The sequence below is a fragment of the Perognathus longimembris genome, chromosome 10, assembly GCF_023159225.1.
Source record: "Perognathus longimembris pacificus isolate PPM17 chromosome 10, ASM2315922v1, whole genome shotgun sequence".
Lineage (NCBI taxonomy): Eukaryota > Metazoa > Chordata > Mammalia > Rodentia > Heteromyidae > Perognathus > Perognathus longimembris.
The window spans coordinates 30,961,225-31,033,313 of record NC_063170.1 but is presented as its reverse complement, the minus strand read 5'-3'; the positions used below and the strand labels follow the sequence as shown (position 1 = coordinate 31,033,313).

The 72,089-nt window shown below is 38.8% G+C and overlaps 1 protein-coding gene and 1 pseudogene across 1 annotated transcript; both read right to left on the bottom strand.

Moving 5' to 3' along the window:
- Window positions 1-38,700: 38,700 nt before the first annotated feature.
- LOC125357920 lies at window positions 38,701-53,958 on the bottom strand (annotated as a pseudogene).
- A 344-nt stretch (window positions 53,959-54,302) lies between these two features.
- Window positions 54,303-55,247, bottom strand: LOC125358041 (olfactory receptor 11H12-like). The gene has a single exon (XM_048354881.1). The coding sequence runs from the start codon at window positions 55,245-55,247 to the stop codon at window positions 54,303-54,305; it is 945 nt and encodes a 314-aa protein (XP_048210838.1).
- Between the last annotated feature and the right edge of the window lie 16,842 nt (window positions 55,248-72,089).

Sequence of the window (72,089 nt, the reverse complement as noted above, 5' to 3'; positions counted from 1 at the left end):
GCTCCCCATGTTACCCTTTTAGATATCAATATTGGATTCAGCATGGAGGTTCATATAACTCCAGTAGAACTCGGCTGATTAGACTGTCTTCCTGGTCTGTGGGATCTCATACCTATAAATTAGATAATTATCCTAGCCCTGCTGGCCTGCCTAAATGTGACAATTTTACTTATCTGAACCTGAACTTTTTCCAACTATTTGGAATACATCCCAGCATACTTGGTATGATTGGGGACCTTTTGGTGTGTAGTTGAAAAACTGCACTGAATATAACTCATCTTGTGACCCTACTTTATCTATGAACATGTCCAATGCCATGTCTGCTAAACAGCTTTTAGGGTGGTTTGGAGCAGGCTTTGGTGACCCCCGGCCTGCTCTCGCCCATGGAAACAGGCTATTTCCTCCACAACGTCATCTCTGGAAATTAGCAGCTTCTCTGGCTCCTGTATTGCTGGCCAATGGAACTTACTCAGGAACTAAAAGATCCTCGGCCTCCTACAACTTCACAGTTGTAAAGACCTATAATATCTCTGCTTGTGTTCATTTTCCACATGTACTGATGGTCGGCCCCATAAACATAACTAAGAATGCCATTACCTGCATAAATTGTAAATTGTATACTTGTTTGAATAACAATGTCACCTTTAATTTTAGTCAAGATAGGATCATGATTTTAACCCAGCGCAACTCCCTTTGGGTTCCTGTTCGCATGCACCGTCCCTGGGCTGGAGGACCTGTGCAAGGATTGGTAATGCAGTTTTTCAAGCGGCTTCTGAGGAGGAGTCGTCGTGCCATTGGACTGATTATTGCAGGACTTGTTGGACTAATTGCCATTGCTACAACTGCAGCAGTATCCGGAGCTGCATTGCGACAATCTGTACAAACTCATGACTTTATGGTGCAGTGGCACCAGGACTCCCACAATCTGTGGCAACACCAGCTGGAAGTAAATGCCCACCTTCAAGATGAGTTAGAAGCTGTTAAAGGAGGAGTGTTTTGGCTTGGACAGAAATATTTGGCTTTACAGCAACGATTGTTTTTGACTCGTGATTGGAATTCTAGTCATGTCTGTGTAACACCTTATAAATATAATGCCTCTGAATGTGAATGGAATGATATACAAATGCTTATAGATGGAGCCCTACTAAATGGTACGTTAAGTGAACAAAGCTTGTACAGGGAGGTTTTTGAAGCTTTTCAAAAGGAATTGCCAGATGCCTCTTCTATTGATGATATAGCCCAAGGACTAGCTCAGACCTTAGAAGGACTAGACCCTAGGGGGTGGTGGCAAAGTATTACCCATAGTGTTGGAAGTGCCTCTATTGCCTTGATACTTATGTTATGTGTCTTTTTCTTAGGATATTGTTCCATCATAGCTATAATGAAGCGTTTCACTAGGAATAATTCCTCTGATGTTTTACTCACTGCCCTTAAACTTTCCAGAGAAGCGGCTGTGGAAAATTAATAAAAAAGGGGGAATTGTTGGAGAATTAAAGTCTCCAACCAGTGGAAAAATTTAGCCCCGGCACGGTTACTCTGATACCTCATTAGCACACTAATAGGCTCTTGGGAACACATTCCCAGTAAGGAGTTTCTGGTGTTTGTGGGCCAAAGGAAGCCACCAGTTGTTGTGAGAATCTCCTTTTTCCCCCTACTTAGCAAGTCTCCCTGAGGAGACTTGCTAGACCAGCTGCCTTTAGTGTTAGATTCTCTCTGTAAACAGGAAAGTCTCCTCACTAGATTCTCACTGTAAACAGGAAAGTCTCCTCACTATTATTTCACAAGTATTTGGAGAAGTCAAGATTGATGTTATCTAGCCTTAAGGAGATAGTAGCTAGGAGATAATTATAGTTCTACCTCGGTTTGTATACAGTTCCTTGTTTTGATATCAATAATCTTTGTAGTCACTACCTCCTGTAATTAGAAAGGCATTTGTATCAAGTTCCTGCCCTCACAGTAGGAAATTTCCTCCACTTCTGTATTTGAGACAAATGTCATGCTGTATTGATCTTTTACCTGTAATTGTAAAATTGGTTTCTAACCCTATATAAACCCTGGCCCTCTTGGAATAAAGTATGCATTGGTTCACTCGCCTTGCATCCCCCGTGTCCTGATTTCGACTGCAGTTACCCAGGTTCAACAATAGACATGTTCTAGTTATTAGAGATAAAGGAAACCATACAGCTTATGGTTCTTTGGATCTGGATTTCTTTGCTTAGTACAATTTTTTCCCAAGTTTTTCCATTTCCTTATGAATGGGACAATATCATTCTTATAATGAGATGCATCATTAGGTATGTATTTGAAATTTACCTGATGTTTTAAATACAAACACTCATAGCTTTAATCTTTCCTCCTAGCAGTGCCTTTGCAGTGTCACAAAGTTTCAATTGAGGTTTTTTTTTTTTCATTTTTTGTTTGATTACAGAAAGTTTTCACATTATTTCTTTGGTAACCTATTGTTCAAGACTGGTCAATATCTATGTGTTTAGATATTTCTTCCCTTTTTTGTCAATTGTGGGGCTTGATATCAGGGTGTGGTAGTGTCCCTGAGCTTTTCTGATTGAGGCTAGCATTCTACCACTTTGAGCCATAGCTCTGCTTCTAGTTTCCTGGTGGTTAATTGGAGATTATAGTGCCATGTATGTTCCTGCCTGGGCTGGCTTTGAATGACTATCCTCGGATATTAACCTCCTGTATAGCTAGGATTACATGCATTAGCTACCAGTGCCCAGTTCTTATATGTTAAGTTCTTATATGTTATATGTTAAGACAGGTTGTGACAGACTTTTGCTCACTATGATTTTTGATTTATGTTTAACAGGATTTTAGATCCAAAGACTTTCCTTAGGGCAGCTTGCATCTCCTTGTTCCTTAGGCTGTGAACAAGAGGATTACAGCTAGGTGTTATCACAGAATAAAATAAGGTAAATTATTTTGTACTTGGACAGGGTGTCTAGATCCAGGACTGACATACATCACCATAATAGAGCCATAAAAGAGACTGAGGACTGCCAGATGAAAAGCATAAGTGGAGAAGGCCTTGTGTTTTCTGGCTGCTGAGGGCATCCTTAACACAGCCAGGATCACCAAAGCATAAGAACAAAGGATAAAGAGAAAAGTCCCAATCATGAAGAATTCATTGAAAGTAGAGTAAATGAACTGGGTGGTGGTGTCTTTAGAACAGGAAAGCATCATCAATGGGACAGGATTACACACAAAATGGTTGATGACATTTGGGCCACAATAAGGCAAGCGTGAAATGAGGACAACTGGAGTTATGAACAAGATTAACCCACCTGACCATCCAAAGATGACCAGGCCAGTGTACAACTGTCTGGTCATGTCTGGTAGTACAAAGGGCAGCAGACGGCAAGGTACCTGTCAAAGGCCATGATGCAAAGGCAGAAGCCCTCATCACATCCAAAGGAGAAGTCGAACTATACAAAACAGCTGACAAAAGGGGATGGACTTGGTTGTGGAGAGGAAGTTGGCCAACATGTTCAGGATGGTTGTGGTATCATAGTGTATTTCCAGGAGAGAAAAATTCCGTAGGAAGATGTACATGGGAGTATGAAGACACTGGTCTGGCCCACATAGCACAGGCAATGGCTTTGTTCCCCATTAGAGTCAGGGTGTAGGTTACTGTGAAGAGCCCAAAGTAGAGGAGCTGTACTTGTGGGCTTAAGGGAAAGCCTATGAAGATAAAGTGGGTAATGGGGTTCTGGATTCCTTTGTTGGACACATTCTTAATTCTGGAAGACATGAAGCTGATCACGGTTATTAAATTCAATGTAGCACAGTGGGTTTTCATGACTACACAAGATCTATTGTTTGGGATAATGGTAGAAACAAATATTTTCTTTAGATGGTAATGAACCTATCTTTCACAACTCAGTAGTCAATAGTATGGTTTTGTTTAAAATGTAATTAATAATAGAAATCTTATACGAATTTGAGATAAACATAAAAGTCAGGAAAAACATTACAAACTCTTCAATTCTTGTGTTACTTAGGCTTGTGTGATCCTGATACATAGCTTTTAGTCTGTGGAATTCTAAAGTTTCAGGTAACTATCACTGATCTCAATTTTGGTAATGTTTGTAGTTAAGCTAAATAAGATCATTACACAAAATTTATAATTCTTATGTGTCTTTACTCAGTGAATATTTGGTATCAAAGAAATACTTTATCTCTATAATTTTCTCTGTTCAACTACAATAGGGGAAAGTGTTATAATTTTTCACCTGAAATTCTCTGGTTGGAAATTTCACTTTCCTTACTATGTGATTGTGGAAATGAATCTACTTCTTGGATCAACTATTTTTTAGGAATGAATATGCTCTGGAAATTATATTGTTCAACATGCAAAATTTTGTTGGAAAAACATTATAGACACATGTTTTATTTGTGTGTGCCTTTTTTGTGTGAATTGCACAATTTTGGGGGGTATCTAATTTACTTGTTGTTTTGTTTCTTTTCTTTCTTTCAGTATTCAGATTTAAACTCACTGGCTATATCTTTCTTCCTTTTTTTTTTTTTTTTGCCAGTCCTGGGCTTGGACTCAGGGCCTGAGCACTGTCCTTGGCTTCTTTTTGCTCAAGGCTATCACTCTGCCATTTGATCCACAGCACCACTTTTCAGCATTTTCTATATATGTGGTGCTGAGGAATCGAACCCTGGGCTTCATTTATACAAGGCAAGCATTCTTGCCACTAGGCCATATTTGTCGGGGTCCCTCACCCCCAGCACTCTCCTGGCCAGTGGGAGAGGTGGGGAAGCACACCCTGACTGAGGCAAGCCAAGAAAAGGTGAAGAGTTGACGGACCAACCGTACCCAGCCCCTCTTCTCTGGAGGACAATCAGACAGCCCGGGAGAGAGTTCTCGCAATCTCAGTTTAATCAGGGAGGAGTCACACTCTTAAAAGGGTCAGAGAGTGGCAGGAAGGGGAGGGGTGTAGCGCACCTAGCTAGGGCTATGAGGGGCGGCCTGAGCTGTCCGTCAAGGGTGCGGAGTGGCCTAATTCTACGTCACAGCCCACAGGACCACCTCTGGGTTCACCACCAGGTGCCATCTTGGCTACACGTGGTCCCAAGGCTGGGAGGCGGGGCCAGCTAGAACTGCCTTTCCAGTTCAGTGGAACCCAGAAGGCAGGTGGGGCTAACCTCCCCTTCTGGGTTCTGGCATAACAGCCACGTGGCCCCAGGGCTGGGAAAACAGGCGGGGCCAGGTGATTGCCTCTTAGTGATGCAAGGTGTGCCCCACAATATTTCCAGCCTCTATATCTTTCTTTGTTTGCTTTCTTCATTGGTGCTCTACTACTTGAACAATACCTTCCATTCCACTTTTGCTTGCTACTTTGGGGAAGGGATTTTGCTAAGGTTCTTGTCTAGATTGGCTTCAAATTGATGTTCTCCAAATCTCATCTTTCTGATTAGCTAGCATTACAAGTGTGAGCCACAAGCATAGAGCTTTTGTTTTCCTTTTGCAATAATAACTCTGGTGATTAAAAACATTATCTTATTTTTCCCTTCCCAAATTAATTATTTTTCTACCTATCACAAGCATTTTCTATTGAGACAACCAGAACTCCTATTTTTTCTTTCTGTATTTATTTGTGGTACAATCTTCACTTTTGTTATAGAAAGGAAGCCTAAGTTTAATATGTCCTGCTCTCTTTAGGAACCAGTATGGAGATTCCATACTGGAGAAATCTCCATACTGCTTTTCAGAGTGGTTGAACAAGTTTACATTCCCTAGTTTAAGTTTTTTACATAAATACAAACTCATTTTATTTATTTTTTCTTTTTTGAACTTTGATTTTTGTTTTAATTCCTCAGGTCCTTTAGTAAAGCCAGAGAGTACTTTAATAAATCCCATGCGTCAGAGCATCAAATCAAAAATAACACTCACCCTTGCTTCAATCATTTGTGATCATATGGCTTGGTGATATTATTTATCAAAATTCACAATCCAAAGAAGGTCCTATAAATGCAACAATTAAAAGGCACATAGACACTGAATTGTTTTTTAATTAAAATAATTATTTCAAATAAAACCAAAGCATATTAAATTAATACAATAGATAGCAGTGGATGAGTTGGGAAGTATATTAGCAGAGTGGAATAAGAGATTTTTTGCTTGTGGATCTTGAATTTTGCAAACATCATAATCAGGATATTGTTGATAATAATCTATCTCTTAAAATGCAACTGTTTCTAAGCTTCTATGTTGAGTTTTACTTGAATCCAATGTTTATGTATTCACAGCAAGAAGAAATTGCTCATCAGAATGTCAATTTATTATTAACAATCAATCACTTGTAAATTGGTATCTAACATTTTAACTCACATCTCTGTTTCCTTTTGAGAATATTCCAAAAGGCAAATAAAATATTGTACCAAAGTGTAAAAAGCATAGCAGAAGCTGCTGAAGAGTTACACAATTTAGTTTGTATTCTGCCATGAGTTGCAAAGTGTGAATTTTAGGAAAAAATGTTTTCTTTGTTTTAAAGCTGGTATTTATGGTTTTTAATGCCAGAGAAAGATATTGCTTCTCTTTATTTACTTGTATTATGGCCTTTTGAGATTTGAAATCCTCCTGTTATATTTTAACATATTTGTTCATTATAGCAACAGATCATATAGTTTTGAAATTCTACTTACTCAAAATGAAGTCCTAGGCCTAGCCATTCCCTGTGGAAGATTGCACTTGTAGAACTAGGTTATCACTCTCATTATGCTTTAAATAACTAGTCCTTGAAAGAGATTCCTGGGAGATAATTAAATAGCTTGTTGGAGTAAATATATAGGATGATTGTGTGTGTGTGTGTGTGTGTGTGTGTGTGTGTGTGTGTGTGTGTCCTGGGGCTTGAACTCAGTGCCTGGGTTTGATTCCTTTTTGTGCTCAAGGCTAGAGTTCTGATTCCAAATTTTCTTTGGTGGTTATTTGGGAATAAGAGTCTCATGGACTTTTCTGCTCTGGCTGGCTTTGAACCACTATCCTCAGATTGCAGCCTTCTGAGTAGCTAGGATTACAGGTGTGAGCTATTAGTACCCCCTGGAAGATGTGTTTCAAATTTTAATAATAATTTTAAACCATTTCCATTAGCATATATTAGTGTGAAAAGGGGTTTCACCATGATATCTGCATGTATAATACAATGTACATTAATCAAATTAATCTCTCCTCTTACCTCGTCTCATTCCATCTCTCCCTCTCTGAAAATGATTTTGAAAGGTTTTATTATTTTATTTTTATGTATATGTATGAGGCACTTTGACCATATATGCCTCCTACATCCTCACCTGTTACTCTATATTTTTCCCATCTCCAAACATGCCTGGTTACACTTTTCTGTGATTTATTGTTAAAATCTAGATTCCTCATATTAGAGTGAAAACTGGATAGCTGTCCTTTTCAATTTGGCTTATTTTGTTCCACATGAAAAGCTATAGTTCCTTCTATTTCCAACAAATGACATATCTATTCTTTTTTATGGTTGTATACTACTTCATTGATACACATATACTTCATATATACACATATACACATTGATAAACTTCATATATACACACATATATCATTTTCTTTATCAATTAGTTGTTTTATGGGCACTTAGATTGATTCCATATTTGCTACCATAAACATGGGTATGAAGGTATCTGTGATGTCTATTGATTTCTGACCTCTGGTTATATATCTAGAACTGATACAGCAGGTTCTTAAGGTAGTTCTATCCTTTGTTTTTGAAAAAAAACTTCATACTGACTTCCATTGTAGCTGCAGTAACTTACATTGTGTACAAGTCACTGTTTCTCAGCACTTGTTGTTTGGTTACTTGTTGGTAAATATTTGATTCGAATGCAATGGAATATAAATGATGTTTCGAATTATATTTTCCTTGTGGTTAGGATGTTATTTTTTTATTTTTTCAAATTTTTATTATCAAACTGATGTACAGAGAGGTTACAGTTTCATACGTTAGGCATTGGATACATTTCTTGTACTGTTTGTTACCTTGTCCCTCATACCCCCCTCCCTCCTCTCCCTTTCCCTTTCCCCCACTGAGGTGTTCAGTTCATTTTCACCAAACAGTTTTGCAAGTATTGCTTTAGTAGTTGTTTGTCTTTTTTTACCCTGTGTCTCTCAATTTTGGTATTCCCTTTCAATTTCCTACTTCTAATACCAGTATACATGGTTTCCAATATACTCAGATAAGATTACAGAGATAGTGTAGGTACAAGCACTGGAAGGTGATACAAGAACCTCATCAATATAGAAGCTACAGATACAGATGGGATGTTGAAAGTAGTTACAACTGTGATATAACAATCGTTTCCATAACATAGAGTTCATTTCACTTAGCATCATCTTATGTGTTCATAAGGGTATAGCTATTGGGCTCTTGTGATGCTCTGCTATGAGTTGCCTAAACCTGTACTAATTCTTCCCAATAAGGGAGACCATAGAGTCCATGTTTCTTTGGGTCTGGCTCACTTCACTTAGTATAATTTTTTCCAAGTCCTTCCATTTCCTTACAAATGGGACAATGTCATTCTTTCTGATAGAGGCATAAAATTCCATTGTGTATATGTACCACCTTTTCCTGATCCATTCGTCTACTGAGGGGCATCTGGGTTGGTTCCAGATTCTAGCTATGACAAATTGTGCTGCGATGAACATTGTTGTGCTGGTGGTATTACTGTGATTTTGTTTGTGGTCTTTTGGATAGATACCCAAAAGTGGGGCTTCTGGGTCATAGGGGAGTTCTTTTTTTTTTTTTTCCAAATTTTTATTATCAAACTGATGTACAGAAAGGTTACAGTTTCATACGTTAGGCACTGGATACATTTCTTGTACAGTTTGTTACCTTGTCCCTCATACCCCCTCCCTCCTCCCCCTTTCTCTTCACCCCCCCCCCCCCATGGAGGTGTTCAGTTCACTTACACCAAACAGTTTTGCAAGTATTGCTTTTGTAGTTGTTTGTCTTTTTTTACCCTGTGTCTCTCAAATTTGGTATTCCCTTTCAATTTCCTACTTACAATACCAGTATACATGGTTTCCAATATACTCAGATAAGATTACAGAGATAGTGTAGGTACAACCACAGGAAGGTGATACAAGAACATCATCAATAATAGAAGCTACAGATACACATAGGACGTTGAAAGTAGTTACAACTGTTTCCATAACATGGAGTTCATTTCACTTAGCATCATCTTATGTGTTCATAAGGGTATAGCTATTGGGCCTTGTGATGCTCTGCTATGAGTTGCCTAAACCTGTACTAATTCTTCCCAATAAGGGAGACCATAGAGTTCATGTTTCTTTGGGTCTGGCTCACTTCACTTAGTATGATTTTTTCCAAGTCCTTCCATTTCCTTACAAATGGGACAATGTCATTCTTTCTGATAGAGGCAGAAAATTCCATTGTGTATATGTACCACCTTTTCCTGATCCATTCGTCTACTGAGGGGCATCTGGGTTGGTTCCAGATTCTCGCTATGACAAATTGTGCTGCAATTAACATTGTTGTGCTGGTGGCATTACTGTGATTTTGTTTGTGGTCTTTTGGATAGATACCCAAAAGTGGGGCTGCTGGGTCATAGGGGAGCTCTATATTTAGCCTTCTGAGGACTCTCCATACTGCTTGCCAGAGTGGCTGAACCAGTTTACATTCCCAGCAACAATGAAGTATGGTTCCCTTTTGGCCACATCCCCTCCAACAATTGTTATTGTTAGTTTTCTTGATATATGACATTCTTACTGGGGTGAGATGGAATCTCAATGTTGTTTTGATTTGCATTTCTTTTATGGCCAGTGATGTAGAGCATTTTTTCATATGTCTCTTGGCCATTCTCAATTCCTCATCAGAGAAGTCTCTTTGTAAGTCTTTAGCCCACTTGATGAGGGGGCTATTGGTTCTTTGTGGTTTTGTTTTGGAAGAAGGTAATTTTTTTAGTTCTGCATATATTTTAGATATGAGGCCTTTGTTTGTTGAATGGCCGGTAAAGATCTTCTCCCAGTCTGTGGGCTTTCTGTTTATCTTGCGAGCTATGTCCTTTGCCGTGCAGAAGCTCTGCAGTTTGATGCAGTCCCATTTGTCCAACCTTTCTTTGATTTGTAGCCTTTCTGGGTCATTGTTAAGGAAGTTCTGTCCTGCGCCAAGGAGCCCAAGTGTTTCTCCTACTCCTTCCTTTAGTGTTTTCAGGGTGTCTGTTTTGATTTGGAGGTCTTTAATCCATTTGCAATTGATTTTGGTGCAGGGTGATGTATAAGGATCTAGTTTTAGTTTGTTGCATGTGTTGAGCCAGTTTTGCCAGCACCATTTGTTAAAGAGGCTATCTTTCTTCCAAACTATTGCTTTAGCTCCTTTATCAAAGGTTACGTAGGCGTAGTTCTGTGGGATCATTTCTGGGTCTTCAATTCTGTTCCACTGATCTTCAGGCCTGTTCCAGTGCCAATACCAAGCTGTTTTTATTACCATAGCTTTATAATACAGCTTGAAGTTGGGTATTGTAATTCCTCCAGCACTGTTCTTTCTGCTTAGGATTGTTTTTGCTATTCTGGGTCTTTTATTGTTCCATATGAATTTGTGGATTGCTTCCTCTATTTCATCAAAAAATGGTGTTGGGATATTAATGGGTATTGCATTGAATTTGTAGATAGCCTTTGGCAATATTGCCATTTTGATTATATTAATCCTCCCAATCCAGGAGCATGGGAGGTTTTTCCATTTCCTTAGTTCTGACATAATTTCATTTTTCAAGCTTTTAAAGTTCTCCTCAAAGAGGTCTTTCACTTCTCTAGTTAAGGTTATTCCTAGGTATTTTATGTTTTGGGGGGCTATTGCAAAAGGAGTTGCTTTCCTGATTTCAGCCTCGGTCTTTGGGTCGTTAGCATAGAGAAAGGCGGTTGATTTTTGAGGGTTTATTTTATATCCTGCAACTTTGCCAAAGTTTTGGATCAGCTCTCGTAGCTTGGGGGTAGAGTCTATGGGATTCTTTAGGTATAGGATCATGTCATCTGCGAAGAGAGAAAGTTTAACTTCATCTTTTCCTACTTGGATCCCCTTTATATTTTCTTCTTGTGTGATTGCTCTGGCTAGGAATTCTAGTACTATGTTGAAGAGCAGGGGAGAGAGTGGACATCCCTGCCTTGTTCCTGATTTTAAAGGGAATGGCTTTTGTTTTTCTCCATTTGGAGTTATGCTTGCTGTTGATTTGTCATAAACTGCCTTGATTATATTCAGGAATGTTCCCTGCAATCCCAGTTTTTCCAGGGCTTTTAGCATAAATGGGTTCTGGATTTTATCGAACGCTTTTTCCTCATCCAGAGATAAAACCATGTGGTTCTTTATCTTGCTCCGGTTGATGTGGTGGATTACATGAATTGACTTGCGTATATTAAACCAACTTTGCATCTCTGGGATGGATCCAGTTTGATCGTGGTGCATGATTTTTTTGATGACCTGTTGGGTTAGGATGTTAAATGTAGGGAAATTTGTGGCTGAGCTGTGAAACCAGAAAGAATTAAGAGGTTGAAATGCCACCTCCTTAGTACTCAGTGGGCTGATAACTAGACTCTGGTAAGGCAAGATAAATGTCTAAGTCACTATTATCTGGACACTATGATGTCTAACTCACAGTTGATTGGACCCTATGATGTCTAAGAGTTGATTGGACCCTAGAAAGCTTGAGACAATGAGAATAAGGTGGATGTCTATGTTATGTTTATGGATTTTGAAAATGTTCACTGCTTCCCACTACTCCCTAACAATAAGGGAATTAGTTTGTTACTATGTACACAAACTATGTCTTATGTCAATGATTGTCACCAGAAGATAGATTGATACCTTGTTTTCTGTATGTACCTATTCCAACCTGCTCTGTACTGAACTAAGTGAATGGGCTTGCTTACAGTATCTCAGTGATAAGAGCCAGTGAATCTTGACCTCCCAGTTTCCACTCTTTTACACTCTTTCTGTCCCCATTTCTTGGACTTCCATATCTCGGGTTGCTGGAAACAACAGTTAAACATTTATTTATGTATTTATTACCCACTTGTAAGACTTTTAGTTTTTTTTAAAGTGTTCATTGTCTATTTATTAATTGGATTATTTTTCTCTTTGGGTGTTTTGAAGCTCTGGTTATATTCTGGAAATTCTTTTTCTAATAGTTGGCAAAGATTTTCATTCTATAGGGTTCCTTTTGTCTGGTAATTGTTTCCTTTGTTGTGTAGATGCTTTTTAATTTGATGCAATTCCATCTGTCAATTGTTTTTCTTTCCTTTAAGTTGTATTCTGTTTTGAAAAAAAAATCTGCCTATATCTCCAAGAGTGTCCCTAGGTTTTTCCTCTATCTTTGCCAAGGTTTCAGGTCTCACATTAAGATCTTTGATCCACTTTTATACAGTTTCTACATGTGAATATCCATTTTTCTTTTCTTTCCTTTGTAAATTTTAGTATTCCTGAATTTCTTCTGGTTTCTGTCCACTGTGTATCACTGCTTTTTTCATGACACTCACCTCTCTCTTTATTTATATTCCTTGTTATTTTTCACATTTGTTGAGATGCTAGGAAGTGCAATGTATCTTTACTCAGACAATGTCTCTTATAATTAAATATAATGTTTTAGTAGTTACTATAAGTAGTAATTACAACACTCATAAAATTCTTTTGAAAAATAGTGTAACAGATTATTATTATTTTTTTGCTTTTGTAGTTGTTTGTCTTTTTTTTTAAAGTTTTTATTATAAAACGGATGTACAGAGAGGTTACAGTTTCATACGTTAGGTATTGGATACTTTTCTTGTACTGTTTGTTACCTTGTCCCTCATACTCCCCTCCCCCTCCCCCTTTCCCCCCCTGCAGTGTTCAGTTCACTTACACCAAACAGTTTTGCAAGTATTGCTTTTGTTGTTGTTTCTCTTATTTTACCCTTTGTCTCTCTATTTTGGTATTCCCTTTGCATTTCCTAATTCTAATACCAGTACACACTGTTTTCCATTCACTCAGATAAGATTACAGAGATAGTGTAGATACAATCACAAGAAGGTGATACACGAACATCATCAATAGTAGAAACTACAGATACACATGGGATGTTGAAAGTAGTTACAACTGTGATATAACAATCATTTCCATAAAATGGAGTTCATTTCACTTAGGATCATCTTATGTGATCATAAGGGTATAGCTATTGGGCTCTTGTGATCCTCTGCTGTGACTTGCCAAACCTGTGCTAATTAATCCCAATAAGGGAGACCATAGAGTCCATGTTTCTTTGGGTCTGGCTCACTTCACTTAGTATAATTTTTTCCAAGTCCTTCCATTTCCTTACAAATGGGGCAATGTCATTCTTTCTGATAGAGGCATAAAACGTAACAGATTATTTAATGCTTACAGAAGGCAAGTGTTTAAATTTACCTACTCATACTTGGTTTTGTTTCTTTAAAATTAAAAAAAATCTTTAAGAAGTTGTATGAATGGGTTTTTAGCACAACATGTCACTTTATGAGTACAGGTCATCTTAATCAATGTCACCTCTTTCATAATTGGTTTTGCTTCTTTCCACAAATAGATGACTAAAGTAAAAAAGAAAGTGTATCTAGTCTGTATTTTCTTCTTGGTCTGATTTTCTAGACATTGTTGTATCTTTGTTCACTCTGAAAAACTATCCACATTATGTTGGTTTCTTATTAAAAATACTTATACTTCAATCACTCTATCTGATGAATTTGTTCAGAAGCTAGGTTCTATGGCTTATATTTCTATTTATTTTGAAACAATCAATTTTGACTGAAAAATTAGTGCTCGTGAGCAAAGATTGTTCAAAATGATAGTTGCTACAGGAAATGGTCATGAACATCAGATCAATGAACTACTCTAACAGTTTTAGCAAAAGACTATCCAAGGTCAAAACCTTCAGTCATTTTTATTCTTTGATTTTTAAATAGATCTATGGTAGAAACTCACATTATTCACAGGAAGGTGGGAGTCAGACCCTTTTCAGATATCACCTTCTTTCAGGAGACCTTACACAACTCAATTTTGGCTTCTCCCTACCTTCTTTTTTCCTTCTCCCTCCTTTTCTCACTCTTTCCTTTCCTTCTTCCCTTCTTCCTTCCCTCTCACCTTCTCTTTCTCTCTCTCCTTTTTTTGCACTGTACTACACTTGAATTCAGAGTCTGTGCACTGTCCTTTAGCTTTTTTGTTCAAGATTAATGCTCTTCCACTTGAACCACAGTTCCGGTTCCTGAGTTTTGGTTGTTAATTGGAAATATGTCTCTTGGATTTATCTTCCTGAGCTGACTTCAAACCTCAGTCCTCAGATCTCAGAATGAAAAAGCATCAGAAATCAGTCTATACCAATATGCTACCTATCCCAGAACACCATTCATTGTGAAACACAATAGCTTTTTTCTTGATATTTTAGTATCCATAAATTCTCCAAGCGGAAGTTTGAATCCCCAGATTTTGCTAGCCCTTTATAATTCCTATATTTTTCTTCCTCTCCATTCTCTGCTTCTTCTCTGAATTATCTTCCTGGGACCATTGCCATTTTAAGAAAAGAGGCTCTGTTACATCTCTACATACCTCGTTGCCTCTCATCCAATCAAAGTCAGTGAGCAGCAGAGCTCAGACAGTAAAGCATCAAGGGTGTTCATTACCACTGATTTTCATGAAATGCAATGTCCCATGGAAACTAAGGTTAACATTTTACATTGCAGCTGTTTCCAAGTCAGTACTTCCCATTTTTGCTGAAGCCTTCTTTCATTACAGTTGAAAGCCTGAGCAAGGCTCATTATTATTATTACATTATTATTATTATTATTGTTTGTGGTACTGGGGTTTGATAATGTTTGTGGAGAGTGTGGGAAAACAGAAATTTGAACCTTTACAAACACTTCATATCTTGAAATAAATGACCAATTTGAAGTTCATTTTCCCCATTTTATTTAGCATATGTTAGTTGTACAATCTATCTCACCTATCCTCTCTGTCCCCCATTTCTTCTTTTTCCTTCTTGGAACCTATAAGTATGCTGCCACCTGCAGTATGGAATGTAACACTTAGGGAAGAAATCATTCTGTCTGCCCTAGATACCAACAGAAAGCTAAATTCATTCGTTCATTCGTTCGTTCATTCCTTCCTTCCTTTCTCTTTCTTCTCGCTCTTTTCTTTCCTCCCTCCCTCTCTTCGTCCTTCCCTCCTTCCTTTCCTTCTCTCTTTTTTGTACTTCCCTTTGATTTTATAACCCTTTGTATATCATCTTTACAATAATAATTATATATAATTGTTATATTATCATCTTATATTATAATATATAACAATTATATAATCATTATTGTTATTATCATCTTATAATATATAATATATAACAATTATATAATCATTATTATTATTATCATCTTACATTATATATTATATATAACAATGTCATTGTTATAATTGTTATTGTAAAGATGATATACAAAGGGGTTACAGTAGTTACCTAAGTCAGGTAATGAGTATATTTCTTTTTTTTATATATATATATTTATTATCAAACTGAATTACAGAGAGGTTACAGTTTCATACATTAGGCATTGGATACATTTCTTGTACTGTTACCTTGTCCCTCATTCCCCCTCCCCCTCCCTCTTTCCCTTCCCCCTTACCCCCACGAGTTGTTCAGTTGTTCAGTTCATTTTCATCAAACAGTTTGTAAGTATTGCTTTTGAAGTTGTTTGTCTTTTTTTACCCTTTGTCTCTCAATTTTGGTATTCCCTTCCAATTTCCTGGTTCTAATACCAGTATACACGGTTTCCAATAGATTATATTTCTTTTTGAACAGTGTTACCTCTTCCCTTGTTTTCTCCCAGTTTTCCCTTCCTGACCCTCCTCCCCAAAAAGTTGGATAGTTCATTTTCAACATAATTTCTGTTTGATTTTATTGTTTTTTTTAAAGTATCATTCATCACAACCTTTTCTAGATTATAATCTTTTAATTAACAGTTTTATTTTTGCATGTTTGATTTGGACATTTCTGGTCCTTCTTTCTTATTTTGTTCTTGGTTCTTATTTTCTCCCATCTTTTTCTTTGCAATCATTATATGTGAGACACAATACTCACCTTTCTTAATTTTTAAAATTATATTTTTTATCTTTATGTAGATGTATAAAGCAGTCCAACAAATCAATTTATAAGTAAAATGAATCTTGATTGAGGCCATCCCTTTTATCATTCTCCCCTAGCCCTCCCAACACAACCTCTCCCTTCAATTTTTATAGCTTCATAGAATATGCATTAAATATATGACTGCATTACCCCCTTCCTCTCTTCATTTACATATCCCACTCTCTTTGACCTCTGTCTGACATCTTTCAAGGGCCACTTTTCTGGCATTTGTTTTGTTGGGTTGTGACATTCCACCTTAATCCATATGGTCTCCTTCTGGCTCCAGGTTTTCTACCCAGCAACATTTCCATTTTTTTTCTATAAATTGAATAGCTCTTTTTTTCTCTGTCTTCTGAATAGTTTCAAGATATATATATATATATATATATATATACACATACATACATATATGTGTTTGTGTGTAATATATGTCAAGATGATGTACAGAGGGGTTACAGTTACATACTCAAGGCAGTGAATACATATACATTTTTTTTCAAATTTTTATTATCAAACTGATGTACAGAGAGGTTACAGTATCATACATTAGGCATTGGATACATTTCTTGTACTGTTTGCTCCCTTGTCCCTCATACCCCCCTCCTTCCTCCCCCTTTCCCTTCCCCCCCCCCCCCCGAGGTGTTCAGTTCCCTTATACCAAACAGTTTTGCAGTATTGCTTTTGTAGTTGTTTGTCTTTTTCAACCCTGTGTCTCTCAATTTTGGTATTCCCTTTCAATTTCCTAGTTCCAATACCAGTATACATGGTTTCCAATATACTCAGATAAGATTACAGAGATAGGGCTGGGGATATAGCCTAGTGGCAAGAGTGCCTGCCTCGGATACACGAGGCCCTAGGTTCGATTCCCCAGCACCACATATGCAGAAAACGGCCAGAAGCGGCGCTGTGGCTCAAGTGGCAGAGTGCTAGCCTTGAGCTGGAAGAAGCCAGGGACAGTGCTCAGGCCCTGAGTCCAAGGCACAGGACTGGCCAAAAAAAAAAAAAAAGATTACAGAGATAGTGTAGGTACAACGACAGGAAGGTGATACAAGAACATCATCAATAATAGACATATACATTTTCTATCATACTTGTTATCCCCTTCTTTATCTTTCTCCCACCTTCCCTCCTCCCACCTCCTCAACCCACCCCTCCTTGCTTTCTTATTTTTCCAAAAACCAAAAAAATCTAACCCTTGATGTACATTTTCACTCTAGTCTACAATGCTATGACATCTATGATTATTAACTGTAAAACAATTCCTTCCAGATCAGTGTTGTTTGCATATACATTTCTTTTCTTTTGTTTAGTGTAATCTGTTCCTTCTTTTTCTCTAATTTCTTCCCTCTTCCATGCTGCCCTTGAGTTGCTTAGGGCAGTGTTGGGAGAAAGGCACCCAAAAGTAAAACACAAACACTAATTCATATGTACATAAATTAATATCCAGGCTATAAAGAACTCTAAAGATAAAAAAGCAAAAAACTTCTTTATAATTAGTCTTAGAGAATTGAAAGGACCCTATATCGTTTATCTCATATATATATATATACACACACACACACATATATATATATATATGCACACATACACATACATACATGCATGTGCACACCTGAAAGAAGCTGGGAGGAGGGCACAGAATGAATGGAAAATGGGGGCAAGGGGAATACAGTAGGAAGGGTCCAACAGCTGCAATGGACACTGATGAGAACGATCTAGTTTCAAGTTTTAACTTAACTTTATCATTGCTGATTCAACCACAGCTTCCTGAATTCTATCATCATGGTATTTGAAAAATGCCAAAGAAGTAGTGCTGGTAAAGATTATTATGATGGGAGAAAGAATGGCATGGCCCCATTCATAAGGAAATGGAAAGACTTGGAAAAAATCATACTAAGTGAAGTGAGCCACCCCCCTCCCAAAATATAGATTTTCTCATTGGTAATAATCAGTACATGTCTAGGATAGTTCTAGCAGAGGATTGCAATAGCTCAATATCTCTGTGTACATGATCATATAAGATGAAGCTAAGGAAAATGAACTCCACTGTAAGGAAATGAGGTTTTTCATTTTTATTTAGAATGTGAAATTATTTTTTTCATTTGTCTTTCTCATGGTTTATCCTGTTGTCACTGTATTTGATTTTGGTACCCTTGGTATTGTATACATGTTTATCTGAATTAGGAAAGGGAAGGGGAACATCAAAAAGGTAGAACAAAGGATAAAGGATGAACCAATGCAATGGTGATAGTCAAAAGACAATATGTTGGAAATTAACTGTACAACTTAGGAGAAGGGAGGACTGGGGAGGAGGGAAGGTGGGAGAAAAATGAGGGAAGGGGTAACAAGTTTGATAAGAAATGTACTCACTACCTTATATATGTAACTATAATCCCTCTGTACATCACCTTGACAATAAAATAAAATTAAAAAAGATTATTCTGATGAGTATTTTCAACCAAATATTTCATATATATTCTATTGAAGGAACAATTTTATAAAAGAATAACAACATAGATAGTCAACATATATTTCTTTTTCTATAGTCTAAACTATATTAATAAATAAACATAATTGCTATGACTCTTTTAGTATGATTTAAAGCAATGTGAACATTACATATGATAGTTAAGTGACTCTTCTGTGGACAAACATAACATTTTGTAAGATTTGGAGACCTGATAGTGTGACGACTCATGTTCCTTCTTCCAAAAGATCCTCTAAGCCACCAGCACAACTATGTTCATCACAGTACAATTTGTCATCACTAAAATATGGAACCAACCCAGATGCCCCTCAGTAGATGAATGGATCAAGAAAATGTGGTATATATACAAAATGGAATTGTATGCCTCTGTCAGAAAGAATGACATTGCCCCATTCCTAAGGAAATGGAAGGACTTGGAAAAAAATCATCCTAAGTGAAGTGAGTCAGACGCAAAGAAACATAGACTGTATGGTTTCCCTTATTGGAATAATTATTACACGTCTAGGATAATCCTAGCAGATCACAATAGCTCAATAGCTATGTACATATGAACACATAAGATGCTAAGCAAAAATGAACTCCAAATTATGGAAACAAATGGTTTACCATTGTTATTTTCAACATACCATGTGAAATTATGCCTTTCCCTTTTGTCTTTCTTCCCCATGGTTTTACCTCTAACATCACTGTAACTGATTTTGGTACCCTGGATATTGTATATATGTATATTGTAACTTGGGAAGGGAAGGGAAGGGGAATATCTAAGTGAAGAGACAAAGGATAAAATACAATCCCATGCAACAATAATACTTACAAAACGATATGCTATAAACCAACTGTACAACTCATGGAGGGAGGTTAGGGAGGGGGGAAGGCAGGGGGAAAATGAGGGAGTAGATAACAAGTTGAATAAGAAATGCACGCACTCCCTTATATGTGAAACTGTTACCCCTTCTACACCACTTTGACAATAAAGAAATAAATTTTTAAAAAGATCCTATTAAACACACACACACACACACACACACACACACACACACACGAAACTATTGCTTCCTTTTCTGCCTTTAGATTGTCTCAGGGAAAGCCTCTTGAGAGCATGAAGGATAGTTACTGCACTGTATCAAGCAGTCTTGCAGTTTGTTTTCCTTTTAGGCATGAGCTCCCAAGTAAATGGTCAACCTGAGAACATCATTCAGATTATTACCTTGAGCTGGGCACCAGTGGCCCAAGCCTGTAATACTAGCTGCTCAGAAGACTGAAATCTGAAGATTATGGTTACAATTGTCAGCCTGAGTAGGAAAGTCCATGAAATTCTTATCTCCAATTTACCACCAAAAATCTGGAAGCATAGCTGTAGTGCAAGTGGTAGGGTGCTAGCCTTGAGGAATAAAGCTCAGGCACAGTGCCCAGCCCCTGAAGTCAAACCTCAGGGATTGTCACAAGAACAAAAAACAAAGCAAAAATAGATTGTCACCTAATGATAACCCCAACGGCTGAATGTTCTGCTGTCACTCCCAGGATAACTCTGGTTTAAAAAAAAAAAGTCTAATAATGTATAACACTAGTGACTCCAAGGGTTGTTATGGTTTTCCTTTCTTTATAGGCTTGCTTCTTTACATGATGGTGTATTTAACTCAAATAAACTCCCAAATTCTGAATACCTTTCTAGACATCCCTTAAGAGTAAACTCTTCATCATCTCATATCCCAGATGCTGAAGCTTAAGTATTAACTCCCTTTGCTGTACCTACAGGTCATGGAGTTATGGGAGTGATTCTCATTCAACAGGTTCAATGGCTTACACACTTTAGTATGTATAAAAATTACATTGGGTGTTTTTTAGCACTCAGATTCTCTGGGTTGTTCCCCAAGTCTGGCTGCTATTTCTGTGACAGCAGATTTTTACATTTAAAATATTAGTGATGTGTTACTCATTTAAGTGTTAAAACATATTCATAGTAGTCTAGAGATTAGATTTAGCCTAGATATTTCTAAGAACTTTAGTGAAAATCATATTTAATCTGAATATGACCTCCAGTTTATTTATACCTTTTAAATTTATGTTTACTTATTTTATTCTTTAACTATGCAAGACTTTGTGAAGCTTGTTTCTTAAATGTCATTAAATCACTTGACTGATTTAAGGGAACAGATATTAGAATATTGGCTTAAGATAGACAAGATTCATTCATCTTTGATCTCAAGGAACTCACAGTGTAGTAAACTACACAGGTTGCAGAAACAAATTATAGGATATCTGTCTCAGTAAAAACATTGCCCTCAAACTAAATTTGGGGCCCATTTCCTTCCACAACCATGTAACTAAATACTATGCAGTCCCATGCTCATAGTGCTGGGAAGTCTTGGGCAAAATAATAGCTATAGAGGGGGAAAAAAAGAAAACTTCCTGAACTTCCCTTCTTCAGTTATGCACTTTGGTTCTTTTCAGCACTTTTCTCTGTTCTCTAAGTTTTGGGTATGTTAGCAGAGCTACAGGATGGCAGGACAGTCCTCATCCTCTGTTATTCAAACTGATGGATGACTTGGGCTTTTTGGTGCTCACTTTATTCAAACTCACCCACTCATGTTGAGAACAATTCAGAGCAGTTATCCTGTCACATGGAGTAATTAGGTTCCTTCTGTAACCGATACCCAAACCCACTCTGCTTGCAGTGCTAGGTTGAGAATATTATGTAATGTATACCACAGAATGCAGGACTGTACAATATTGTACTTGACTTCTGGAGCATTTGAGCTTTCCTAATGCACCTCAAATCATTTTTCATCTGGTCTTATGATATGTTATAGAAATCATCTGTTGATTTTATCTGCCATTTTAATGACAGTGTAGTTCTTTTCATTCAAACTTCTTGGAATAATTCTATGCCTTTAAATCAGTCCAAATCCTTTCAGCTTTAGTCTTTAGAATGATGGAAGATGATAGTGCATGTACTCATAGATGGACATGTTGAATTGAAATACCCTTGCACAACTATTTATAATTTTAAAATTTAGGAACTTCAAATCAAAGTAGTCCTTGACATGTGCAATTTACATTCTAGGATAGAAGAAATAAGCTATAAGGCTAGATGCCCATTAAAAAGTTGATGAAAAATAATAGATTGGTCCAAATAGGAAGGTGGGAGGGATAGTGTTAGGAGCACAACTTTCCCCCTACTTGATTAATGTTCAGTGCTGAATTGTATTCTTTTGTGCATATGTGAAACATTTAAATATTTACTTTTAATTTAATTTTACTGTCAAGGTGATATACAGAGGGGTTACAGTTACACACATTTCTAATCTACATAAAAACTTATAGGCTACATGTAATTTTGTGACCTATGTATATATGATTCAATGTTCAAATAAGTTTAACATATCTGCCACCTCAGAAATTTATATTCTTAATGGTAAAACCTTTTAAAATATTTCCTTCTACAAAAATTCCTTACAGATGTCCGCTCTCTTCCCTTTTCTTCAACATAGTACTAGAATCCCTAGCCAGAGCACTTAGGAAGGAAGAAAATATAAAGGGGATCCAAATAGGAAAAGATGAAGTTAAACTTTCTCTCTTCGCAGATGACATGATCCTATATGTAAAGAACCCCATAGACTCTATTCCCAAGCTACTAGAGCTGCTCCAAAACTTTGGCAAAGATGCAGGATATGAAATAAACCCTCAAAAATCAATGGCATTTCTATATGCTAACGACCCGAATGCCGAAGCTGAAATCAGGAAAGCAACTCCTTTTGCAATAGCCTCAAAAAACATAAAATACCTTGGAATAACCTTAACAAAATAAGTGAAAGACCTCTATGCTGAGAACTTTCTTTTTCAAATTTTTATTATCAAACTGATGTACAGAGAGGTTACAGTTTCATACGTTAGGCATTGTATACATTACTTGTACTGTTTGTTACCTTGTCCCTCATACCCCCCTCCCCCTCCCCCTTTCCCTTTCCCCCCCTGAGGTGTTCAGTTCACTTACACCAAACAGTTTTGTAAGTATTGCTTTTGTACTTGTTTGTTTTTTTTACCCTGTGTCTCTCAATTTTGGTATTCCCTTTCAATTTCCTAGTTCCAATACCAGGATACACGGTTTCCAATATACTCAGATAAGATTACAGAGATAGTGTAGGTACAACCACAGGAAGGTGATACAAGAACATCATCAATAATAGAAGCTACAGATACACATGGCATGTTGAAAGTAGTTACAACTGTGATATAACAATTGTCTCCATAACATGCAGTTCATTTCACTTAGCATCATTGTATGTGCTCATAAGGGTATAGCTATTGGGCCTTGTGATGCTCTGCTATGACTTGCCTAAACTGGTACTAATTCTTCCCAATAAGGGAGACCATAGAGTCCATGTTTTTTTGGGTCTGGCTCAAATCACTTAGTATAATTTTTTCCAAGTCTTTCCATTTCCTTACAAATGGGACAATGTCATTCTTTCTGATAGAGGCAGAAAATTCCATTGTGTATATGTACCACATTTTCCTGATCCATTCGTCTACTGAGGGGCATCTGGGTTGGTTCCAGATTCTAGCTATGACAAATTGTGCTGCGATGAACATTGTTGTGCTGGTGGCATTACTGTGATTTTGTTTGTGGTCTTTTGGATAGATACCCAAAAGTGGGGCTGCTGGGTCATAGGGAAGTTCTATATTTAGCCTTCTGAGGAATCTCCATACTGCTTGCCATAGTGGCTGAATCAGTTTACATTCCCAGCAACAATGAAGTAAGGCTCCCTTTTGGCCACATCCCCTCCAACAATTGTTATTGTTAGTTTTCTTGATATATGACATTCTTACTGGGGTGAGATGGAATCTCAATGTTGTTTTGATTTGCATTTCTTTTATGGCCAGTGATGTAGAGCATTTTTTCATATGTCTCTTGGCCATTCTCAATTCCTCATCTGAGAAGTTTCTTTGTAAGTCTTTAGCCCACTTGATGAGGGGCTATTGGTTCTTTGCGGTTTTGTTTTGGAAGAAGGTAATTTTTTTAGTTCTGCATATATTTTAGATATGAGGCCTGTCCATTGAATGGCTGGTAAAGATCTTCTCCCAGTCTGTGGGCTTTCTGTTTATCTTGCGAGCTATGTCCTTTGCTGTGCAGAAGCTCTGGAGTTTGATGCAGTCCCATTTGTCCATCCTTTCTTTGATTTGTCGCATTTCTGGGTCTTTGTTAAGGAAGTTCCGTCCTGCACCAAGGAGCCCAAGTGTTTCTCCTACTCCTTCCTTTAGTGTTTTCAGGGTGTCTGTTTTGATATCGAGGTCTTTAATCCCTTTGGAATTGATTTTGGTGCAGGGTCATATATAAGGATCTAGTTTTAATTTGTTGCATGTGTTGAGCCAGTTTTGCCAGCACAATTTGTTAAAGAGGCTATCTTTCTTCCAAACTATTGTTTGAGCTCCATTATCAAAGAATAAGTGGGCCTAGTTCTGTGGGATCATTTCTGGGTCTTCAATTCTGTTCCATTGGGTTCAGGCTTGTTCTGGTTCCAATACCAAGCTGTGTTTATTACTATAGCTTTATAATACAACTTGAAGTTTGGGTATTGTAATTCCTCCAGCACTGTTCTTTCTGCTTAGGATTGTTTTTGCTATTCTGGGTCTTTTATTGTTCCATATGAATTTGTGGATTGCTTCCTCTATTTCATCAAAAAATGGTGTTGGGATATTAATGGGTATTGCATTGAATTTGTAGATAGCCTTTGGCAATATTGCCATTTTGATTATATTAATCCTCCCAATCCAGGAGCATGGGAGGTTTTTCCATTTTCTTAGTTCTGACTTAATTTCGTTTTTCAAGCTTTTAAAGTTCTCCTCAAAGAGGTCTTTCACTACTTTGGTTAAGGTTATTCCTAGGTATTTTATGTTTTGGGGGGCTATTTCAAAGGGAGTTGCTTTCCTGATTTCAGCCTCGGTCTTTGCGTCGTTAGCATAGAGAAAGGCCCTTGACTTTTGTTTTTTGTTTTTTGTTTTTTGGCCAGTCCTGGGCCTTGGACTCAGGGCCTGAGCACTGTCCCTGGCTTCTTCCCGCTCAAGGCTAGCACTCCGCCACTTGAGCCACAGCGCCGCTTCTGGCCGTTTTCTGTATATGTGGTGCTGGGGAATCGAACCTAGGGCCTCGTGTATCCGAGGCAGGCACTCTTGCCACTAGGCTATATCCCCAGCCCCTGCCCTTGACTTTTGGAGGTTTATTTTATATCCTGCAACTTTGCCAAAGTTTTGGATCAGCTCTAGTAGCTTGGGGGTAGAGTCTATGGGATTCTTTAGGTATAGGATCATGTCATCTGCGAAGAGAGAAAGTTTAACTTCATCTTTTCCTACTTGGATCCCCTTTATATTTTCTTCTTGTGTGATTGCTCTGGCTAGGAATTCTAGTACTATGTTGAAGAGCAGGGGAGAGAGTGGACATCCCTGCCTTGTTCCTGATTTTAAAGGGAATGGCTTTTGCTTTTCACCATTTGGAGTTATGCTTGCTGTTGGTTTGTCATAAACTGCCTTGATTATATTCAGGAATGTTCCCTGGAATCCCAGTTTTTCCAGGGCTTTTAGCATAAATGGGTTCTGGATTTTATTGAACGCTTTTTCCTCATCCAGAGATAAAACCATGTGGTTCTTTAGATTGCTCAGGTTGATGTGGTGGATTACTTTAATTCACTTGCATATGTTAAACCAAATTTGCATCCCTGGGATGAATCCAGTTTGATCGGGGTGTATGATTTTTTTGATGACCTGTTGAAGTCGATTGGGCAGAATTTTGTTGCGAATTTTTTTTTTTTTTTGGCCAGTTCTGGGCCTTGAAATCAGGGCCTGAGCACTGTCCCTGGCTTCTTTTTGCTCAAGGCTAGCACTTTGCCCCTTGAGCCACAGCGCCACTTCTGGCCGTTTTCTGTATATGTGGTGCTGGGGAATTGAACCCAGGGCCTCATGTATGGGAGGCAAGCACTCTTGCCACTAGGCCATATCCCCAGCCCTTGTTGGGAATTTTTGCGTCTATGTTAATCGGGGAGATCTGTCTATAGTCCTCTTTCCGTGATGAGTCCCTGCCTGGTTTTGGGATGAGGGTTATACTGGATTCATAGAATGAGTTTTGAAGTGAATGTTCTCTTTCAATTTCATTGAAGAGTTTGAGAAATATTGGAGTGAGTTCTGTTTTGAAGGCCTTGTAGAATTCTGCAGTGAATCCGTCTGGACCTGGGCTTTTCTTGGATGGGAGATCATTTATTGCCATTTCTATTTCAATACTGGATATGGGTCTGTTTAGAAGGTTTAAGTCTTCATAGTTGAGTTTGGGGGTATCAATTTTTTCTAGGAAATGATCCATTTCTTCCAAGTTCTCGAATTTGTTGGCATAAAGGTTTGCAAAATAGTCCCTTATTATTTTCTGAATTTCGGTTATTTCTGTGGTGATGTTACCTGTTTTATCTCTTATCTTGTTTATTAGAGTGTGCTGCCTTTGTTTTTTGGTCAGGTTTGCCAGGGGTCTGTCTATTTGGTGATTTTTTCAAAGAACCAACTCTTTGTTTTGTTGATTTTTTTGATTTTTTTTGTCTCTAATTGATTTAATTCTGATTTGATTTTAATTATTTGCTTCCATCTATTGACTTGTGGTTTGGCTTGTTGTTCTCTCTCAAGGAAATTAAGGTGCTTCTTTAAATTATTGAGTTGCTGTTTCTCCACTTTGTTGATGTATGCACTCAGAGATATAAATTTTCCTCTGAGTGCTGCCTTTGCTGTGTCCCAAAGGAGCTGGTACTTCGTGTCCTCAACTTGGTTGAATTCCATAAACATTTGAATTTCTGTTTTAATTTCTTCAATGACCCTCTGATGGTTCAGTATTGTGTTGTTTAGTCTCCATGTATTGTAGCATTTTCTGTGGTGGCTGTTTGAGTTGAGCTCTAATTTTATTCCATTGTGGTCTGAGAGAATGTAGGGAATGCTTTTGATACTTCTGAATTTGTACAGATTTTCTTTGTGCCCTAAGACGTGATCTATTTTGGAGAATGATCCATGTCCTGCCGAAAAGAATGTGTATTCTGTCCTTGCTGGGTGGAATATTCTGTAGATGTCGGTTAAGTCTAGTTGGTCTATGCAATTGTTTAGTTCTGTGGTTTCTTTGTTCAGTTTTTGGCGTGTTGATCTGTCCAGAGGTGATAGTGGAGTGTTAAAGTCCCCAACTATCAATGTGTTTTGGTCTATGAGTGTTTTTAGAGTCAGTAGTGTTTGTTTGATGAAGTTGGGTGCTCCTACATGTGGTGTGTAGATATTTAGAATGGTTATTTCTTCCTGTAGGAGAGATCCTTTTACTAGTATGTAGTAACCTTCTTTGTCTCCTCTTACCTTTTTTAATTTGAAGTCAATTTTGTCTGATACAAGGATTGCAACTCAATCCTGCTTATGGGGGCCATTTGCTTGATAGATTTGTTTCCAGCCTTTCACTTTTAGAAGATGTTTACTTTTTCTGGATAGATGTGTCTCTTGGAGGCAGCAGAATGATGGATCTTGATTTTTGATCCAACTTATGATCCTATGTCATTTGATTGGCGAATTAAGTCCATTAATGTTGAGAGTTAGGATTGAGAGATGATCATTTGTTCCTTTCATTATCACTATCTTGTTTAAAGCTGTGTCTTCCCATTTCTTGATCTGATGTGTACTAATTAGGGTTCATTTCTCTGTCTGTATTGGGATCTTGATTATTATCCCTGTATAGTACATCATTGAAGATTTTCTGTAAAGCTGGTTTGGTGCAGATATATTGTTTCAGTTTTTCCTTACTGTGGAAGACTTTTATTTGACCTTCGGCTATGAATGAGAGTTTGGCTAGATACAGAATTCTTGGTTGGTAGTTATTTTTATTTAGTGTTTGGTATCCTTAATTCCAGGCTCTCCTTGCTTTCATAGTCTCTTCTGAGAAGTCTGGGGAAATTCTAATTGCTTTCCCTTTATATGTGATTGTTTTCTTTGTCCTATGAACTTTGAGTATTTTTTCCTTGCAGTCTACTGAACCTTGTTTTTTTTTTTTTTTTTTTCAAATTTTTATTATCAAACTGATGTATAGAGATGTTACAGATTCATAGGTTAGGCATTGGATACATTTCTTGTACTGTTTGTTACCTTGTTCCTCATAACCCCGTCCCCCTCCCCTTTACCCTTTCCTCCCCTGAGGTGATCAGTTCACTTACACCAAACAGTTTTGCAAGTATTGCTATTGTAGTTGTTTGTCTTTTTCAACCCTGTGTCTCTCAATTTTGGTATTCCCTTTCAATTTCCTAGTTCCAATACCAGTATACATGGTTTCCAATATACTCAGATAAGATTACAGAGATAGTATAGGTACAACCACAGGAAGGTGATACAAGAACATCATCAGGGGCTGGGGATATAGCCTAGTGGCAAGAGTGCCTGCCTCGGATACACGAGGCCCTAGGTTCGATTCCCCAGCACCACATATACAGAAAAAACGGCTAGAAGCGGCGCTGTGGCTCACGTGGCAGAGTGCTAGCCTTGAGCAGGAAGAAGCCAGGGACAGTGCTCAGGCCCTGAGTCCAAGGCCCAGGACTGGCCAAAAAAAAAAAAAAAAAAGAACATCATCAATAGTAGAAGCTACAGATACACATGGGACGTTGAAAGAAGTTACAACTGTGATATAACAATGTCTCCATATCATGGAATTCATTTCACTTAGCATCATCTTAGGTGTTCATAAGGGTATAGCTATTGGGCCTTGTGATGCTCGGCTATGAGTTGCCTAAACCTGTACTAATTATTCCCAATAAGGGAGACCATAGAGTTCTGTTTCTTTGGGTCTGGCTCAATTCATTTAGTATAATTTTTTCCAAATCCTTCCATTTTCTTACAAATGGGGCAATGTCATTCTTTCTGATAGAGGCATAAAATTCCATTGTGTATATGTACCACATTTTCCTGATCCATTCGTCTACTGAGGGGCATCTGGGTTGGTTCCAGATTCTCGCTATGACAAATTGTGCTGCGATGAACATTGTTGTGCTGGTGGCATTTCTTTGTTTTTGTTCGTGGTCTTTTGGATAGATATCCAAAAGTGGGGTTGCTGGGTCATAGGGGAGTTCTATATTTAGCCTCCTGAGGAATCTCCATACTGCTTGCCAGAGTGGCTGAACCAGTTTACATTCCCACCAACAATGAAGTAGGGTTCCCTTTTGGCCACATCCCCTCCAACAATTGTTATTGTTAGTTTTCTTGATATATGACATTCTTACTGGGGTGAGATGGAATCTCAATGTTGTATTGATTTGCATTTCTTTTATGGCCAGTGATGTAGAGCATTTTTTCATATGTCTCTTGGCCATTCTCAATTCCTCCTCAGAGAAGTCTCTTTATAAGTTTTTAGACCACATGATGAGGGGGATTTTGTGAACCTTTTTTGATCACAATGTTTAGGTGGGATGTCCTATTCTGGTCTGGTCGGTTTGGGGTTCTAAGTGCTTCTTGTAACTGTATAGGCCTTTCCTTCTGGATATTTGGGAAGTTCTCAGCTAATATTCTGTTAAATAGGTTGCCTATCCCATTAACCTCTTTCTCCAAGTTATCCTCAATACTTATTATCCTAAAATTGGGCTTTCTGATCATGTCTTGAATCTCCTGTAGCAATCTGTTTTGTTGATTGGACTGGATTTGTATTTCTCCATAGAATCTAAGGGATCTTCAGCTCCTGAAAATCGATCCTCTTTTCCAGTTAGTCCGGACTGTAGGCTAGCTACTTGATTTCGAATTTCTTTTCCTTCTGACTGGTCTTTCCTGATGATTTCCATGTCATTTCTTAGGTCTTGTATGGACTTCTTTACTTCATTAACTTCATTGCTTTGGTTTTGAGTGTTGTCTCTCAAATCTTTAAGCTGGTTAGCTATCTTTTCATTTGAGTCTTGAAGTTCATTTATCTTTCTATTTGTGGATGTCATGAAATTCTCCATTAATTTTTGCTTTGCCTCCTCACGCTCTAGAATAATTGACTGAAGAGATTCAAACTTTTCATTTATCATGTTTATCAGTAGACTTTGTAGAGCTTTTTGGGGGTTCTCTTCTATGTCTTTGATTGACTGGTCTGCTTCCTGCTTGTTTTGAGTGGGGGATAAGACTTCATTATTTGCCATCTTTCTTGTGTTCCTTCTGCCTATTTGAATTGGGGATGCCAGTCTACCAGCACCTGTGAGCACCGTTTAAGACCCAAAGCAGCCCTTACCAAGCACTGTTGTGTAAATCTTACAAGTTCACAATTATATACAGATACCCTGTATACCTGTCTATAAAATTAGTTGGTGTTCCTAAAGAATACAATTTCAATATAGCAACCGATCCTGGGCCCTGTAGTCAGTAGTTACTTATTTACTGTTACAACCCTATAAGCAATTCTTGTTTTTATATTAAGTTCTTTTAGGACTGGCTTTCTCTATGAACCCCTTTGATTCATTCGGATTAAGCTGGGATTCCCTCTATCCAATAACCAGGAGTCAGTGGAGACTGGAGGTCCAGGCAGTAAGTCAGGAGGGTAAGTTGGAGGTAGTAAAGAGAATAGAGTAAAATGTATTGGGGAGGGGGGGGTGGTGGTTTTGGTTTAGTTTCAGTGACGTGGAAATGTGGAGAAGAGTAGAATCAGTAGAAAGAACAAGGTTGAAATGATAGATAATGGAGAGTTAGCAGAAAAGAGTGGAGGTGTTCTTCATAGGAAAGTAATTTTTAAAGAAAGAGAATGCAAAGAGAGAAATAAAGCAAAATAGTGGAAGGTAGATGTACAAAACAGAGAAAAATTATTTAAAAAAGAAAAAAAAGGAAAAAGGAAAAAAATCAGAAAGGGAACAACCCAAACAAACAGAAAAGAAAAAAACTTGATAAAACAAACAGGTAAAAATAGAAAGCATGAAAAAAAACCGACGACATTTGAAGTGAAAAAAAAATTTTTTTTTATACTTTAAAGAATGTTGAAAAGAAAGAAAAAAAATGGACTCCTTCTTGTTTGGGTGGTCTTTCCCCAGTCCCTAGTTTCCTTGTGATGGTCTGCAGTCTACATTTCTGATTGGCTGGGTTTGGCTTGATTTCAGTTTGCTCCTCTGTCTGCTATGGGGCCAATGCCTTTAACGCCTGGCTTTGAATAGGCTATGGACTCAGCAGGGCGGGGTGCCTCTCACCTGCTTAACTTTGCTGAGAGTTGTTTCCCTGGGTGAGGCTTCTCCCTCTTGGGCGGGGCGGCCTCCTTGGCGGAGGTGGCTATGGAAAGCAGCTCCATTTCGGGCTGGGAATTGGGCTTCCTTTGTGTCGGGACATTTTAATTGTCTCATGAACTATTCGTTCCCCTGTTTGGTGTTTCCATGCTGCCAGGAGCTGCTCGCTGCTTTCGCTTTAAATTTAGAAATTCCAGCGGGCAGGGCGGGGCACCTCTGGCTAAGCCATTGCCCAGGACATGCCTCCCACCTGGGCAGGGGGAGTTCTCCTGGGCGGAGCTGGCTCTCACTGTTCGGTCCCTCTTGCCTTTTTCAAAGATGGCTACTTTGACCTCGCTTTCCCCAGGCCCGCTTTAGTTCCAATCTGGTCTGACCCTATGCCAGTGGCAAAGATGGCACTTTGCTCTGGCGGTGGGGGAAGGGCTGCCTTCCAGAAGCTGCTCAGTGGGCGCGAGTGAGAATATCTTTCATGGGATACTCACATTTTCTCTGCGATTTCAGGTTGTCCGTGCTCAGCCGCCGTCTGGAGTATTTCTCCCTGGTCTCCACTGTGTGCTTTAGCGGCGTGGAGTGCGGGTTGCTGTGCCGGGTGCTGTGCTTGCGCCGGCACTGGCATGGCAGTGGGATGCCGCCCAGAGCTCGAATCTGTGTTTTCAGACGAGCAAAGTTGATTTTTCCTTCCTGGCCAGAATCCCTGTACTTTTACAGCTTACTCTGGTTGTCTTTCTAGTAGTAAAAGTTTCTATGGGGTGAGAAAACTGCGATGTCAGAGAGAGCTCAGCTAGTGCACTGCAGCTCCTCCGCTGTCTTCCCGGAAGTCCTATGCTGAGAACTTTAAAAATATGAAAAGCGAAATTAAGTCAGAACTAAGGAAATGGAAAAACCTCCCATGCTCCTGGATTGGGAGGATTAATATAATCAAAATGGCAATATTGCCAAAGGCTATCTACAAATTCAATGCAATACCCATTAATATCCCAACACCATTTTTTAATGAAATATAGGAAGCAATCCAGAAATTTTATGTAATAATAAAAGACCCAGAATAGCACAAACAATCCTAAGCAGAAAGAATAGTGCTGGAGGAATTACAATACCCAACTTTAAGCTGTATTATAAAGCTATAGTAATAAAAACAGCTTGGTATTGGCACCAGAACAGGCCTGAAGACCAACAACAGAATTGAAGACTCAGAAATGAACCCACAGAACTATGCCTACTTAATCTTTGATAAAGGAGCTAAAAAATAGGATGGAAGAAAGACAGTCTCTTTAACAAATGGTGCTGGCAAAACTGGCTCAACACATGCAACAAACTAAAACTAGATCCTAATATATCACCCTGCACCAAAATCAATTGCAAATGGATCAAAGACCTTGAAATCAAAACAGACACCCTGAAAACACTAAAGGAAGAAGTAGGAGAAACACGTGGGCTCCTTGGCACAGGACAGAACTTCCTTAACAAAGACCCAGAAATGCGACAAATCAAAGAAAGGATGGACAAATGGGACTGCATCAAACTGCAGAGCTTCTGCATGGCAAAGGACATAGCTCTCAAGATAAACAGAAAACCCAGAGATTGGGAAAAGATCTTTACCGGCCATACACGGACAAAGGCCTCATATCTAAAATATATGCAGAACTAAAATATTACATTCCTCCAAAGCAAAACTGCATAGAACCAATAGCCCCATCAAAAAGTGGGCTAAAGACTTAAAAAGAGACTTCTCTGATGAGGAAATGAGCATGGCCAAGAGACACATAAAAATGTGCTCTACATCACTGACCATAAAAGAAATGCAAATCAAAAGAACTTTGAGATTCCATCTCACCCCAGTAAGAATGTCATATATCAATAAAACTAGCAATAACAATTGTTGCGTGGGATGTGGTCTAAAGGGAACACTACTTCATTGTTGGTGGGAATGTAAACTGGTTCAGCCACTCTGGCAAGCAGTATGGAGTTTCCTCAGAAGGCTCAACATAGAGCTCCCCTATTACCCAGCAGTCCCACTTTTGGGCATCCACCCAAAAGACCACAAACAAGAACACACGAAAGCCACCAGCACAACAATGTTCATCGCAGCACAATTTGTCATAGCTAGAATTTGGAACCAACCCAGATGCCCCTCAGTAGTCGAATGGATCAGGAAAATGTGGTAGATATACACAATGGAATTTTATGCTTCTATCAGAAAGAATGACATTGCACCATTTGTAAGGAAATGGAAGGACTTGGGAAAAATTATACTAAGTGAAGTGAGCCAGACCCACAGAAACATGGACTCTAAGATCTCCCTCATAGGGAATAATTAGCTATACCCTTATGAACACAAAAATGATGCTACGTGAAATGAACTCCATGTTTTGGAAATGACTCTTTTATCACTCTAGTAATTACTTTCAATATGCGATGTGCAACCATAGCTTCTATTATTGATGATCCTCCTGTATGCCCTTCCTGTAGTCGTACCTTCACTATCTCTGTATCTTATCTGAGTACATTGGAATCCATGTATACAGGTATTAGAACTAGGAATTAGTAAGGGAATACCAAAGTGAGAGACACCGGGTTAAAAAGACAAATGATTACAAATGCAATACTTGCAAAACTGTTTAGTGTAAATCTACTGAACAACTCATGGGTGGAATGGGAAAAGAAGAGGGGGAGGGGGGAATGAGGGAGGAGTTAACAAACAGTACAAGAAACTGTAACCTCTCTGTATATCAGTTTGACAATAAAAAAATAAAAAAGGTAATTAAAAATAAAAAAAATAAAAAAATTCCTTCCACTTTTATTACATTCAAAATACAGCAGTTCTTTACAATCACATTGTTGTGCCATAGCAGAACAGACTGTCTTGTACCTATCTCACTATAACTTAATACCCACTGCGCCACTGTACCACTCACTTTCCCCAACCTCTGGTAACCACTGTCCCACTCTCAATTTCTAGGAAACCAATTTTCCTATATTTTACATTTCAATGAGACCATACAGTACTTGTCTTTACGTGCTTGGCTTATTTTAATTTAACATAATAATTTGTAGTCCCATCCATGTGTTACAAATAGCAATATTTAAAAATAATATTCAGTTTCACATATGTCCTGTCCACACACCCATCAGTTGGTAGACACTTTTTTTTCTCAAATTTTTATTATCAAACTTATTTACAGAGAGGTTACAGTTTCATACGTTAGGCATTGGATACATTTCTTGTACTGTTTGTTACCTTGTCCCTCAAACCCTCCTCCCTCCTTCCCCTTTCCCTTTCCCCCCATGAGGTGTTCAGTTCACTTACACTAAACAGTTTTGCAGGTATTGCTTTTGTAGTTGTTTATCTTTTTTACCCTGTGTCTCTTGATTTTGGTATTTCCTTTCAATTTCCTAGTTCTAATGCCGTATACACGGTTTCCAATATACTCAGATAAGATTACAGTGGTAGTATAGGTACAACCACAGGAAGGTGATACAAGAACATCATCAATAATAGAAGCTACACATGGGACATTGAAAGTAGTTACAACTGTGATATAACAATCGTTTCCATAACATTGAGTTCATTTCACTTAACATCATCTTATGTGTTCATAAGGGTATAGCTATTGGGCTCTTGTGATGCTCTGCTATGACTTGCCTAAACCTGTACTAATTCTTCCCAATAAGGGAGACCATAGAGTCCATGTTTCTTTGGGTCTGGCTCACTTCACTTAGTATAATTTTTTCCAATTCCTTCCATTTTCTTACAAATGGGGCAATGTCATTCTTTCTGATAGAGGCATAAAATTCCATTGGTATAGGTACCACATTTTCCTGATCCATTCGTCTACTGAGGGGCATCTGGGTTGGTTCCAGATTCTAGCTATGACAAATTGCACTGCGATGAACACTGTTGTACTGGTGGCTTTGGTGTGATTTTGTTTGTGGTCTTTTGGATAGATACCCAAAAGTGGGGCTGGTGGGTCATAGGGGAGTTCTATATTTATCCTTCTGAGGAATCTCCATACTGCTTGCCAGAGTGGCTGAACCAGTTTACATTCCCACCAACAATGAAGTAGGGTTCGCTTTTGGCCACATCCCCTCCAACAATTGTTATTGTTAGTTTTCTTGATATATGACATTCTTACTGGGGTGAGATGGAATCTCAATGTTGTTTTGATTTGCATTTCTTTTATGGCCAGTGACGTAGAGCACTTTTTCATATGTCTCTTGGCCATTCTCGTTTCCTCATCAGAGAAGTCTCTTTGTAAGTCTTTAGCCCACTTGATGAGTGGGCTATTGGCTCTTTGTGGTTTTGTTTTGGAGGAAGGTAATTTTTTTTAGTTCTGCATCTATTTTAGATATTAGGCCTTTGTCCATTGAATGGCCGGTAAAGATCTTCTCCCAGTCTGTAGGCTTTCTGTTTATCTTGCGAGCTATGTCCTTTGCCGTGCAGAAGCTCTGCAGTTTGATGCAGTCCCATTTGTCCAACCTTTCTTTGATTTGTAGCCTTTCTGGGTGGTAGACACTGTTTCTTTCCATATCTTGGCTACTGAGAATAATGTCACTATGAACATGGAAGTGAAGACATGTCTTTGATCTACTGCTTTTGATTCTTTGGAGTATATTCCCAGAAGTACGGGTGGTGGGGGTTATGGTAGATCTTCTTAGTTTTTTTTTTCTTTAAAGAATCTCCATCCTGGTTAACAAAATGTTTCTACTAACTTGTATTCCTACCAACACTACACAAGTCTCCTATTCTCATTGCCCCACTTTTTGTGTTGGTCTTGGGGCTTGAATTCAATTGTGTGTGTATGTGTGTGAGTGTGGGTAGGCACATATATGGAAATGTTCAGAGTAGTCGTCAGAGCTAGTCCTCGAGTTGGGTTCTACATATTCTTCATGATACTTGAAGACTCTCCAAGAAGTCTATTATCACACACAGTTTTTCTTCTCAGATCCTCAACTTTAATATGTGCTTTGTAAAGCTACTTGGTCCAAGTATACCTGTACAGCTGAAGCCTACAATGGTCTTAGTTTACAGACTCACTTTCAGACTTTCAGACTCACTCTTCTGCCATTTCAGTTATAAAACTTATTTTTGGTCATTCTCTGTGTGTGTGTGTGTGTGTGTGTGTGTGTGTGTGTGTGTGTGTGTGTTTACGCATGCATGTGTGTGCACGTGTGCATGTATTGGTCCTAGAATTTGAACTCAGGGCCTGAACTCTGTTCCTGAGCTTTATAAACTCAAGGCTAGTGCTTTATCACTTGAGCTACAGTTTTGCTCCCAGCTTTTCAGTGGTTAATTGGAGATTAAAAACTCACATGGACTTTGCTGCTTAGACTGGCTTTTAAAAAATATTGTCAAGGTGATGTACAGGATTAGAGTTACATTAGTAAGGTAATGAGCACATTCCTTTTTGAACACCATGATCCCCTCCCTCATTTTCTCCCATTTTTCCCCTTCCAGTCCCCCTTCCCTCCTTAATTTCCAACATAGTGTCAAGTGAGTATCACTGTTGAACTGGTTTGGCTTTTGTCCCACTATTTCTGTGATTCCCCTTCCCATCCTCAAATTAGATAAACTTATATACAAGACAAAGGGCACTAAAATAAAATATATTAACAAAAGGTAATAAACCAAGGGAAATAAATAAAGGAAAAAGAAATAATTTAAAACAGTACAATATAGAACTTCTTGAGGCAATCAGAGGATGATGGCAGAGGTGCAACTTGGGTCTAACTTAGCTCTCACCAAGAAACCAGTTTTAGTGCTCCAGTAAAAAGTCCACAGCTAGAGAGTCACACAAAGTGAGTCATAATACTACAGAGATTCTGGCCAGAGAGGAAAAATTTGAGTAGCCTGGATAAAAAGAGTGATTTGAGCACACATTGACATCAGCTGCCACAGCAGCTGAGAAAACTGAGGCAAGGTAAAGGCAGGAATACATGGCCATAATTTAAGTACTGTCCTAAAAAAGCATTAGTATTTAAGCACATCCAGTTTGAAGCAAGGACAGCAAAAATAATATTATGAGCTCAGAGAAAGCAAATGGGTTAAGAAATGCAGACAGTGGAAAGTCAGGTCTTGTGCATACTGAATTATTGGCACACAGATACATAGCATTGCCCTGAGAATTGTGATACTCTGCTTAACTCTCAACCTCCATTTTCAACCTTTTGATATGTTCTGAGTATTTCTTCTTCCAAATATGGCCTGAGAAGATTCATTTCCATTGTTTTCTCTCCATTGGTATACTGCTGTCATTGCTTTCTAATATTCTTGCTTCTCTTAACTATTTTTTGTATTATGTCAGGTAATTTTTTTTCTTTTTCATTTTTGCTCATGGAGCTTGAACTTAGTGCCTGGGCACTGTCCCTGAACTTTTTCATTCAATGCTAGCACTCTGCCACTCGAGACACCATGCCACTTCTGGCTTTCTGGTGGTTAATTGGCGATAAGAGCCTAATGGACTTTACTGCCTGGGCTGGCTTCAAATCAAAATACTCAGAGTTCAGCCCCTTGTGTAGTTAGGCAGGTAACTTTTTCAAAAACTAATACTGTTAGGTCACACTATATTTGATGTGTCCAAGATGCACTTTTTACCTTCATGCCTCATTACTTAGGCAAGTTCATTCACTTCATAAATCTTCACAGAAGCATTGTTTTCTCATGAGGCTGCCTGGACCAAGAAGACTCCCACTCTTTTTCTACTGATTAGTATAAGAATTTTACATGCATTTTCTTTAAAATACTGTTAAATTTTAATTAGAAGTTCATTTTATTGTATCCTTTATTTAAGAATTGGAATTTGTGATAGTAGTCTCCAAGAGAGAGTACTGGGTTCAGTTTAGTTTCCCATTTGGTCTCTCATGTATATCACAGGGCTGGGCCTACAGCAAGCTCTTAAAAATAAATGGATAAATGAGTACAAGGAAGTACACAGTGCTAAAGAAGTTTCCCAGTTTGCACATACAGAGAGTCCTGTAGACTGAGAGCATCTTCTCACGAAATTGGGCAATGTCTGTCTCTTTGCCTAACTTCAAGAGAGAAACATTCACTCAAAAATTTTCTCAAGTTAGGCTGCTATCTACCACTGGGTGATTTAGTGGGAGACATTTTTTACGCTGTTATATTTAGGAACTTCCTCTTTTCACATTTTGCTTAGGTCCCAATTAGATCCTTGCCACTTAGTGTGGTCAATGTGCCAGAAATATCTATGTCAGAATGCAGAATCTTACCTTCCAATGACAGCAACTCTATTTTGAACAGTCACACAGGTGGCTGATACACATATTAATGTTTTACCAATACTAGTTTCATCCTGCTTCATATAAAATATAAAATGTCTTCACCTGTATGATTTTTAGATTTCAAGTGAGTATAAATCCTATAGACCCCGTCCAGAGACCTGTGGGCATCTTGTGCTGCTTCAGAAAGGCTTTCTCACATGGTGAAATCTCCCAGTTATATTTTTAATTTTTTTCTGAACTTTAAAAGGTTTCACAAGATTTTAGTTTAATATATCTATCAAAGTGTTTAGTGCTTCTTGTACAGTTACTCTTTCCCCTATTCTCCCCCATCTTATCACTTCCTTTTCCCCAGATTCATTCCCAATTTCTCACTTCCTTTGTCACACATGTACATTGAGTATTCTTTCTGCATTTGTCCTGTTTCCTTTTTCATTCAGTTATCACTCCTCACCTTTCAGTAACCACATTCCACTCAGAATTTCATTTCAGTTTCTGATAAAGGTGTAGCTCAGGGTGATCTCAAGCTCATAGTCCTCCTGTTTCATCCTCTTTACTGATTACTGGCATTCACCATTATAGCCACAGCTTTTAATCATTTCTATCTTATCCAGTTTTCTTTAGTCTTCTCTGAAGTTTTTTTTTTTACAAATAGCTTCCCACTCCACCTGCTCTAGAAACAATCCAAAATGTCTCCTATCTGGAGGGGTGGTGACAAGTTGTGATTCTGCCTCAGAAGCAGCAGTAGGAATCAAACTCCCAGGCATGGCTGCCAAGTAGTAGATGGCCTGCCATGCCTCCAGACAGTGCCACAGACTTCCAGGGCTTGGCAGCTGAACATATAGAGAGTAGTGCTGATACTGTACTTGCCAAGAACCACAGCATGCAGATTATCCTGTTCAACTTCAAAGTCTGTTTCAGGAAGGCAGAGCATTAAAACCTTGCCTGACAGAGGTGGCTTCTCCAGGGTGAGAATTAGTTTTTCTAGCATTCAGGCTTGGTTTTGCTCACAAAAGGATATAATGACATCATAGTGGAACTGGCTTCTAGTGCCACACCTAGATAATATCCTCCACCAGGCATGGAAAAATATTCCATGGTGATGGGACCAAGATCATTCAGGGGAAATGAAGCAATGAAAAGATCATCAGCAGAAGCACCAGCATGATGTTGGGGAAGAACCCCTGAAACTTAGGATCATGAGGGCAATGGTTAGAAAGGAAGGGGAGTAGAAGAGTTTTGGAGTAATCAGAGACATTAGACATGAAGATGGATTTCTCCAGCCCATGCACAGATGAGTTTGTTTATAGTTTCATACAAAGGAGGTTTTCACTGGAAGCAAAGGTAACATGCTGAAGCATCATGGGAATTAGCTGATGTCCAACTCCAGGGCCCATTAAGAGTTGACCAGGTCTGAAAAACAAAAGAAACTTCTTGTTAAATGGTATTTCCCACAGGTTTGGGTCAGCGACCTTACATTATGTAACTAAAACCAACCAAACAAACAAAAAAAGAGTTGAACAATAGCAGGAGGTGGTACAAGTCCAAGTCAGACTCGAAAGGTTTCTGAGACTAAAGTGCTCAGGGGTAGCACCTGTAACTGAAGCACCACTTTCACCAACATCTCCATTTTCATGGAACTTCAATCATAAAAATGTTGATGCTGGGCAGGGTGTCTCATGCCTGTAACCCTAGCTACTCAGGAGGTTGCAATCTGAGTATTGAGGTTCAAAGCCAGTCCAGGCACAAAAGTCCATGATACTCTTATTTCCAATTAATGAGCAAAAATCCAGAAGTGGAGCTGTAACTCACATGGTACAGTGCCAGCTTTGAGTGAAAACATAAGGCAAGAATTCGAGGCTTTGAGTCAAGCCTCAGTATCAACACCAAAAATAGAACAACAAAATGGGATGTTGTAATGTATCCAATGCCTAACGTATGAAACTGTAACCTCTCTGTATATCAGTTTGATAATAAAAATTTGAAAAAAAAATGGGATGTTGTTTCCCCAGTTGCAGCACATGCAACCTGGGACATTCCAAATGAAGATTTTCTATGGCATGAGGATTAGGCTAAAAATGCGAGTGCTTCAAGAAAGGCAGCTGTGGGAAGAATCCCTTAGGTGAGTGGCTTGAGAAAATAGGAAGTGTACAACCTCACAAAATGAGATGACACAGGGAAGGGAAGAGAATTTCAGTGCTGTTTGGAAGCAATTTTCCAACAATAACAATAGTTTTCTGTAGGAGACACTAAACAGAACACAGTATCTCCAAGCTAATCAGTGCTGGAAGCCAAGGAGGTTAGATGTCCAGAATCTAAAGAAAACCTAACTTCAGAGGACTCAGCTTCTGGGGAATCTGAGCCATACCCTAGCTGTGTGCTTAGGAGGTGAGGTGAGAGTACAGGGATAGAGGAAAGATGGCCAGCCAGGCTTCAGCAATTTAATTTTGTTCCAGCTTAGGTCTAGGATCTTTATCCACCTCAGTTCCTCCAGGCTGTCATTAGCTAAAACAGAGATTTTGTTCCTATTCTATCAGACCTCCTGAATTGAAGTAAAGAGAATGCTCTAGAGTGCATAGCACAGAGTTCATTGTACAACATATCCAGCATACTCAATTTTATACAAATCAGGTCTTCTAGAATCTCCAAGGTTGGGAGGTTGACAGGTTGAACTTCAAAAGTTGGACAGTGTATTCAGGAACATGCTGCAAAGAGATGGAAGCCAATTTTGATGAAGGAATTCCAGGGAGCAACAGCTTGCTTCCATCTTGGAAGTTTCAAGTTTTATTCTTCCCAAGGTCAAGAGTACTGAGAGTTCAAGATCACAGATCTAGGCAGTTTTTCCTTTTTTCTTATTTTAATTAAACTTTTTTACTTATTGTCAAAGTGTGGTACAGAGGAGTTACAGATTCATATGTAAGGCAGTGAATACATTTCTTGTTCAACTTGTTACCTCCTCTCTCATTTCCCCCAACCTCCCCACTACTCCTTACCCTCTCCCACCAAGTTGTGCAGTTGATTTAAACCAAATGGTTTGTAGCTATTGCTTTTGGAATGGTTTGTCTTTTTTGTCCCATGCCTCTCAATTTTGGTATTCGTTTTCCCTTCCCAGTTCTAATATGCATATAAACAGTATCCAGGGTATTTGGATGAGATGTGGTGGTAACCGGGGTACAACCACAGAAAAGGAATAGAAGAGAAACAAAACTAAACAAAACAATTGAACAAACAGGCAAGAAAAAAAAACCCAAATACAAAAGGTACGGTTTCACATGGGATGGTGATAATAGTTACAGCAGTGGTATAACTCTTGTCTCTGTAACATGGAGTTCATTCTACTTGGCATCATCTTATGTGATCATATCGGTGCAGGTATTGGGGTATTTTGAACTTCTACCATGACTGGCTTAATCCTGTACTAGCTATTCCCTGTGAGGGACACCATAGGGTTTATGCTTCTTTGGGTCTGGGTTACTTCACTTACTATGATTTTTTCCAAGTCCTTCCATTTGCTTACCAATGGGGCAGTGTCATTCCTTCTGATGGAGGCATAGAATTCCATTGTGTGTATATACTACATTTTCCTGATCCAATTCTCTACTGAGGGGCATCTAGGTTGGTTCCGTGTTTTAGCAATGATAAATTGTGCTGCAATGAACATAGTTGTGCTGGTGGCTTTAGTGTGGTTTTGCTTGTAGTCTTTTGGGTAGATGTCCAAAAGTGGGGCTACTAGGTAATAGGGGATTTCTGTGTTTAGCCTTCTTAGGAACCTTCACTCTGCTTTCCAGAGGGGTTGAACAACTTGCATTCCCACCAACAGTGTAGTAGCATTCCCTTTTGACCACATCCTCATCAGCATTTGTTATTGTTGGATTTCCTGATAATGGACATTCTTACTGGGGTGAGGTGGAATCTCAGTGTTGTTTTGATTTGCATTTCTTTTTTGGCCAGTGATATAGAGCACTTCTTCATGTGTCTTGGCTATTCTCATTTCCTCTTCAGAGAAGTTTCTATTTAGGTCTTTAGCCCATTTGTTGAGAGGGCTGTTAGTTTTTGATGTTTGTTTTGGAGGAATTTAATTTTTTGAGGTCTGTGTATATTTTAGATATCAGGACTTTGTCTGTTGAATGGCTGGTAAAGATCTTTTCCCAATCTGTGGGCTTTCTGTTTATCTTGGAAGCAATGTCCTTTGCCCTGCAGAAACTCTGCCATTTGATACAGTCCCACGTGTCCAACCTTTCTTTGATTTGTTGCATTTCTGGGCCTTTGTTGAAGAAGTTTCTTCCTGTGCCAAGGAGTCCTGGAGTTTCTCCTATTCCTTCTTGTAGTGTTTTCAGGGTATCTGATTTTATTTCTAGGTCTTTGATCCATTTGGAATTGATTTTGATGCGGGGTGATAAATGGGGATCTAGTTTTAGTTTGTTACAGGTGTTGACCCAGTTTTGCCAGCACCATTTGTTAAAGAGGCTGTCATTGTTCCAACCTATATTTTTAGCTCCTTTGTCAAAGATTAGGTAGCCGTAGGTCTGTGGGTTCATTTTTGGGTCTTCAGTTCTGTTCCATTGGTCCTTGGGGTTGTTCTTGTACCAGTACTAAGCTGTTTGTTTTACTATAGCTTTGTAATACAACTTTAAAGTTTGATATTGATATTCCTCCTGCACTGTTCTTTCTACTTAGGATTGTTTTTGCTATTTGGGGTCTTTTATTGTTCCATATGAATTTCTGAATTGCTTCCTATATTTCATTGAAGAATGGTGTTGGGGTATTGATGGGTATTGCAGATGGGTATTTGTAGATAGCATTTGGTAATATTGCCATTTTCACGATGTTAATCCTTCCAATACAGGAGCATGGGATGTTTTTCCACTTCTTGAGTTCTCCCTTAATTTCCTTTTTCAGGTTTAAAACATTCTCATCATAGATTTCTTTAACATGTTTGGTTAAGGTTATTCCTAGGTATTTTATGTTTTTTGAGCCTGTTGCAGAAGATGTTGCTTTCCTGATTTCAGACTTGCTCTTCTGGTTGTTGAAGTATATAAAAGCCATTGGTTTTTGAGGATTTATTTTATATCCTGCTACTTTGTGCAAAGAGAGAAAGTTTAACTTCATCTTTTCTATTTGGATCCCCTTTATGTTTTCTTTTCTTTCTTTTTTTAAAGTTTTTATTATAAAACTGATGTACAGAGAGGTTACAGTTTCATACGTTAGGCATTGGATACATTTCTTGTACTGTTTGTTACCTGTCCCTCATCCCCCCCCTCCCCCCTCCCACTTACCCTTTCCCCCTCTGAGGTGTTCAGTTCACTTACACCAAACAGTTTTGCAAGTATTGCTTTTGTGGTTGTTTCTCTTTTTTTACCCCGTGTCTCTCAATTTTGGTATTCCCTTTCAATTTCCTAGTTCCAATACCAGTATACACGGTTTCCAACATACTCAGATAAGATTACAGAGATAGTGTAGATATAATCACAAGAAGGTGATACAAGAACATCATCAATAGTAGAAGCTACAGATACACATGGGATGTTGAAAGTAGTTACAACTGTGATATAACAATTGTCTCCATAACATGGAGTTCATTTCACTTAGCATCATCTTCTGTGATCATAAGGGTATAGCTATTGGGCTCTTGTGATCCTTTGCTGTGACTTGCCTAAACCTGTGCTAATTATTCCCAATAAGGGAGGCCATAGAGCCCATGTTTCTTTGGGTCTGGCTCACTTCACTTAGTATAATTTTTTCCAAGTCCTTCCATTTCCTTATAAATGGGGCAATGTCATTCTTTCTGATAGAGGCATGAAATTCCATTGTATATATGTACCACATTTTCCTGATCCATTCGTCTACGGAGGGGTATCTGGGTTGGTTCCAGATTCTCGCTATGACAAATTGCGCTGCAATGAACATTGTGCTGGTGGCTTTACTATGATTTTGTTTGTGGTTTTTCGGATAGATACCCAACAGTGGGGTTGCTGGGTCATAGGGGAGTTCTACATTTAGCCTTCTGAGGACTCTCCATACTGCTTGCCAGAGTGGCTGAACCAGTTTACATTCCCACCAAAAATGAAGTAGGGTTCCCTTTTGACCACATCACCTCCAACAACTGTTATTGTTAGTTTTCTTGATATATGACATTCTTACTGGGGTGAGATGGAATCTCAGTGTTGTTTTGATTTGCATTTCTTTTATGGCCAGTGACGTAGAGCACTTTTTCATATTCTTTTGGCCATTCTCATTTCTTCATCAGAGAAGTCTCTTTGTAAGTATTTAGCCCACTTGATGAGTGGTTTTGCGGTTTTGCCCCTTTATGTTTTCTTGCCTAATTTCTCTGGCTAAGAATTCTAGTACTAGTTTGAAGAGGAGAGGAGAGAGTGGACATCCTTGTCTTGCTCCTGATTTTAAAGGGAATGGCTTTAGTTTTTAACTGTTTAGTATAATGCTTGCTGTTGGTTTGTCATAGACAGCCTTTATTATATTCAGGAATGCTCCCTGGAATGCCAGTTTTTCCATGGCTTTTATTATAAGTGGGTGCAGGGTTTTGTCACATGTCTTTTCTGTATCTAGGGATATAGCCATGTGATTCTTTGCTTGCACCTGTTGATTCAGTGGATTACATTAGTTGACTTGTGTATATTGAACCAAGTTTGCATCCCTGAATTGAATCCAGTGTGATCATAGTGTATGATTTTTTTGATGATTTTTTGAAGTGGGTTGGCCAGAATTTTGTTGAGAAGCTTTGCATCAATGTTCATAAAGGAAATGAGTCTATAGTTCTCTTTCCTTCCCCTGTCTGGTTTTGGGATTAGCGTTATATTAGCCTCGTAGAATGACTTTGGTAGTTAGCTTTTACTCTATTTTATTGAAGAATTTGAGGAGTGTTGGTGTGAGTTCTGCTTTGAAGGCCTTGTAGAATTCTGCTGTGAATCCATTTGGACCTGGGCTTTTCTTGAAAGGGAGATCTCTTATTGCAGTTTCAGTTTCATTGCTGGATATGGATCTGTTCAGTAGATTTAAATCTTCTTGGTTGAGTTTGGGCATATCAGTTTTTGTTAGTAATTTTTCCACTTCTTCAAGGTTCTCAAATTTGTTAGCGTACAGGTTTACAAAATAATCTCCTATTATATTCTGGATCTTTGTTGTTTCTGTGGTGATGTTACCTGTTTCATCTCTGATCTTGTTTATTTGGGTGTGCTCTCTTCGTTTTTTGGTCAGGTTTGCTAGGGTTCTGTCTATCTTGTTAATTTTTTCAAAGAACCAACTCTTTGTTTTGTTGATTCTTTTTATTTTTAATTTTTTGGATTCTAAATCATTTAATTCTGTTTTGATTTTAATTATTTGCTTCAGTCTATTGGCTTGAAGTTTGGCTTGTTGTTCTCTTTCAAGGAGTGTAAGGTGCTTTGTTAAGTTGTTGAATTGAGATTTTTCTAATTTGTTGATGTAGGCACTCAGGGCTATAAATCTTCCTCTTGCTGTGTCCCAGAGGAGCTGGTAATTTCTGTGTTCGTCTTGGTTTAATTCCATAAACATTTGAAATTCTGTTCTGATTTCCTCGATCATCCATGGGTGGTTCAGCAATGTATTGTTGAGTCTCCAGGATTTGTGAGGTTTTCTTTGGTGGCCTTTGGCATTGAGCTCTAGTTTTATTCCATTGTGGTCTGAAAGAACGCAAGGAATGATGTCAATGTTTCTGAACTTGTGCAGGTTTGCTTTGTGCTCTAAGATGTGATCTATTTTGGGGAATGTTCCATGTGCTGCTGAGAAGAATGTATATTCTTCTGTTGCTGGATAGAATATTCTACATAATATTCAGTTAAGTCTAGATGGTCTATGCAGTTGTTTAGTTCTGAGGTTTCTTTGCTCAGTTTTGGGCGTCTTGATCTGTCCAGGGGTGACATTTGTGTGTTAATGTCTCCAACAATCAATGTGTTTGGTCAATGAGAGTTTTTAGAGTTAGTAGTGACTGCTTGATAAAGTTGGGAGATCCTGAATTTGATGTGTAGATGTTTAAGACAGCTATGCTTTCCTGTAGTAGAGATCCCTTTATTAGTATGTAGTAGCCTTCTTTTTCTCTTTTTACTGCTTTTAGTTTGAAGTCAATTTTATCTGATACTAAGTTTGTAACACCGGCCTGTTTGTGGGGGCTATTTGCTTGATAGATTTTCTTTCAGACTTTCACTTTTAGAATATGTTTCCTTTTGCTGGCAAGGTGCATTTCTTGGAGGCTGCAGAAAGTTGGATCTTGTTTTTTGATCCAACTTGTCAATTTATGTCATTTAATTGGAGAGGTAAGTCCATTAATATTGAGATATAGGATTGAGAGGTGATTGCTTGTTCCTTTCATTGTATCTATCTTTGTAGGGACTGTGTCTTCCCTTTTTGCTATACTAATCTGGGATTTATTTATGGATGTTTTCCCTGTCTGGATTGTGGTCTTGGTGGTTTTCAATGTGGAAGGCATCTTTGAGGATATTCTGTAGTGCTGGTTTGGTGGAGATATATTGGTTCAATTTTCCTTGCTATGAAGACTTTTATTTAACCTTCGGCTATGAATGAGAGTTTAGCTGGATACAGAATTCTTGGTTGATATTTATTTTTCTTTAGGATATGGCAAATGTCATTCCAGGCTCTCCTTCCTTTCATGGTCTCTGCTGAGAAATCTGGGGTAATTCTGATTGGTTTTCCTTTATATGTGATTGTTCTCTTTTCCCTAGCAGTTTTAAGAATTCTTTCTTTGGCTTCTATTGATCCTGTTTTGATTACAATGTGTCCATGGGCAGTCCTGTTCTGGTCTGGTCTGTTTGGGGTTCTAAATGTTTCTTGTTTCTGGATGAGCCTATCCTTCTGAATGTTTGGTAAGTTCTCAGCTAATATGCTATTAAATAAGTTACCTATTCCATTAACTTCTTTCTCTAGGTTTTCTTCAATACCAATTAGCCTTATATTGGGCTTCCTGATTGTATCTTAAAGCTCTTGAAGTGATTTGTGTTGCTTCTTTGACTGATTTTGTATTTTTTTTTGTTCTTTTTCCATAGAGTTGAGGCTGTACTTGATTCCTGAGATTTGATCTTCTGCTTCATCTGAAACATACAACTTGGTTTCTTGTCTCCCTACCTTCGGATTGATCTTTCTTGATGGCTTCCATATTTCTGCTGTAATTCTCTCTTAGGTTCTGTATGGACATCCTTACTTCATTAATTTGGTTCTGGGTGCTGTCTCTAATCTCTTTTAGCTGGGTAGCTATCTTTTCATGGGACTCTTTTTCTTTCTGTTGGAGTTTGTATATTATTCTGTTTTAGGAAGCCATGAAGTCCTCTATTATTTTACAGATGGATTCATCGCGTTCACGAATTATTCTTTGTTTTGCCTCCTCACACGCTAGAATGTTTTTCCAGAGAGACTCAAACTTTTCATTTATCTTTTTTTTTTTATCAGCATAGTTGGTAGATAATTTTGAGGGCTTTCCTCTAGGATTTCAATTGAAAGCTCTGTTTCCTGTTTGTTTTGAGTGGGTGATGAGATTCCCTGCCTTGCCATACTTTTTGTGTTTCTTCTGCCCATTTGGGTTTGGAATGCTGGTCTGCTAGCCCCCTATGGCACCATTCAGGACCTGAACCAAGCCTACCAAGTCCTTTTGTGCTATTCTTATAGGTACACAATCCTAGACAGGTAAGTTCCCTCTCTATTCATGCAGCAGATTTAGTGTCCCCACAAATTTCCCTTTGGAAGTAAAAACCAACCTTGAGCCTTGTATTCAGTGGATGGATTGTATACAATTACAATATTGTTCTTATTTTTTGGGAGTTGATAAAATTGCTCTAAGAACCCCTTTGACTCACTCAGATTGTTCCAAGAGGCTTATTATCTTGCCTACCATTGACCTGGGTTCAATAGAATCTGGAGGTCCTGGGCAGTGGTGATGTGAGGTCTTTGAGGATTGTGTGTAGAAGTTGTGTGCACTCAGTGATTGAGGAACTGTGGTCAGCCTGGGGAATAAGTCTGCTGCTCCCAAGGCATTAGCAGCAGCAGTGTTCTACCCTGAAGGCAGTGGGTTCTGTGGGACTCTGGGTTGCTGAGGGAAGGTGGATGGCAGGCAGCAGGCTCCAGTACGGAACCCAAAGGTACCTGCAGATGGACCCTGAGCGGGAACCCAAAACTGGCTGTGGCAGCCTTGAGCAAGAGCCCTGAACTAACTGTGGGGGGCCAGGGGTGAGAGGCCTGAGCTGGCTGGAGCAGGTCTTGGGTGAGAACGCCTAACTGGCTGTGGTGGGCCCCAGATGGGAACCCCCGCACTGTCTAGGCAGTTTTTCTATATCTGTACTCACATAGAGATGACCGTCAAATGGAGCAGTCTTGGGCCTGGGAGGCTAAATACACTTAGTGGGATGCTATCCCTCTGCAAAGGGAACTTGAGGCCATGTAAAGTTTTGACACCCACCTAATTCACCTAAAGATTGGAAGACAAATCCTCCAGGAGGTGAGGTCATTTTCTGGGATGAGTTGTAGTAGATGTGCCCAGGTATAAGTTTTAGAAAAGCCTTTGAAGTTCCTATGGCCCTGTCAAACAGCTGTGCCTCAGGATCAGACAACTAGGCTCACTGGCTAGTTGTTCAGGCTCTAATTCAGGCAGTAGTCTTGAACAAAATAGGCATTGAGAAATCTGAGGATTCCCTGCATTAATGCAGCTGGCAGAGCATAATGATGAAAAAGAATAAGGTGGGACTTCTGGAAAAACAGTGGAGGAACTGCAGTGCACTAGCTGAGCTCCCTCTAACATCACAGTTTTCTCAACTCATAGAAACTTTTACTACTAGAAAGACAACCAGAGTAAGTTGTAACAGTACAGGGATTCTGGCCAGGAAGGAAAAATCGACTTTGCTCGTCTGAAAACAGATTCGAGCTCTGGGCGGCATCCCACGGCCACGCCAGTGCCAGCACAAGCACAGCGCCCGGCACAGCAACCCGCACTCCACACAGCTAAAGCACACAGTGGAAACCAGGGAGAAATACTCCCGACTGCGGCTGAGCACGGACAACCTGAAATCGCAGAGAAAGCATGAGTACCCCACGAAAGATATTCTCACTCACGCCCACAGAGCAGCTTCTGGAAGGCAGCCCTTCCCCCACCGCCAGAGCAAAGCGCCATCTTTGCCACTGGCATAGGGTCAGACCAGATTGGAACTAAAGCAGGCCTTGGAAAAGCGAGGTCAAAGTAGCCATCTTTGAAAAGGGCAAGAGGGACCGAACAGTGAGAGCCAGCTCCGCCCAGGATAACTCCCTCTGCCCAGGCGGGAGGCGTGTCAGGGCCATGGCTAAGCCAGAGGTGCCCCACCCTGCCCGCCGGAACTTCTAAATTTAACGCGAAAACAGCCAGCAGCTCCCAGCGGTACGGAAACACCAGACCGAGGAACAAATAGTTCCTGAGACAGTTAAACAGTCCCGTCACAGAGGAAGCCCAATTCCCAGCCAAAATGGAGCTGCTTTCCATACCCACCTCCGCCAAGGCGGCCGGCCTGCCCACGAGGCAGAAGCCTCACCCAGGCAAGCAACTCTCAGCCGGGTAAACCAGGCCTGAGGCACCCCACCCTGCTCAGTCCACAGCCTATTCAAAGCCAGGCGTTAAAGGCCGAGGCCCTGCAGCAGACAGAGGAGCAAACTGAAATCAAGCCAAAACCAGACAATCTGGAATATAGACTGCAGACCCTCACAAAGAAACCAGAGACTGGGAAAAGACCACCCAAACAAGGAAGACTCCATTTTTTTTTCTTTTTCTTTTCCACATTTTTTAAACTTTAAAAAAAAAAATTTTTTTCTTTCAATTTGGAAACGTCGTCTTTTTTTTTTTTTTTGGAAGAAGGTAATGTTTTTAGTTCTGCATATATTTTAGATATGAGGCCTTTGTCCGTTGAATGGCCGGTAAAGATCTTGTCCCAGTCTGTGGGATTTCTGTTTATCTTGCAAGCTATGTCCTTTGCTGTGCAGAAGCTCTGCAGTTTGATGCAGTCCCATTTGTCCAACCTTTCTTTGATTTGTAGCCTTTCAGGGTCTTTGTTAAGGAAGTTCCATCCTGTGCCAAGGAGCCCAAGTGTTTCTCCTACTTCTTCCTTTAGTGTTTTCAGGGTGTTGGTTTTGATTTCGAGGTCTTTAATCCATTTGGAATTGATTTTGGTGCAGGGTGATATATAAGGATCTAGTTTTAGTTTGTTGCATGTGTTGAGCCAGTTTTTCCAGCACAATTTGTTGAAGAGGCTATCTTTTTTCCAAACTATTGTTTTAGCCCCTTTATCAAATATTAAGTAGGCGTAGTTCTGTGGGTTCATTCCCGGGTCTTCAATTCTGTTCCATTGGTCTTCAGGCCTGTTCCGGTGCCAATACCAAGCTGTTTTTATTACTATAGCTTTATAATACAACTTGAAGTTGGGTATTGTAATTCCCCCAGCACTGTTCTTTCTGCTTAGGATTGTTTTTGCTATTCTAGGTCTTTTATTATTCCATATGAATTTGTGGATTGCTTCCTCTATTTCATCAAAAAATGGTGTTGGGATATTAATGGGTATTGCATTGAATTTGTAGATAGCCTTTGGCTATATTGCCATTTTGATTATATTAATCCTCCCAATCCAGGAGCATGGGAGGTTTTTCCATTTCCTTAGTTCTGACTTAATTTTGTTTTTCATGTTTTTAAAGTTCTCAGCATAGAGGTCTTTCACTTCTTCTGTTAAGGTTATTCCTAGGTATTTTATGTTTCAAGGTTTTAAAGTTCTCCTCAAAGAGGTCTTTCACTTCTTTGGTTAAGGTTATTCCTACGTATTTTATGATTTTGGGGGCTATTGCAAAGGGCGTTGCTTTCCTGATATCAGCCTTGGTCTTTGGGTCATTAGCATAGAGAAAGGCTGTTGATTTTTGAAGGTTTATTTTATATCCTGCAACTTTGCCAAAGTTTTGGATCAGCTCTAGTAGCTTGGGGGCAGAGTCTATGGGATTCTTTAGGTATAGGATCATGTCATCTGCGAAGAGAGAAAGTTTAACTTCATCTTTACCTACTTGGATCCCCTTTATATTTTCTTCTTGCCTGATTGCTCTGGCTAGGAATTCTAGAACTATGTTGAAGAGCAGGGGAGAGAGTGGACATCCCTGCCTTGTTCCTGATTTTAAAGGGAATGGCTTTAATTTTTCACCATTTAGGGTTATGCTTGCTGTTGGTTTGTCATAAACTGTCTTGATTATATTCAGGAATGTTCCCTGGAATTCCAGTTTTTCCAGGGCTTTTAGCATAAATGGGTGCTGGATTTTATCAAACGCTTTTTCCGCATCCAGAGATAAAACCATGTGGTTCTTTATCTTGCTCCGGTTGATGTGCTGGATTACATTAATTGACTTGCGTATATTAAACCAACTTTGCATCCCTGGGAAGAATCCAGTTTGATCGTGGTGTAATGGACTTAATTCTCCAATCAAACGACATAGGCTTATGAGTTGGATCAAAAATCAAGATCCATCTTTCTGCTGCCTCCAAGAGTCACATCTATCCAGAAAAAGTAAACATCTTCTAAAAGTGAAAGGCTGAAAACAAATCTATCAAGCAAATGGCCCCCATAAGCAGGCTGGAGTTGCAATCCTAGTATCAGACAAAATTGACTTCAAATAAAAAAAAGTAAGAAGAGACAAAGAAGGTTACTACATACTAGTAAAAGGATCTCTCCTACAGGAAGAAATAACCATTCTAAATATCTACACACCAAATGCAGGAGCACCCAACTTCATCAAACAAACACTACTGGCTCTAAAAACACTCATAGACCCAAACACATTGATAGTTGGGGACTTTAACACTCCACTATCACCTCTGGACAGATCAACATGCCAAAAACTGAACAAAGAAACCACAGAACTAAACAATTGCATAGACCAACTAGACTTAACCGACATCTACAGAATATTCCCCCCAGCAAGGACAGAATACACATTCTTTTCCGCAGCACATGGAACGTTCTCCAAAATAGATCACATCTTAGGGCACAAAGAAAATCTGTTCAAATTCAGAAGTATCAAAACCATTCCCTGCATTCTCTCAGACCACAATGGAATAAAACTATAGCTCAACTCAAACAGCCACCAGGAGACTAAACAACACACTGCGGAACCATCAGATGGTCAGTGAAGAAATTAAAACAGAAATTCAAATGTTTATGGAATTCAACCAAGTTGAGGACACAAAGTACCAGTTCCTTTGGGACACAGCAAAGGCAGTACTCAGAGGAAAATTTATATCTCAGAATGCATACATCAACAAACTGGAGAAACAGCAACTCAATAATTTAAGGAAGCACCTTAATTTCCTTGAGAGAGAACAACAAGCCAAACCCCAAATCAATAGACAGAAACAAATAATTAAAATCAAATCAGAATTAAATCAATTAGAGATGAAAAAAACCATCGAAAGAATCAACAAAACAAAGAGTTGGTTCTTTGAAAAAATCAACAACATAGACAGACCCCTGGGAAACCTGACCAAAAAACAAAGGCAGCACACTCAAATAAACAAGATAAGAGATAAAACAGGTAACATCACCACAGAAATAACCGAAATTCAGAAAATAATAAGGGACTATTTTGCAAACCTTTATGCCAACAAATTCGAGAACTTGGAAGAAATGGATGATTTCCTAGGAAAAATTCATATCCCCAAACTGAACCATGAAGATTTAAATCTCCTAAACAGACCCATATCCAGTTTTGAAATAGAAATGGCAATAAATGATCTCCCATCCAAGAAAAGCCCAGGTCCAGACGGATTCAGTGCAGAATTCTACAAGACCTTCAAAACAGAACTCACACCAATATTTCTCAAACTCTTCAATGAAATTGAAAGAGAATATTCACTTCCAGACTCATTCTATGAAGCCATTATAACCCTCATCCCAAAACCAGGCAGGGACTCATCACGGAAAGACGACTATAGACTATAGATGCAAAAATTATCAACAAAATTCTGGCCAATCGACTTCAACACATCATCAAAAAACTTTTCTTTAGAAACGTAGTATCGAAAACTTAATTGGCTGGCTCATCAAATTTTTTTTTTTTTTTGACCCATTAGGTTTTGTTGTGACATTGTATTTAGGTAAATTTTTTTTTTTTTTTTTTTTTGGCCAGTCCTGGGCCTTGGACTCAGGGCCTGAGCACTGTCCCTGGCTTCTTCCCGCTCAAGGCTAGCACTCCGCCACTTGAGCCACAGCGCCGCTTCTGGCTGTTTTTCTGTATATGTGGTGCTGGGGAATCGAACCTAGGGCCTCGTGTATCCGAGGCAGGCACTCTTGCCACTAGGCTATATCCCCAGCCCTTAGGTAAAAATTTTAAGCACACACAGTAAATTATTTTAACTGATATTGCTGTATATGAAATTAGAGGTTGCCATTTAGAGACTTAGAGGGATAAAGAACGCAACAGATTAAATTTCATTAGGCTAGAATATATTATCACTTGCAGAAACTTGGTAAATTGCTTCAAAGGGTTTATTCATTAGAAATAATAACCATATAATAAAGACACATATAATAAGAGAAATCAGAATACATGTATTTTCTTCTATTTATTATTCATGATTTATCAACCAAACAATCCAAATAACACAGAGAGTTTTATTTATTCCATAACTATAAATTGTTAAATAGTATATAGTACTTTTTCTAATCACAGTAGCATCATTTGAAAACTATCCAGAAGAACTATCCAAAAAGTTGTACATTCCTGAGTTAAAAGTCTGAATTCTAGAGAAATCATATGCTTTCACTCATCTATATAAGTTTGCCAATTTAACCGTATAAGGGCTCTATAGAAGTTTAATTTCATAGGTCAATATAGTCAGTCACTAGACTCAGTAGATTATTATACTAGATAACTGTATAATTCAAATTGCTTTTCACTGGATGATATTAATCTAATAAGAGAGAAGTCATTTTTTATCTTGTTTTTTTTTTTTTTTGGCCAGTCCTGGGCCTTGGACTCAGGGCCTGAGCACTGTCCCTGGCTTTTTGCTCAAGGCTAGCACTCTACCACTTGAGCCACAGCGCCACTTCTGGCCATTTTCTATATATGTGGTGCTGGGGTGTCGAACCCAGGGCTTCATGTATATGAGGCAAGCATTCTTGCGACTAGGCCATATTCCCAGCCCGATAAGTCATTTTTTAAATATCTTAACTTACATTGAGATTCCCCAGAACTCTTCTCAGGGCTGTCTTTATCTCCTTACTGTGAAGGCTGTAGATGAAGGGATTAAAAAGTGGGGTCGCCATAGCATAGAACAAAGTTGCAACTTTCTGCATCGTAGCAGAGTGTCCAAGTCCTAGGCTCACATACATGACCATGAGAGAACCATAGAACAGTGATACCACAGTCAGATGAGACCCACACGTGGAGAAGGCTTTATGTCTCCCAGTGGCTGAAGGCATTGGCAACACAGCTATTAGGACAAGAGTATAGGACCCAAGAATAAAGAAGTTACCAAAGATAACTAATGAGCTGAGGGTGTAGCAAAGCAGTTGAGTTCTTGGGGAAGAGACACACATCAATGCAAAGAGTGGCCCTGGGTCACACACAACGTGGTCAGTAATATTTGGGTTGCAAAAGGGCACCTGAGAGATGAAAGCAATGGGGCTTAAGAACCACAGGAACCCACAATTCCAGCAGATAATGACCAGTTTGGCACAGCAAGTCCCAGTCATTATATTCGGGTGATGCAAGGGATGGCAGATAGCTAGGTACCGATCAAAGGCCATGACAGTCAAAAGAAAGCATTCAGATGTATCCAATGAGAAAAAGAAATAGAACTGGAGGAAGCACCCAGCAAAGGAGATGGTTTTATTCTCCGAATGGAAGTTCACCAACATCTTGGAGGCTGTAGAAGAGACATACAAAATCTCTAGAAAGGAGAAATTCCCCAGGAAGATGTAAATGGGGGTGTGGAGTCGCTGGTCACACAACAGGGCACAGACAATAGCCCCATTTCCTGTTAGGGTGAGGGTGTATATTGTAGTGAAGAGGGAGAAGAGGAGGACTTGGACCTCCCACGTGTAAGAGAAACCTTGGAGCACAAATTCTCTTACAGATGCAAAGGTGGAATCGGGTACAGAGGCATTCATTGGATCCTAACCTGCAAAGTCAGAAGTCATGCACACCATCACCAGTTAAGACCGATTTAAAATGTGTTACTTTGATTAAGAATGGAGAGTAGGGGCTGGGGATATAGCCTAGTGGCAAGAGTGCCTGCCTCGGATACACGAGGCCCTAGGTTCGATTCCCCAGCACCACATATACAGAAAACGGCCAGAAGCGGCGCTGTGGCTCAAGTGGCAGAGTGCTAGCCTTGAGCGGGAAGAAGCCAGGGACAGTGCTCAGGCCCTGAGTCCAAGGCCCAGGACTGGCCAAAAAAAAAAAAAAACAATGGAAAGAATGGAGAGTAGCCAGGAGTTGGTGGCTCATACCTGTAATTCCAGCTACTCAGGAGGCTGAGATCTGATGATTACAGTCAAAATCAGCAAGAGCAGACAAATCCAAAAGTCTCTTATCTCCAATTAACCAGAAAAAAGCTGGAAGTAGTGGTGTGGCTCAAGTGCCAGGCTTGAGTGAGAACATGAGGCCCTGAATTCAAGTCCCAGTACTGAGACACACACACACACACACACACACACACAAAATGAAAAGTAGGTAATAAGTATGGAATTATTTTTCAAAAGAATTATGAGTTAGATAATCCACTTCATTGGTTTGTTGGCTTTCTACACAGTTACACACTTTTGCTTGATTTAAAATTTTTCCTTTGCTCTTTGATCAAGATAGAATTAGATATAGTTAAACTCATTTTGTAAACTATTATTTTATGCAGGACGATCTATGATAGCTTCTGGTTAGTATCTAATACAAAATTTTACTTGAAGTATTTTCCTTACTCCAAACACTCCACTCTCCTTATTGTGCCAGAGACTCAGTGAAGTGTTAAAAATATTTAATGATATTTCAGTTAGACTTTTTACTTATCATTATTTAAAAATACAAGGCAAGTGGACACACTGTAAGGTAAATTAGTAACAATCACTTTAAAGTCACTGTTTCTAAATTTATATTGCTGTTACGATTAGCCTAAGCAAAAATTGCAATCATATAATGTTACTTACCAACACTAACTTTTTAATATTGTAGTTGCAATGTCTTCTGGATAAAAAGAGGCTTTAAGTATTTTCTTGATCTTTCATTATATCTTCATACTAACATAGTCAATATCATATTGATTTAGTTATTAGTGCAAAAGTGTGCAAAGGACAGTCTAGGCATGGAGCCTTTGTGTTTGAGGATTTTTAAATAAAAGTTTTCTTATATGCCTATATAAAATAAAAAATCTATTGCATGACAGAAGTCAAATACTGTTTTTTTTTTGTGGTAAATTTCTTTCATTGTACATTCCATAAACTATTTCAGGGATCTGTGTTACTTGACATTTAAAAATATATACAGGCACACAAATATTGAAAGTCAGGAAAGGTTGCGTGAATTTTGGGCAGTAACACACAAAACTTAAAATAATTTTTCTTCCAACCTTGTTTCTATTCCAGTATGAGTAAGTGAAAAGTATTCTTGGGCATCTTTTGGTAACATATAGCTCGTTTTGAAATGCATTGATAAGGAAATTGAAGAAATTATGAAATAGAAGATCACCACAAGGTGTCTTGATCTTTAGCAAAAGATATTTACCTTAATGATGAAGCTTTTATAGTTCTGACATACCAATCTCTAAATGACTTGTTTTATAAACACTGGCCTGTACCTACATAAAAACTGGATAAACTTTTCTTATCTCACATTCTCCTAAGACATAGTCTCTATAGCATTAGGAAAGTACTTCTCAAGCCAACTTATCTCTACAAAATTAATGATTATATATTCTCAAAAGAACTAATGAAGTAGGGCCAACTTCTCCAATGTTCCATTTCTCACAGAGAACTTGCCACCTGAATTATGAATTCTACATGGCACAGTCTTAGGAGCTAGAACACAATGTGTTATAAAATATTCCTACATTACACCGAGGAACATTTCAAATATCAGTGTGCATACATTGAAGGATGAGAGCTCAGTGATAAAAATACTGAGGTGTAGATATTCTTAGATATCGAATGTAATTCTATCAAATTAGAAAGTCATCATAGAAAAATCCTTTAGATACAAAAGACAAAGAAATATTAACCTTGAAGGTACTCAACAAAAAACTTGTGCTTCCTAATGAATGAAAGGAAAGTATTTGGTTTCATTGATTAGTGTTTCTTCCATTTTTACCCATGGCATAACTAAGAATGCCATTACCTGCATAAATTGTAAATTGTATACTTGCTTGAATAACAATGTCACCTTTAATTTTAGTCAAGATAGGATCATGATTTTAACCCAGCGCAACTCCCTTTGGGTTCCTGTTCGTATGCATCGTCCCTGGGCTGGAGGACCTGTACAAGGATTAGTAATGCAGTTTTTCAAGCGGCTTCTGAAGAGGAGTCGTCGTGCCATTGGACTGATTATTGCAGGACTCATTGGACTGATTGCCATTGCTACAACTGCAGCAGTATCCGGAGCCGCATTGCGACAATCTGTACAAACTCATGACTTTATGGTGCAGTGGCACCAGGACTCCCACAATCTGTGGCAACATCAGCTGGAAATGAATGCCCACCTTCAAGATGAGATAGAAGCTGTTAAAGGAGGAGTGTTTTGGCTTGGACAGCAATATTTGGCTTTACAGCAACGATTGTTTTTGACTTGTGATTGGAATTCTAGTCATGTCTGTGTAACACCTTATAAATATAATGCCTCTGAATGTGAATGGAATGATATACAAATGCTTATAGATGGAGCCATACTAAATGGTACGTTAAGTGAACAAAGTTTATACAGGGAGGTTTTTGAAGCTTTTCAAAAGGAATTGTCAGATGCCTCTTCTATTGATGATATAGCCCAAGGACTAGCTCAGACCTTAGAAGGATTAGACCCTAGGGGGTGGTGACTAAGTATTACCAATAGTGTTGGAAGTGCTTCTATTGTCTTAATACTTATGATATATGTGTCTTTTTCTTAGGATATTGTTCTATCATAGCTATAATGAAGCGTTTCACTAGGAATAATTCCTCTGATGTCTTACTAACTGCCCTTAAACTTTCTAGAGAAGCGGCTGTGGAAAATTAATAAAAAAGGGGGAATTGTTGGAGAATTAAAGTCTCCAACCAGTGGAAAAATTTAGCCCCGGCACGGTTACTCTGATGCCTCATTAGCACACTAATAGGCCCTTGGGAACACATTCCCAGTAAGGAGTTTCTGGTGTTTGTGGGCCAAAGGAAGCCACCAGTTGTTGTGAGAATCTCCTTTTTCCCCCTACTTAGCAAGTCTCCCTGAGGAGACTTGCTTGACCAGCTGCCTTTAATGTTAGATTCTCACTATAAACAGAAAAGTCTCCTCACTGTTATTTTCACAAGTACTTGGAGAAGTCAAGATTGAGATAGTAGCTAGTAGATAATTATAGTTCTACCTAGGTTGTATACAGTTCCTTGCTTTGATATCAACAATCTTTGTAGTCACTACCTCCTGTAATTAGAAAGGCATTGTATCAAGTTCCTGCCCTCACAATAGGAAATTTCCTCCACTTCTGTATTTGAGACAAATGTCATGCTGTATTGATCTTTTACCCTGTAATTGTAAAATTGGTTTCTAACCCTATATAAACCCTGGCCCTCTTGGAATAAAGTATGCATTGGTTCACTCCCCTTGCATCCCCCGTGTCCTGATTTCGACTGCAGTTACCCAGGTTCAACAGCTATCTTTCTTCCATCCTATTTTTTTTAGCTCCTTTATCAAAGATTAAGTAGGCATAGTTCTGCAGGTTCATTACTGGATCTTCAGTTCTGTTCCATTTGTCTTCAGCCCTGTTCCTGTACCAATACCAAGCTGTTTTATTTTATTTTATTACTATAGCTTTGTAATACAGCTTGTAGTTTGGTATTATAATTCCTCTAGCACTGTTCTTTATACTTAGGATTGTTTTTGCTATTTGGGGTCTTTTAGTGTTCCATATGAATTTCTCGATTGCTTCCTCTATTTCATTAAAAAATGGTGTTAGGATATTAATGGGTATTGCATTGAATTTGTAGATAGCCTTTGGCAATATTGTCATTTTAACAATATTAATCCTCCCAATACAGGAGCATAGGAGGTTTTTCTATTTCCTTAGTTCTGCCTTAATTTTGTTTTTCATGTTTTTAAAGTTCTCAGCATAGAGGTCTTTCACTTCTTCTGTTAAGGTTATTCCTAGGTATTTTATGTTTTTTGAGGCCATTACAAAAGGAGTTGCTTTCCTGATTTCGGCCTTGGTCTTCAGGTCATTGGCATATAAAAAAGCCATTGATTTTTGAGGGTTTATTTTATATCCTGTTACTTTGCCAAAGATTTGGATCAGCTCAAGTAGCTTGGTAGTAGAGTCTATGGGGTTTCTCAAAGAACCAACAACACCCTCAACAAGTGGGATAACAACTTAAAAAGAGACTTCTCTGATGAGGAAATGAGAATGGCCAATAGACATATGAAAAAATGCTCCATGTCACTGGCCATAAAAGAAGTGCAAATCAAACCAACATTGAGATTCCACCTCACCCCAGTAAGAATGTCCATTATCAAGAAAACTAACAATAACAAATGTTGGAGGGGACGTGGCCAAAAGGAAGTCCTACTTCATTGTTGGTGGAAGTGTAAACTGGTTCAGCCACTCTGGAAAGCGGTATAGAGATTCCTCAGAAGGCTAAACATAGAGCTCCCCTATGACCCAGCCACCCCACTTTTGGGCACCTACCCAAAAGATTACAGAGAAGAACACACTAAAATCACTAGCACAACAATGTTTATCGCAGCACAATTTGTCATTGCTAAAATATGGAACAAACCCAGATGCCCCTCAGTAGACAAGTGGATCAGGAAAATGTGGTACATATACATAATGGAATTTTATGCCTCTATCAGAAAGAATGAGATTGCCCCATTCCTAAGGAAATAGAAGAACTTGGAAAAAATTACCCTAAGCGAAGTGAGCCAGAACCAAAGAAACATGGACTCTATGGTTTCCCTCATAGGGAATAATTAGCACAGTTTTAGGCTAGTCACAGCAGAGGATCACAAGAGCCCAATAGCTATACCCTTATGAACACATAAGATGATGCTAAGTGAAATGAACTCCATGTTATGGAAACAAGTGTTATATTACTGTTGTAATGACTTTCAACATGCCATGTGAAACAGTAGCTTCTTTTGTTGATGATCCTCTTGTATTCCCTTCCTGTAGTTGTCCCTGCGCTATCACTGAGTACCTTGGATACTGTATATAATGGTATTCAAACGAGGGAAGTGAAAGGGAATATCAAAATCGAGAGACAAAGGATAAAAAGACAAATGACTCCAAAAGAAATATGTGCAAAACCATTTGGCGTAAACCAACTGAACCACTCATGGGGGAAGATGGCAAGGGAGAGGGAAAGGGGGGAGTGAGGGAGGAGTAACCCATGGCCTTACATATGAAACTGTTACCCCTCTGTACATCACTTTGATAATAAATAATTATCATTAAAAAAAGATTGAATCAGGAAAAGTTAGCAAATAATTTATTAAACTTAAAACCACAATAAGAAAGAAAAATAAGGACATCTGGCATCTTTTCAAATAATTGCTGCCCACTTGTATGCCTTCTTTTGAGAAATGTCTGTTTAGATGATTTGCCCATTTTTAAAAATGGGTAACTGGATATTTTTGATAATGAGCTTTAAAAAATTTATTATATATTTTTTAATTAATCTTTTGTCATGTATATGATATGCAAATATCTCTCCCAATCTGAACATTCCTTTTTATTCAAATAGTTATTTTCTTTTTGTGCAGAAGCTATGTAGTTTTATGTAGTTAACTTGAAATGAGACAGGAGGGGGCTTCCAATAATTGCTCCCAGCAATGGCTCTCCCACAATGGTGGGGGAGATGAGGCCCTCTTCCAATTCATTTCCCACTGTAGAAATCACTAGGCCAGGGGAATCTTCTGTCTATGCGGCTATGTTGGCTTATGAGAGTAGTATGTCAGATAAAACCATTCCTCTCTCCCTGGAAATATTAGCTTTCTCAGGTTGGCACTGAAGGAGTTACCTCAACCTCACAGATTCTGGAACCCTGAGAATAGTTACTAGTATCAGTTTCTAGCAGGCGGGGTGGGGAGTAGAATCAGCAAACATCTACTCTGTTGTTTTGCTGAAAATATTCCTATCTAACTTTTATACTAAAAATGATTCACTTAACATCAATTACTGTATTAGAACATTATAATTTTGATAATACACTGAATCTCTCTGGTTAATTTTTTATGTGTTTTAATTATTGTTGTTTAAGGCAGGAAATCTACCTTTAGAATTACTTAAATGGCACTTATTCTGGTAAAAAAAAAAAAAAACCCTCATTACCTTTGTTGCTTTCTCTTCCCTTTATTTTATTTTTTATTATTATTATTTTTTTTTTGGCCAGTCCTGGGCCTTGGACTCAGGGCCTGAGCACTGTCCCTGGCTTCTTCCTGCTCAAGGCTAGCACTCTGCCACTTGAGCCACAGCGCTGCTTCTGGCCGTTTTCTGTATATGTGGTGCTGGGGAATCGAACCTAGGGCCTCATGTATCCGAGGCAGGCACTCTTGCCACTAGGCTATATCCCCAGCCCTTCCCTTTATTTTTAGAGGATGGTTTTGCTGTACGTGTGTGTGTGTGTGTGTGTGTGTGTGTGTGTGTGTGTGTGTGTGTATGATGGTTCTAGGACTTGAACTCAGGGCTTTACTCTCTCTTAGCATTTTTGTTCAAGGCTGATGTTCTATCACTTGAACCATACCACCACTTTAACTTTCATTGGTTTGAGATAGTCTCTCCAATTTGTTTGCTCTGGTTGGTTTCAAACCACAATCAATCCCCATATCTCAGCCTCGTGAGTAAATAGGGTTACAGATATGAGCTGCTGGCCTCTGGAAAATAAGGAACCTTTTATTACTATTTTATTCTGCACAGTGCTAGGGCTTGAACTAATGCCCCATGCTCTTGCTTGCCCTTTTCTGCTCAAAGCTGGCACTTTATCACAAAGCTACACCTCCAGTTCCTGGATGTAGTTATCTCAAGTAACAGAGTTTTCTTTTAGCACTTTACATTTACCCTCCTACTTCCTAATAGCTTTCTCTTAAAAAATTTTATTATATTAAAATACTTTCCTTGCTTGGGAAACTTGAATATCTCTTGCTGATTTAAAGATTATCTTTAACTTATCTTTACATACTTTTATTATTACATTGCCTTTATCAAAGTTCATCCTAATGAAATTGAAGACTGAGAAGATTTCAGAGAAAGGAGTATATATTTCTGCTGCTTAAAAATGATTCTTTTCAGACTTAGCAAGGAAGACAACTCAGCTTCCTACCTAACAGTGAGATTTTATTTCCAGGCAAGGGGCTACACATTCATAATCTTAGTATTAGGAGGGTGAAGCAGGAAGCTCACATGTGGAGTCTATTCTTGAATACATAGTGAGGCATCTCAAAAAGTCAAAATGAGAGAAAACTGTTGGGGTGTCTAGCCCCCCGCGCTCCCTCGACCCGCGGCGGGAGAGATGGGGAAGGCATGCTCCAACCAGAGGAGCCAAGAAAGAAAAGGGTCAACAGATGGCCCACACCCAGCCCTTCCTCACCGGAGGACAATCAGACGTGTCTGGGAGTCAAGTCAGTGCAAGATGCAAGATTTCGTTTATTGGGGGAACACATGTAACTAATGTAAGGCACAAGAGCCAATCAGATCGGCAGGAAGGGGAGGGGTGTACATGCACCTATCTCGGAAGAGTCGGGGACCAATCCTAGAGGTGGCCAGATTAGCCACATGTGGCCCCAGGATTGAGAAACAGGCGGGGCCAGCTAGTTGACTTCCAGGTGTGCCCCGCAGAAAACTATAATTTAAAGATTTTATTTTAATATAAAGCTCATTTACATAGAGAGTCTTTTAGATGTCAGGCTTGCCACAGGCAGGGAAGGCAGCAAAATAAACACAGAATAAAAGGTATTTGAACAAGGTATTTTTAGGAATGGATTGACACAAAATTGAATTCTCTCCCTATCAGAAACAAGAGAAATTGAGCTATGGATTAAGTGGTAGGGTGGGCAGCCTGGAGCAGAAAAGGCAAAGTTAGAGCACGATTCCCACCTGAATTCAAGTCTGAGAACCCAAGCAGCAGAACAGATTGTGTGGGGAGAAAGAGAGAGAAGAAAAAGAGGAGGAGGGAAAGGAGCAGAAGGAAGAGATGATGTTGTTGTTGTTTTTGGTTCAGGGTCTTGAGCTTAGGTCTTCACAAACCCTGGACTAGGTTATGCCTGGTACTTCTTGAACTCCATCTTCACTCCATCTTTTTGCTGATTAATTAGAGATTGACTCTGGCATGCTTTTTTGAAAGGCTGTGTTTGAACTATGGTTTTTCAGGTCTCATGCCTTGTGAGAAACTACATGACATGGATTACAGGTATGAGTCACCAACTCCTGGCTTAAACTAAGAAGTAACTTTGGTGTCAAATAGTAGTTATTTTCATGAACTAAGTGATAACGATACTTTTTGTCCTGTTCTGCCTTAATTTATTCTTATTTTATTATATTCTATAATGCCTGATTATAGTAATTATTTTATGAATGGCCTATATTATTTTTGTGTGTGTGGCTGTATTTGTGTGTGTGCCAGTCATTGGGCTTAAACAGGGCCTTAGTACTGTTCCTGATATTTTGTGTTCAAGACTAGCACTGTATAACTTCTGGCTTTTTGGTGATTAATTAGAGATAAGAGTATCACAACTATCTTTTCCTGGGCTGGCTTCAAAAATCAAAATCCGTCTTTCTGCTGCCTCCAAGAGACACATCTACCCAGCAAAAGCAAACATTTTCTAAAAGTAAAAGGCTGGAATAAAATATACCCAGCAAATGGCCCCCATAAGCAGGCTGGAGTTGCAATCCTAGTATCAGATAAAATTGACTTCAAATTAAAAATGGTAGGAAGAGATAAAGATGGTTACTACACACTAATGAAGGTATCCTACAGGAGGATATAACCATCCTAAATATCTACATGCCAAATAGAGGAGCACCCAACTCCATCAAACAAATATTACTGACTCTTAAAACAGTCATAGATCCAAACACTTTGATAGTTGGAGACTTTAACACTCCACTGTCACCTCTAGACAGATCAACGAGCCAAAAACTGAGGAAAGAAACTTCAGAACTTAACAACTGCATAGACCAACAAGACTTAACCAACATCTACAGAATATTTCATCCAGTAACACCAGAATATACATCCTTCTCAGAAGCCAATGGAACATTCTCCAAAACAGATCACATTTTAGGGCACAAAGAAAATCTGTTCAAATTCAGACACATTGAAATCATTCCCTGCATTCTCTCAGACCACAGTGGAATAAAATCAGAGCTCAACTCAAACAGCCACCACAGAAAATCCTACAATTCCTGGAGCATGAGCAACTCATTGCTGAACCAACAGTGGGTCATCAAAGAAATTAGAACAGAAATTCAAATGTTTATGGAATTAAACCAAGATGAGCACACAAAGTACCAGCTCCTTAGGGACACAGCAAAGTCAGTACTCAGAGGAAAATTTATAGCTCTGAGTGTCTACATCAACAAACTGGAAAAATATCAATTTAACAATTTAAGGAAGCACCTTAAGCTCCTTGAAAGAGACCAACAAGCCAAACCCCAAACCAATAGACACAAGCAAATAATTAAAATTAAACCAGAACAAATGACTTAGAGTTAAAAAACAACATAGAAAGAATCAACAAAAGAGTTGGTTCTTCAAAAAATTTAATAAGATAGACAGACCCCTAGCAAATCTAACCAAAAACAGAACAGAACACCAAAATAAACAAGATCAGAGATGAAACAGGAAACATCACCACAGAAACAACCAAGATTCAGAATACAATAATGAATATTTTGCAAACTTATATGCTAATGAATTTGAGAACCTGGAAGAAATAGATGTATTCCTAGCAAAAATTGATATTCCCAAACTTTACCCTGAAGATTTAAACCAACTAAACAGACCCTTATCCGGCACTGAAATAGAAACTGCAATAAGAGATCTCCCATCTAAGAAAAGCCCAGATCCAGATGGTCATGGCAGAATTCTACAAGGCATTCAAAACAGAACTCACACCAACATTTCTCAAATTCTTCATTGAAATCGAAAGTGAAAGTTTGCTACCAAACACATTTTATGATGCCAGTATAACACTTACCCAAAACCAGACACAGACTCATTAAAGAAAGGGAACTACAGAGTCATTTCCTTGATGAAGAGCGATGGAAAACTCAACAAAATTCTAGCCAATCGACTTCAACAAGTCATCAAAAAAAATCATACAATATGATCAAACTGTATTAATTCCAGGGATGCATAGCCGGTTCAATATACACAAGTCAATTAACGTAACCACCACATCATCCAGAGCAAGGTCAAGAGTGACATGAATATTCTGCTAGATGCTGAGAAAGCATTTGGTTAAATCCAGCACCCTTTTATGATAAAAGCTTTGGAGAAAGCAGGATTCCAGGGAACATTCTTGAATACAATGAAGGCTGTCTTTGACAAACACACAGCTAGCATTATACTTAATGGTGAAAAGTTAAAGACATTTCCTCTAAAATCATGAGCAAGACAAGGTTTTCTGCTCTTTCCTCTCCTCTTCAACATAGTAGTAGAATTCCTAGCCAGAGCAATAGGGCAAGAGGTATTCATAAATGGAATTCAAATAGGAAAAGATCAACTTAAACTCTTTCTTTAAAGGAAATGAGAACACTGGAAGCATTTTTATTAGCTATGTGACAAGCATAGCATACATGCTAATTCAGGCTATGACCTTTAATTAGAACTCAGGGAGGCTGAGTACTTCTGTTTTCAGTCTTTGGAAATAAGCACTCGTGATCAAAGAAGTTCCTTCTGTAAATAATTTAAATAGATACCCATGTTAATTAAAGTAGGTATTCAGTATTGAAAAAAAACAAAACACAACTCTTTGCAGATGACATGATCCTGTACCTAAAGAACCTCATAGACTCCACTCCCAAGTTACTTGAGCTGATCCAAACCTTTGACAAAGTAGCAGGTTATTAAATAATCCTCAAAAATCAATGGCTTTTCAATATGCCAACAACCCAAAGAACGAGCTGAAATCAGGAAAACAACTCCTTTTGCAGTAGTCTCAAAAATCATAAAATAATTAGGAATAAACTTAGCCAAAGAAGTGAAAGATCTCTATGATGAGAATTATAAAAACCTAAAGAAGGATATTAAGTTAGAATTTAGGAAATGGATAAACCTTCCATGCTCTTGGTTTGGGAGGATTAACATTGTGAAAATGGCAATATTGCCAAAGCCTATCTACATATTCAATGCAATACCCATCAATATCATACCATTCTTTTTCCTCCCTTTATTTTCAAAGTAAAGTATTCAGGAATTCAGTTTCATATGAAAGGCAGTGAGTGCATTTCTTATCCAACTTGTTACCTCCTCCCTCATTTATTTCATGCCTCCCCACTCACCCTTTCCCTTTCTTTCCATGAGTAAGTATTGGAAGTACTGCTTTCATAATTGTTTGTCTTTTTATCCTTTCTCTCTCAATTTTGGTATTCCCTTTCCCTTCCCTAGCTCTCATACATGTATATACAGAATCCAGGATTCTCAGATGATATGCAGTGGTACCGAGGGTACAATCACAGGAAGGGAATATGAGTGAAACAACAAAAAAGGTAAAGTTCCACATGGCATGTTGAAAATCATTACAACAATGATATAACACTTGTTTCCAAAACGTGGATTTCACTTAGAATCATCTAATGTGTTCACAGGGGAATAGCTATTGGGCTATTGTGATCTTCTGCTATGACTATCCTAAACATGTACTATTTATTCCCTATGAGGGACACTATAGGGTTTATGTTTCTTTGGGTCTGGCTCACTTCACTTAGTATGATTTTTTCCAAGTCCTTCCATTTCCTTACAAATGGGGTAATGTCATTCTTTCTGTTAGAGGCATCAAATTCCATTGTATATATGTATGTGCCACATTTTCCTGATCCACTCGTCTACTGAGGGCCATTTGGGTTGGTTCCATATTTTAGCAATGACAAATTGTGCAGCGATGAACATTGCTGTGCTGGTGGATTTAGTGTGTTCTTGCTTGTAATCTTTAAAGTAGATGCCCAAAAGTGGGGCTGCTGTTTCATAGAGAAACCTCCATACCGCTTTCCAGAGTGGTTGAACAAGTTTACATTCCCACCAACAATATAGTAGCGACCCTTTTGGTCACATCCCTTCCAGTATTTGTTATTATTAGTTTTTCTGACAATAGACTTTCTTACTGGAGTGAGGAGGAATCTCAATGGTGTTTTGATTTGTATTTCTTTCATGGCCAGTAGAGCACTTCTTCATGTGTCTCTTGGCCACTCTCATTTCCTCTCTAGAGAAGTCTCTTTTTAGGTCTTTAACCCATTTGTTGAGGGGGCTGTTAGTTCTATGAAGATTTGTTGAGGAATTTAATTTTTTGAGTTCTATGTATATTTTAAATATGAGGCCTTTGTCTGTTGTATAGCCTGTAAAGATCTTCTCTCAATCTGTAGACTTTCTATTTATCTTGCAAGCTATGTTGTTTGCCCTACAGAAGCTTGCAGTTTGATGCAGTCCCATGTGTCCAACGTTTCTTTGATTTGTTGAATTTCTGGGCCTTTATTAAGGAAGTTTCATCCTGTGCCGAGAAGCCCAGTTGCTTCTCCTATTCCTTCTTGTAGTGTTTTCAGGATATCTGATTTTACTTCCAGGTCTTTGATCCAATTGGAATTGATTTTGGTGAAGGGTGATAAATAGGGATCTAGTTTTAATTTGCTACAGTGTTGAATCAGTTTTGCCAGCACCATTTGTTGAAGAGGCTATCTTTCTTCCATCCTATTTTTTCGCTCCTTTATCAAAGAATAAGTAGCCATAATCCTGCAGGTTCATTTCTGCCTCTCCAGTTTTGTTTCATTGGCCCTCAGGCCTGTTCTTGTGCCAACACCCAGCTGTTTGTATTACTATAGCTTTGTAATATAGTTTGAAGTTTGGTATTGTAATTCCTCCAGGACTGTTCTTTCTACTTAGAATGTTTTTTCTGTTTGGGGTCTTTCTTGTTCCATATTAATATCTGGATTGCATCTTCTAGTTCATTAAAGAATTCTGTTGGGATCTTGATGTGTTTTGCCTTGAATTAGTAGATAGCCTTTGTCAATATTGCCATTTTGACAGTGTTAATCCTTGCAATCCAGGGGCATGGGAGTGTTTTCCATTTCCTTAGTTCTGCCTTAATTTCTGTTTTCAGGTTTTTACAGTTTTCTTCATAGTGGTCTTTCACTCTTTGGTTAAGGTTATTCCTAATTATTTTATGTTTTTTGAGGCTATTGCAAAAGGAGTTGCTTTCCTGATTTCAGCTTCACTCTTTGGGTTGTTGGCATATAGGAAAGCCATTGATTTTTGAGGATTTATTTTATATCCTGCTACTTTGCCAATGTTTGGGATCAGCTCAAGTAACTTGGAAGTAGAGTCTATGGTGTTCTTTAGATACAGGATCATGTCATCTGCAAAGAAAGAGTTTAACTTCATCTTTTTCCATTTGGATCCCCTTTATGTCTTCCAGTTGCCTTATTGCTCTGCCTAGGAATTCTAGTACTATATTGAAGAAGAGAGGAGAGAGCAGACAACCTGTTATTGCTCCTGATTTTAGTGGAAATGTCTTTAACTTTTCACTATTAGAATAATGCTTTTAACTCCTGCCTCTGGCTATACTGAGGAATCAGCAGGGTGAGGGTCCTCTGTCTTTGTTTACCTAGAGATGAAAGTCACTTGCCCTGGGGAAGTCCCTCTTACCTCAGTTGGTTGGGGGACCTTCTCCTGGGTGGAGCTGGCTGTGTGGTTCACCTGGGTTTGTTGGTAGGAATTCAGTGCCCTCTGTATTGGGGATATGGATCAGTCTCTGGAACGGTTGCCTCTCCCTGTCTGTTTGTTCTATGGTGCCAGTACCTGCTTGCTGCTGCTTTTGGTTTGATTTTTAGAAATTCTAGCCACTAAGGAGTCAGCAACAGCAGCAGGGGCTTTGTGAGGTGGGGCTGTGTTTACCTGAGTCTGACAGCTGGGCCAGGGGAAAGAGCCTCCCACCTGGGTGGAGAGACGGTCTCCTGGGTGGAGCTGGCTCTCACTGTTCAGTTACTCTTGCCCTTTTCAAAGGTGGCCCCTTCATCCTCACTTTCCCCTGGCATGCTCTATTTCCAGTGTGCTCTTGTCCATTCTATGCCTCAGTCAAAGATGACACTTCATTCTAGTCATGGGGAAAAGGCTGCCTTCCAAATGCTGCTCTGTGGGCACAAGTGAGAATGTGTTTTGTGGGGTATTCATACTTTCTTTGGAATTTTGGCCTGTCTATTCTCAGCCTGCAATTTGTGTTTGTCTGCTGCCCATCTGGAGGATTTCTTTCTGGTCACTTCTGTCTACTGTAGGTGCGTGGAGTACTGGACACTATGCCAGCACTGGCATGGGGGCAGGAGCCACCCAGAGCTCAAATTTGTTTGCTCAAGTGGGCTGACTCGATTTTTCCTTTCTGGCCAGAACTCTATACTGTTATAACTTATTTGGGCTGTCTTTCTAGGAATAGAAGTTTCTCTGGAGTAGTAAAACTAGGTTCTTGGAGGGATCTTAGATAGGGATCTGCTGCTCCTCCACCATTTTCCTGGAATCCCAACACCATTCTTTAATGAAATATAGAAAGCAATCGAGAAATTCATATAGAACAATAAAAAAGACTCCAATAGCAAAAACAATCCTAATAGAAAGAACAGTGTTGGAGGAATTATAATACCAAACTTCAAGTGGTATTACAAAGCTATAGTAATACAAACAGAAAGGTAATGGCACAAGAACAGTCCTATGGACCAATGGAACAGAACTGAAGTCCAAGAAATGAGCCTACAGAGCTATGGCTACTAAATCTGAGCAAAAAAATAGGATGGAAGACAGCCTCTTCAACAAATGGTGCTGGCAAAACTGATTCAACACCTGTAGCAAATTAAAACTAGACCCCTATTTATCATCCTGCACCAAAATCAATTCCAATTGGATCAAAGACAAATAACAAATGCTGGAGAGTATGTGGCCAAAAGGGTCCCTACTATATTGTTGGTGGGAATGTAAACTTGTTCAACCACTCTGGAAAGCGGTATGGAGTTCCTCAGAAGGTAAACATAGAGTTCCCCTACAACCCAGAAGCCTCACTTTTGGACATCTACCCAGAAAATTACAAGCAAGACAACACAAAAGCCATCAGCACAACTATGTTCATTGCAGCACAGTTTGTCATACCTCAAATATATGGAGCCAACCCAGGTGCCCCTCAGTAGACAAATGAATCAGGAAAATGTGGTACATATACACAATAGATTCTTTGAGTCTACTAGAAAGAATGATATTGCTGGGCTAGGAATATAGTCTAGTAGTAAACTGCTCATCTCGTATACATGAAGCCCTGGGTTCGATTTCTCAGCACCACATATATAGAAAAAAGCCAGAAATGGTGCTGTGGCTCATGTGGTAGAATGCTAGCTTTGAGCAAAAAGAAGTTCAAGCCCCAGGACTGGCAAAATTACAAAAAAAAAAAAAAAACCAGAAAGAACGATAGTTCCCCATTCGTAAGGAAATGGATGGGCTTGGAAAAAGCCATACTAAGTGAAGTGTGCCAGACACAAAGAAACATGGAGGCTATGGTTTCTCTCATAGGGAATAATTAGTACATGCTTAGGTTAGTCATAGCAGAAGAGACAAATAGACCAATATCTGTGCCTATATGAACACATAAGGTCATACTAAATGAATTGAGCTCTACATTATAGAAACAAATGGCATGCCATTGTTGAAATTATTTTCAACATGCCATGTGAAACAGGACCCTTTTGTTTTCTCTCATATTCCCTTTTGTGGTTTTACCCCACTATCACTGTATCTGCTCTTGGTGCCCTGGCTACTGTATATACCTGTATTAGAACAATGGAAGGGAAAGGGAATACCAAAATTGATAGAGAAAGGATAAAAAGACAAACCATTTCAATAGCAATACTTACAAAACCATTTGGTGTAAACAACTGCACAACTCATGGGGGGAGAGGGAAAGGGGTGGGGTGAAGTGTGGGATATGTATGGTCAAAAGTATGATATATTCAAGAGAGAATTCCAATGATGCAATGGGTTAAACAATTCACTTATGTTTACCAAAATGAATACCAGCGATCTAACATGTTGTCAGAGCAGGAAGATCCAGAGGATGGGGACAGAAAAACATAGAGAGGAAAAGTGAATGAATGCAGTCATAATATTCAATGTACATATGTGCAAATGGAACCAGGTACCCTGAGGGGTGAATGGATTTGTGAGAGATGTGGGAGAATGATAACACTGACCAAGGTGCATTGTACTCATAAACTGACATCTTGAATTGAAGCCTCTTTCTATAACTACTTTAAGATAATAAAAGTGAAATTATTTTTACAATTTATACTTATAGCTAATGTTAAGTATAATATTAAACAGAGGAGGCAACCAATGAATAGTTATTGAATGAGGCAATAACTGTACAAATATGAAAGCAAAATAATTCTTTTCAATCACACTGTATTAAACATTATTATTCATGCCTCCTGGACCTGCTGCCAAAGACTTTAAATTTCCAGCACTTTGCAGAGAACACTTTTCATCTCCTATCCCTGTGACTGTAGATCAAGGGTTTGAAAAGTAGAGTCATAGAAGATGATCATCGTCTTT

Excerpts from the sequence above, each read along its gene's own strand:
- LOC125358041 (XM_048354881.1), bottom strand. The coding sequence starts at position 55,247 with ATGAATGCCTCTGTACCCGATTCCACCTTTGCATCTGTAAGAGAATTT.